Source organism: Lutra lutra, chromosome 1, assembly GCF_902655055.1.
Source record: "Lutra lutra chromosome 1, mLutLut1.2, whole genome shotgun sequence".
NCBI classification, from domain to species: Eukaryota; Metazoa; Chordata; class Mammalia; order Carnivora; family Mustelidae; genus Lutra; species Lutra lutra.
Genome location: NC_062278.1, coordinates 129,684,704 through 129,756,792, shown reverse-complemented (window position 1 = coordinate 129,756,792; position 72,089 = coordinate 129,684,704). Strand labels below are relative to the sequence as shown.

Below are 72,089 nucleotides of genomic sequence, written 5' to 3'. Positions count from 1 at the left end.
GCTCTGGACCTATCTGAAGTTTATCCCATAACCTTCTGGTCCTGCTCCTTCTAAGATTTTAACCACCCATCCAATCCATTGGGATTAGGACTGTATGGATACTAACCTCAGCTCCTCTCTCCTTCCAGGCAGAATAGGCCAACTAGAAGGGCTTCCCCTGCTCAGGAATGCTTCAGGTCACCTCTAAGTGGGAGGTATAACTCCCCAGCATTTCTTGTTGGTGGTACTGACAGATGTTGCTGGAACTATCTGAAAGCCAAACTCGAAGTTTTCCCACTGTCATTTAAAAGGTCACAGAGGACTTCCCCACAGGGTCAGAGGTATTGTGTGATACACAGGGTAATGTGGTACCCAGGAATGAGTTTTGTTTCCCAAGTATTTTCAGTTCTCCACCTTTAAAGACACAGTAGCCTATATTTTCTGGCCTCCTGTTGGTTGGGTAGGACTCTGTGTCTCCTTCTACCCAGTGGGAAATTACGCATCCTTCCTTGGAGGCTGAGGATTTAATTGCTGGTACAAGAACCTCTAGGTTACCCTTTCCTTCTGGGTGTGACTGGCATCATTTGACATGGTGACTGCTTCATCAGCTTGAGCCCCTGCATAACTGTGAAGAACACAGCCCCTTCTGGAACCCTCCCCCTGACTAACCTTCAGTGGAAGATGGCAGAGAGTAATCGAGATTTAGACCTTTGTTGGTTTAAGCCACTGAAATCTCAGGACTTGTTTGTTACTGCAGCATAACCTAGCAAGACCTGGCAGATACAGATGCTGAGATGGTCACAGTCTCTGGGATCATCTGATCGACTGATCATGGCTCATTACAATAGCTGCATGTAAGACCATTCACTGAGTCCCAAACACCACCCTTACAAAACCACCCTGTCAATGGATAGAAGCAAAAGGGTGGGTCTATGAATTCCCTTCTCTGTGTTACTGCAGAGCTTTCTGACCTTTTGGTTTCACCTAGCATGGACCAGTCTCCAGTAGAAATTTTTATTAATAAAAGCATCGAATTGTTGGGATCCAGCTGACTGTCCAAGCAGGCTCACAGCAGGTAAAGTATCCGATGGGCTCACCTATGACAATAGAGTCTGCCTCATTTAAAATGATGTTTCAGTCTCATTAGTTAAGCATTTTCAAAATGTGTTACCTCAGTTACTCCAGATGATGGACTTACAATTACTTCTAGACACAACTTTCTCTTTTGTATCCTGCTCATTCGTTTCCCCTTCCAGGCCATGTTGAGTCCAACTCTCTTTCACAGAGCCATCATGAGGTGGGGCAGAGTGTCAGACATTTCCGTAGGCAAGAGAGGCACGGGAGGAGTACTACAGAGGGGTTCCCAAGTCCTCCAGCTCACAGATGTCCCCATCCCAGGATCATGAGTCCCACCCACCAGCACCCCTGGTTTGTGAGGTTGCAAATTAACTAGTGTTGTCATTCAGAAGCCAGAAGACTCACTCCTTGAAATTTTTAAGAGCTTATCACCCCAATAGCCACAAGGAAGGAGAGACTATTTACTGTAAGACATTTTTGATGTTTGAGCTCAGGTTAGGACTCTTGTCTTGGCTATCAGATGCTCTCCTGAGGACCCATCATCCTCATGTCTCACTCCCTTCCTTGCTCTGTGGCAGGGGCTACTGGTCTCTAGGGCTGGGCCATCACTGGGTTTGTGGTCATCTCAGGTGAGCACAACAGGTAACTGAGAAGTTGCTCCCTCTCTCTATACTTACACATTCCTTTTGGGCCTAGGACCAATTCCACACACCCCGAGGGCCCACTCCCTACAACTAATTTCTGGAACCAATTTCTCTGTCAGCCAAGATTCTTCTGCAACAACAGAAACCAATTTTGACTGACTGAAGCAGAGGTAAAAAATAAAAACAAAAAACAACAACAATCATAAGGAAAGAGGGGAGTGTGTGTGTGTGTGTGTGTGTGTGTGTGTGTGAATGATTAATTAGAAGGATTCTGAGGCAGCTCACAGAACTGAGGAATGAAAAGCTGGCCTTGGATCTCGGGTCTTAGGGATAGGGCTGTTCTATGCATCTCAACAGCAGTGGGAACCAGGAGGCCTTCTTAGACACACACCAACCCTTCTTCCTTTGCCCTATAGTTACACTTCCCAGGATGGGATATGATATTGGCCCAACCTGGATGTGTTCTGTGTCATGGGAATAGTCATAATCTGTTGCCAGTAGAAGGGGAAAAAATGGGTGACCAAGGGAGGAAAGCCTCAACCACTTCACCTGGCCCCAGGCTGCATAGCCTCCCTCTCCTGAACATTATTCTTCCCACCCAGCTGGGGATCTGGGGGTAAGGGAATGAGGATGCCTGGCAGTAAGTGGGCCCTTTGTCTGGAGAAGAGGTTTGCATCCCTGAGACCCTAGACAAGGGGACCCCTGGGTCACTCGTTCTGGCCCTGCCCACAAGGAATTCCTCTGAGCCTCTCTCCACCGGCTCCTAGATTCTCCTGCCTTCACTTACAGAACAGGTTTCCCAAGCATTGCAGGAGCCTGGAGAAGGGTAACAGACCAGAGGGGATTCTTCCCCTAGATGACGGCCTGAGATCTGGGCTCTCTCACTTCCAGCCCTGCTAGGAGACATTGTCAGGAAAAATAACATTCTCTATTTCCACTGGGTGAGATTAACAGGTGAATGAACCCTCTTAACACACCTGGCAAGAGGGCGGGCTTTACTCAGGAAACTCAGCACTCAACCAGCAACAGCCTCTCTCAGGAGGACAGAACCCATTTGAGTCTACCGACAGCATCAAATTTCCTCTCTGGAAGTGTGAAAGCTCACTTCACTGACAATATGCATCCCCTCAGACACAACATGGGAGGACTGGGCTCCAGGGAACACTACACTTTGGAGGAGAAACACCCATAAGGCTCCATATCCCAGCCTGACAGAGTACTGGCAACAGTCCATGGCCAACAGTCCTGTGTGTTTCCGGAGATCTGTTTGTGTGACCAGAGGGTCTGTCCCATTGTGACCAAATGCCTATCTCCCCACAGCCCAGCGCCTGGTCCTCACACCAACTCAGCCCCATGCCAGTGTTATCGTTACCTTCCAGAAGGAATGCTGACAGGAAACAGGCTCTCCAGGAATCTGCAGCGAGGTATCTCCTTCATGGCATGAGCTAAGTAAATATCTGAACTGCCCCTCCTTGCCAAAGCCCATACTGTCTCCCCCTGCCTCCTTGCCTGTTCCATGTCTACACCTGAACTTCCTTCTCCCCTTCCCACTTCACTCCCATGCCCTCCACTGTTTATCTTTCCAGGTCATCCCCTTCCCATCCCTCCTAACGACATCATCAGCTCCTCTCCCCAGGAGAAGTGGCTACTTTTCTGTGCCCAGCCTATCCCCTATTTCTAAGAGCAAGTTAGCATTTTTGGCAATGATTCATTAAGTGTCTGCCTTCTCCAATATACTGAGAGCCCCTCCAGGGTAAATGCTGATCTGAAGGCCCAGCCCAGTGCTTGACATAAAAGTCACTCAAGCATTTATTTATTTATTTAGTGAATGGGCAGAACAGCCCATACCCTGTGTCCCCTGGGCAACACTGTGAGGCAGGACCCAGGGCAGGGGCCCCGTGCTCAGTACAACTGGACCCACATCCCTGGCTCCCTTCCCTTGCTGCCACTTTGTGGATTTTCAGATCATTTAGAAGCTTTGGCTTTTTACCAGCCATCGCCTCACACCATCTCCGGTGACAGAACAGCGAGTTGGGAGGAGGGTTCTGAAATGCATCTTTCCGTTTGTAGTAAATTCCAAGTTTGGGAAAGCCAGGTAGCAGAGTGAGCTGGGAAGCAGTGTGGAATGACAGAGAGAGAGGAGCAGCCTGGCCCGTGTCTCCGTGCTGGCTCCACTACTTCCCTTCCTAATCGCGGGTTTTTCCAACTGTACAAGAAACAATCCTTCCTCAAAGGCTTGCTGGGAAGTTGGATGGAGTAAAATAGGTTAAGTACCCAGTAGTGCCTGACACATAATAAGCAGGTGACTGTCCCAAATGTAAGCAGTCATGAGACTGGCTAAATGAGAACATCCACAAAACCTAGGAAAGTCAGCAACATGGAATCTTAGGAGGAACTTGTGAGAAGATGCCATAAGCTGATTACACTTTGCTATCGGAAGCTCTTTCTCCCTAGCAAAAGCCAGAGACCCTATGCAGCTTTCCCAGAAAGGCCTAGTCCGGAGCCCCGAGGGCAACAGGTACTATTGATTCTGGGGAGGAAATGTCTTGTGTCACATAAAGCTGAACATACACGCATACTTCATGAGACAGCAGTTTCATCCAACACATTCATAAATTTGTCAAAAATCATGTACGAGATTATTCATAGCAACACTGTACATGAGAGCACTTGAAAGTATCCAAATGACCATTAACAGAAGGATGGGAAACTAACAGCGGTGTATTCATCCAATGGAAAACTGCACATCAGTGAGAATGAATGAACTACAACCACATGTGTGGTTGTGGATGGATCCCACTATCATAAGTGGGATCTTTCACTGAGTGAAAGAAACCAGGCACAAAAGACTATGTGCTCTATGCCTCTATTTACATAAATTTCAAAAGCAGGTGAATCACATAGATGCTGTTAAAAGTCATGAGAGTATAATGGATCAAGAATAAGTAATACAGACACATACACACACACACACACACACACACACACACACACACACACGCGCAGGAATAGGATTCGGCCATTAAAAGAAGGAAGTTCTACCATTTGGTGGACCTGGAGGGGATAATGCTAAGTGAAGTAAGTCAGACAGAGAAAGACAAATACAATGTGGTCTCACAAGTGAAATCTAAAAAAAACAAAAACAAAAACCAAGTTCATGTAAACAGATCAGATTTCTAGTTGCCAGAGGTAGGGGATAGGGTCTGTGGAGGAATGTGGGGAGCATAGCTGAAAGGTACAAACTTCAGGTATAAGATAAGTAAGTCCTGGGATGTAATGCGCAGCATGGGGACTATCGTTAACAATACCATATGGACTGCTAGAACGTTGCTGAGAGCAGATGTTAACAGTTCTCTTCATAAGGAAAAGAAACTTGTGACTATGGGAGGTGATGGGTGTTGCCTGGACTTATTATGGTGATCATTTCACAATATATACATATATCAAATCATTATGTCTATACTTTAAACTTAGATAATGTTATATACACCAATTATATCTCAATAAAACTGGAAAAAAGGTCAAGAGAGCGGTCATCCTTCAAAGGGGGAATATTGAGAGTAAGAGGGTCTCTTACGGGGTTTGAGTAATGTTCTGCTTCTTGAACTGGGTGCAGGTTACACGCATGGGTCCAGGTAATGAAACCTCAGCAAACCAGACATTATTTTTTGTGATTTTTTTTTCTATATGTATGTTATACTCAAAATTTTAAAAATTACTAAACTGTTACCACACACACACACGCACACATACACACACACACACAAAGATGGCTTCTGGCAAGGCCTCTGAAAGAGAGATCATGTAGGGTACCCAGGTGAAACACAGTTCCTAGATCTGTGACAATACAATACCCATGTCATGCTAGATGAATACAGCATTTTCCCAGTGATGATGAAATATCTAATTAACTGCCTGGAGCCAAGGAAGAAGGCTTTGGGATTCTGATTCCAGGATTCTCTTACACCTGCTCTGGGTTGTGGACTCTGATTCTGGCAAAACACTTTACTCCATGAGATTGGGCAGGTTTGGTCTTAAGTCTACTTAATGAATTTAAGGAGAATAATCCCCTGCTCCCCCAGATTTTAAGTACATCAGCCCATTGAGAGCTGTTGCTGGCTTGGTTTTAGACAAACTATAGGCCTGGACCCCTTAATCTGAAATACTGTGTGAGGTTCATTTCCCCTAATTGGAAATGCAAGTAAAGATAACCTAAGGCCTGGAAACATGTATTGATCTTGTCATCAAACCGGTTATGCCACGGACAGAAATCAAACCTGACCCAAGCCATAGAGTCTCATTATTGACCCAAGCTTATTTAACTCTCTTTCAAAGACTTTAGTGTAAGACTCAGACTGCAAAACATTCTCTTATATTTCACAAAATTACCAATGACATGAAAAATACCTGTGCCCTATTCCCATTTTGATGGTTTTTAGATGATTCAAATTTATTTTTTGTCTGCTGAAGCAGAGAAAGATAGTCATCATCTGTTGTCTAAAGATGAAGTAGCATTCCCAGGATGGGGCCTCATGAAGCAGTTTCTGTCACTAAGAACAGCTAATGACTAGTTATGCCTGTGGCCGACCCAGCAGCCTTTCCCAACGCCCTTCTCCCCTGCCACTTTTGACTATGAGAATATGAAGAGTTAAATACATTCCCATTCTCTGCCACAGCTAGAGGTTGTCCTAGTTGGACCAGTTATGGTCAAGGGGACTTTAGCAGAAGTTTTCTAGAAGGTTTTTTTGTTGATTAGTGGGAAAACTAGCTGGCATCTCCTTTATTGTGTCTTCCTGTGTTGACTATGAATGATGTCTGGAAGAGCACCTCTCTATGCTGTAAATCAGCCTGCTAAGGATGGGGGGGAGGGAAAACAGAAAGGGCACACACTGCCTGACTCCTCGTGTGAGGGACATGGTGGAGATATGAGCCAGCATATTTAGTAGAACAGGAATATAAACTATCCAGACATTAAAATTGTAGTAGTCTACTTCCTGTGGGTACAGCTTATCATGCAGAACTATCTGTAAACTAGACCCTCATTTTTGTTGGGGTGAGGGGGTCAATTGTCCATAAGAAATTTCTCATGATGCCATAGATGTGTCTGGAGGGAGATGGGTGAATGTACCTGGACTTGGTGCCATAGGAGTCTGAGTTACCTGCAGATTTAACTTACTTGAGCTTCCTGTAGCACCTGTGTGAGCTTCATCATTTGATTTGTGTCATGTATATTCCCACTTGATAATGAATTGTGTCTCTGCATATCTAACCTTATGACCTGAAGGGTCCAGTGACACTCAATTCATGATGAGTAGCTCAGATCACATGGAGGACCTTGGTCAGACATTCAGGAGGTACAAGGGGCACATAGCAACCAAGAAGCTATTTGTCAGGGCAATAATTGTCTATAGAAGAGAGATGAGTTTTCTCCAAAATCTGAAGGCTCTCTGCAGTGATTCTTGCCAGAAGACACATAAAACTTCAAAACTTTTGTGTGGTGTGAGATCTTCTAGGTCATAGGGATCAAGCAGCAGAGGAGCTTGCTCTGAAGCCTGGACCTTCTGCAGACCCTTCTCCTTCTCTGAGACCCACTCAGAATTTTCAGTTAGCTTGATAAATGGTTCTAAACATCATATGTTGCCTCTAAAATGTGAAGAAGCCCATCTCCCTCTCCTTCACTCCCCACTCAAAAATGTTGTTCCATTATCTTTAGTGGTAGATGATACAAGGTACAGGCACTTATCTTTCACATTGAAGGGCATATCCCATATGATCTAGATCATAGGAATTCCAGACATGTGTCTGAAGTTGTAGGTCCTTTAAATCTTATGTGACCTGTCTCCAATCCTCTGGCACTAATATACCTCAGTAAAACTTCTAAGGTACTTGATACTTTCCAATTTCCAAGACCAGCGGTGACCAGTGTGATATTTTGTGGACTGTCAAAATGATTAATATCTCTGGGTTAGATTATAGCAAAGAATAGGAGAGTTGGCATAGCCTGCAGGAAACAATGAAGGTGTACTGTGCACATTGCCAGGTGAAAGAGAACCTTCTTGTACACCTTGTAAACTGATATAGTGCTAAAAGCATATTCTATATAAACAGCTATGCAGTGGAGTCCAGGAATTGTTTCGACCTGTTCTAGGAGAGATTCCACACCTGGAACAACTATAACTGCTGTTAGCACATGATCTAATTTTCACCATTCTAATCATTCTCCAAGATCCGTGTACCTTCTGCACAAACCAGCAGACCAAATTCAGTGGGATCTGAGCAGAATTACCACCTCTGCATCTTTTAAGTCTTTAATGGTAAGTTTACTGTGAGATGTGGTTTGACTTTTGGCTTTATTATCTGAGTCATGGGTGGGCAAGTTCCAGAGGCTTCTGTTTGGCTTTTCTGACCATAAGAGTCCTAGTTTCTTGGATCAGAGAGCAAATGTGGGTGTTCTACTAGTGGTTGAGTATGTCTGTTCTAATTATATATTTAAAACAGAAAACAAACATAAGGAAAATCTATAGACAATTACATTACTTACTATGAGACAGAGTTGGACCTGATTTACCATAAGCCCTCCATAAACTCCACTCTGCAAGTGGACAATGGTGGCATTTTGGATCCTTGAGGATTAACATTAAATCCAAGCCAGTGTCTAGGTAAGTCCTGAAAGATCTCGATATTACCCATTAGTCTGTGTACAATCATTTACATAAATGGCTTCATATCCCCTTGGAGAATTTGTGGAGGAATACATGAAGGGGCTTATCTCAAGAGAACTCAGTCTTCTCTGCAACCCAGAAGCTGTGGGTCTGTGAAGCGACTTAGGCTTTGAAACTGGTTGGGACCTCCAGGATTCTCCATTGTGGCATCTCTCTCTAGGTTTCTGATCAATACTTTGTAGTTTTTCCTGCTATATAAATTAAGTAGCATTTTAGTAGGCTGCCCATACATTTCATTCCTAGGGATATCGTGATCAACTAGGCGCTGCCAAAAATCTCTATAGGTTAAAACTGTGCAGATGATGATTATGAGTTCATCCTTGATGCTCATTATGGTAATTTTGTTCACCGAGTCTCTGGCATTTTGGTGTTACCACTTGGTTTCTGCTACTTCAGAATTCTATCAATCTCAGCAAAATCAGGAAGCCATTTTAGCGGCATCACCTTCTAGCCTATAGATGACCACAACCGAGCTATTCTAGATTTTTGGGGATTCCCTCACTGGTGCTCTTCTCAATATCTTAATCAGGAAAGTACAACCTGAACCATTTCCATGGATTTAGTGGGGCTGTTAGTGAGTGTGAAGGCTGCATGAGATAAATGCTTATGTTCTTTTTTTTTTTTTAAAAAGATTTTATTTATTTATTTGACAGAGAGATCACAAATAGGCAGAGAGGCAGGCAGAGAGAGGGGGAAATCAGGATCCCCACTGAACAGAGAGCTTGATGTGGGGTTCGATCCCAGGACCCTGAGATCATGACCTGAGCTGAAGGCAGAGGCTTAACCCACTGAGCCACCCAGGCACCCCTATAAATCCTTATGTTCTTAAGCATTTTGATTCTTTCCTCTGTATTATGTGAGGGAAGTTTGAACATCTCAGCATTACTGAGCTCAGGATTCATTCAACTAACCCGGAATCATATGGATAAATTCAGCCTGATTCACTGCTATGGAGGACCCTTCTTGCTCTATTACCTTATAAATCATCCCCAGACTATTTCCCAAGTCTCTGCTTATGTAAATTAGAAAATCTTGCACTTTTTTTGTTTGTTTGTTTGTTTTTGTTTTTGTTTTGTTTTGTTTTGTTTATGTATCAGTTATTTCCCTCTGGGATAGACTTTGCAACTGTCTTCTGATGTAAACTAAAGTTAGATATATGTGCAGAAACCGTAAGGATGAAGAACTAGAGGTGATGGCTCAGGCAGGGATGACACTGGGAGGACCAAAAGAAACTGGGGCTGGAGCCAAGTTTCTGCTATTATTGGAGGGAAAATGAAGGAAACTGGAAAACCAAAAGAAATTGCTCCTTTCCCCTCTTCTTTTCTCTCATCTTCCTCTAGTCATTAGCATAGCTTAATAGGAAGCCAGCTGACAAGAGAGTCTGGGAAGTCACATCTGGAGAGTCTCAGCACCAGCATCACAGAACAAAGTATGAAAGAGCAGTCTGGAAGGTGAGAGGCAGTGGGTGAGCAACTGGTCCTGCTACGGCCCCAGCATTGTTTCATTTATTTATTTATTTTGCTGCACAGCATCCATTCACCTTCTCTGGGAAAAAGCAATACTATTGAACTTTTTTGGAAACCACCGTTTTCTCATTCCCAGCCCATGAAAATTAGGTAAAATGTCAGACCTGCTGCTCCAGAGGTGAGTCTTAGATGGGTTTAAATCAACCAGAGCATCACATCACACTGGTCAGAAAGAATGAAGAGACAGTGTAACACAGACCAATCAGAATGAATGAGATGCATCAAGACTTTCTTAAGAATTCTGGGATAAGGGCAGAAGAAGCTTAAGGTGGATCCTGAAATTTGTAGATCTGAGCTACTACCACTATCTTGCTGGAACTTGAATCTAAGCATAAAGTCAATATATGAGAGAGAGCAGAGCTGAGGCAGAGACAATCCAGGTCCCAGTGACATTGTATGAGTTCCAATCAACCTTTGCTTAAAAACAGCATCATTATCCCAGAACATTTCCATGTACAGACTATGCTCCCTTTTTGCTGGGCCAGTGTGCCCCATCGCTTTTGGTATCTACTCAACACATTGCTCTGGAGAATAGCACTGAACAGTAGGATCTGTTACAAGATGAATGGCCTTTTCTATAAGAGACCATCCACCATTTCTCCTACCTTTACACGTATATTCAGTTCTCTATAGAGAACTAAATTCTGAGAGCTACCAGACCTTACTAATGTGGTGCTGATAGCCAAATAAATTTACAATAAATCTATCATGGACTTAAATCTACCAGCTTCAAAAGCATATTTGAGGTGGTTTATAAAACATTAACGCAGGCAATGTAGAATGAGGCCAAATGAAACCAGAGCTCTGAAAAATGAACACAGAAGAGGTGCTGGAGGACCTGTAGTTCAGCCCTACATTAGCTCTGAGTTCCTGACAGCAAGGAGGAAATGAAACAAGCTGTTTTCTCTAACCCTAGCACTCTGATGAGATGAAGCCCATGGGTTTGTTTGCAGAAGGAAGAAGCCATCAATATTCATTCAGCGCCTACTATGTGGCAAGCACCTTCCATGTATTTCATTCACTCCTCTGAGTAAGAAGGTGGAGTGTTACTCTCTGAGACTTACAAATAAGAAGGCAGAGATTCATAGAAATGAAATACCTAGCCAACAGAGTCAGTTACGGCACATGGTGGAGTCACGCCTGGATCCATCCATCACCTCCTAGCATTAAAGCTGCATATGAACCACAAGAAGTTAGTAGATGCTCATTTAGTACAAGAGAATGCACGAATCCTCACCCATGTGGTCACAGTGGACCTTCCCAACAGCTCAGAGAGGTAATCACATGACCCCACATAAAACGTGGGAGAGCCATGTTGGCTGTGTTTCTTGGTGCTGAAAAAAGGTAGTCCTCAAACCAGGGATATTGGCTATTTGATGGACATCTCCTTTTAGTTTGACAAAAACAAAGAGCATCTTTTCAGAGGGATGGTTCTTATATATAATGAAATATCATTAAATTCTAATTCCACAATGGCCTGTCTGTGGGGGACCTAAAACAGCCCAGGCTAGGCTTTTGGTTTCTGACGACTTTATTAAATAAGGGTACAGAGCTTGGAGGATCTGGGGAAGTGAGGAACCAGCCTGGTGTTCTGAATCTCTTTCAAATTGCCTGTGTCTTGGGCAGGCCTGTGGGATGGGCTGGGTTTCTGCATACTGCTCCTGGGTTCTCTAGACTGTAACTAGAATGATCTTTCTAAAATGCAAATCCGAGCATGACATTATCCTGCTTTAAAAACCCTTATTAAAGCTGCACATGGCCTGGATAAAGTCCAAGACTCTTAATGTGTTCCTTTATGACTAAGCCCTCACACTCCGGACTCATGTATCACCCCTCTCATCCCCAAACTCTGTGCTCTAGTCACACTGAGCTACTTTTAGGCCCGTTGCACCCTCCCCTCATCTCCTGGCATTTCTCTGTGCCGCTTCTTCCTCCAAGAATGCCCTCTCTCTAGCTGCTCCCTCCCAGGCCCTTCTCAAGCCATCTTTGCCTGGCTTGCAGCCACTCACATTTCAGGAGCCAGATCGGGTCTTGCCTTCCCTGGGACGCCTCCTCCGACTCCCACTTCTGGACTGAGATGGCCACAGTACTGGCGCGCATCCCCGTCCTGGCACTCCCACACTGAAGTGTTGTTAACCAGATTTTACACTGGACTCCGTCATTTCTCGGCCAACCTCCCAGGGCAGTCACTCTGTAGAGGTGCTTGCTGGGTGTATAAGGTGCTGGCAGGTGACGCCGTGCATAAATGAAATGTCTCGAGCATGAAGTATTTGGACGTTCCAGGTAAAAGAGATGATGCTGGTTGTGGATGCTTGGATTCTGAGTTAAATTCTGCCTGAGGCATGGGGATGAAGCTGTGGATGGAAATTAATGACGTACTGGTGTGAGTTCCAAATGAGCTGGAGTTGAGGCACTGGAAGGCAATATCCCCATGAGCGCCTCTGAGCCAAGGGCCTAAGGGACAGAGCATTGGATGTTCCTGTTCTGGGGGTGCGGGGGTGGTGGAACGGGCGGGCCTGGGAGAGTCCAGAGGTGGGAGCAGTCACCCCAGCTGGGGGAACCTATGGAATTTGGGAGCAGGAGATAACACCTATCAATGCTGAACTGTATTTCTGACTTTATTTTGCTTGTTGTCGCAGGGGCGTTGTCCCTGTGGATCTATCCCTAGAAGTTCCCAGAAGTGCCCACAGAAAGCCTCAGAGGGCACACAGGTCACAGACACTGGACAGAGCCAACAGTGAGTCTTTTGGTCGCACCAGCTTCACAGTCCTGGTCCCCCAAATGCCAGTTAGGCAAAGCGATGCACTTTGGTAGGAAGAGCCCTGAGACAGCCATCAGAGCCTCGACAGCACTCCAGTCTCCTTTGGTTTGGGGGGCCTGTCCCATAGGACAGGACAAAGCTCTATCACTCTGCGACCCAGATTTCTCATCTGGAAAATGGGGATGAAGATACCTGCCCTTCCTACCTCAGAGGTTGTCATGAGAATCAAATAAGATAATGGCTGCAGGAGAGCTTTGAAAACTGTAAAGTGCCATGGAAATGCCAGAGAGTGTGAATAAGAGACAGCGATGCTCCCACACTTACTTCAAAGGGGAGAAACAGGGTGGAGAAGGCTGACACGCTCTGCTTTTGAAGTGCACAAGAGCAGCTCTCAGCAGAGAAAAAACAGCGTTGCTGCTTAAAAGGCAACTTTCAAAACAACCATTTTCTCTCTGAAGGGAGAATATAGTTGGGAGTACTTCAAAGGCTGGGGAAAATTTCCAGAAAAAAAAAACGACGTCCTCAATCCAACTTTTAGTCAAGTCAGAGTTATTAAAAAACCTTCAGAACTCCTCACTTATTCAAAAAGAATTTTAATGCCTTTAAAAATTAAAAACCGTTAAGAGGAGGCAGACAAAGGCACTGTTTTCCCTGTTCCTTTGGATCACACTGTAGAAGGTGGGGATGTAATGGGTCTGTCCATCGTCCATCGTTTCCTCTGATTAAGCATTCTCTCCAAGGCTTTCCTCTCTGTCCTGATAAATTTCATAACAAGAATAAGTCACCAGGAATAGGCCCTTCTCTTCCCCTATCCATCTCTGACACCTAGCTATCAAGCATAGTGAGATTATTTATTCGGTTTTTCTTTCTCCTTCCTTTAAATATGGCAGCCTATGAAAGATCAACTTCAAGAAGCCAGAGCAGAATGTCAATATCCCACTTAAAGGGAAAAGACATCCTCACCTCCAAGCAAAGAGAGAACCCCTTTTCAAATGACTCCACACTAAAATAAACAACGTCCCTGGTCTTGGTCTTAGTCCCCACGAGCAAAAGGAGTGCCTGGCCTTGATGGCCGGGAGGTCAGCCAACTGGAATGTAGCCAGACCCATATGGAAATGTGACCGTGCCCTCCTCCCAGTCCCCCACCCCCCTCCACTCCCAGTGTTGTGCTGAGGAAGAGGCCTGGGACTGAGGTCCTCAAGATCCTGAGGAATCAACTATTCCCCTTAATTCTGCCCTGGAGGGACTTTCTGGGCGCCTGTGCACATCACAGCGATGTGGTTACTGGGAGACAGGGCATGTACCCCTACCTGTATAATATAATCAAATTAGATACTTCTGAGACAATATGCAATGCTCAACCGGGTGGTCACATTTTCTACTTTTATTAAACATATACAATGTTTAGGCAGGGCTAGAGGGTGAGCAGGAGAAAGTACAGAAAAGAATTCACTCTTTCCAAAGGGACAACCCATAGAGAGGAAGCTCTTTCTGCCGCCACTCCCCACCAGATCTGCCTCCCAGTTTATTTTTGCAAAGAGCTTTGAAGGCAGAAGTTAAAGAAATCTCAGTGGTCTGAAGTCAGAGAATGGCAGCTGCCAAGGGAAGATTAGTCTAGAGGAAAGGAGAAAGAACACCCTCGAGCAGGGTGATGTCATAGGAGAATAGGCTGTCTGAGCCCCAGCTCTTCTGCCGCAGTTTTAAGCAACTCCATTTAATTAAAGTTGTGCCTCGCGCTGGCGTGAGAGCAATGGAAGTGTCAGTTTGCTTGTCAGGAGCTCCTCTGCCTGGAGCACAGATCAGAGCACCCGTGGCTGAGTGCCAGGCTTCATCTCCAGCACAGATGGGAAGGCCAGGGATAATTACCCCACCCTGGCCACTCGCCTTCCCGGGTGAAATTACAGAAAAGTAGGAGACAGCAGCTCCATCTGATTCTTATTCAGCATCATTCCCAGGGAAGGAATGAAGACAATCAAGCATGACGTCCTGATTTGGGCAGGAAGGCTGTCCCTGAACATTTCTACTCCATGAACTGCTTTGCGGGACAGTAAGTCAGAGATGGAGGTATGCTGTGATCCGGCCTTGCAGTGGTCCACTCTGGCACTCAGCTCTACAGATGTAACTGGTTAATTGACCTGTCTGAACTCTGTAGGGCACACATATGAAGACGTTTCCCTCCAATCTCTGCCTTCAATTGTGCTTTGTTAAATCTCTTCCCTTCTTTCAAGTAGAGCTTGGAAAATTCCAGGCGTTTCCAGCCACTTCCAGTCTAGATTGCAACTTGCCCTCTCTCGTCATAGACCAGGCTTTGGCCAAGGGGACATGAAGTAGGGAGGAGAGGGTCTGGTGTGTCTTATTACCCCCACACTTTTCCTGCATTGAGGACAGTGTGACCTGCCTATGGGGTATGTCAGCCAGCAGTTAGTGTGCCCAACGCCCTTCCTGAGACTGTTACCCTCTCCCTTGGTGCCCTCCTGTACAGCAATAGAGCTGATGCTACTTATTCATTTTCTCCGTGCTCCACAGAGACTGTCTGGGGCCACTTCTGCATCTTCTGGGGACCACTGGCAAATGTAGGGTGCCCCATCTTCTTTTTGAGCAGACCATTCCACAGTTCCTGCTTGTAGGTGACTTTGAAAAACTCTTCCCTCCAACTTGTAGAAGGGCTCTGTGATGTCACCCTCCTCCTAACCCTCGCCATCCATTTGTAGACTGGGAAATTCCAATTCAGTAAGCATAGGACACCTTAGTGTCACAAAGAGAGTCTATGGCAGAGGGGGACCAGAATGTTTTTCTTAGTATACACTTTGTTTGAAGTTGGTGCTGATAGACAGTAAAGGTCACTACGTGTGGCTCTAAAGTTATGGGGGAACCTCGTTCTATGCCAACCAACCGGGACCAGCATGTACTTGACAAAGAGTGAATGTGACCTTGGGCTTACATTAATTTTGATGATGATAAGAAGAGAAATAACAAAAATTGGCCAAGCACTAAGTATTGGGCACCTCTTAGGCCATCTTTCACATCTTTTTAGTCCATGTTTTACTGCAGCTTTTGCTGGAACAACCAGTTTTATGCAAGTATAGCTTGATGGTGCCTTGCTTCAGCTGTACCTTGTCACTCTTACTTTTGAGACTCAGATTCCTTAGTTACGAGATATTTGGGGAACCAGAAAGTGTGAGGAAGATTACACAAAATAAGGCCATCTTTCGCCAATGGGCAACAATAAATGGGCTCCTCTTCCATCCTGAGGTGGACAATTCTAAGATACACTGCTTTGCAGAGGATCCCAGTAGGACAGCCCCAGCTGACATCAGTGGTAACCAACTCAAGAACATAACATGTATTGGTCTTCTCTCCTTCCTGTTTCCCTCTTCCTAGGACTGGTATACGGACCTCCCAGCCCCCCATTTCCATTCCCTGCCCTCTCTTATCAAAATAAATTTCTTGTCTACGTCAAAATTCTTTGTCTCACATTCCAGACGTGACCCATGCTAAGTTGTTTAACCATGTTTAGTCATTGTTAAGTGCTTTATGTACATTATTGCTTTAACCCTGAGGCAACCTTGTGAGGCAAGTACTATTTTTATCCTCCTTTGATGGATCAGGAAAGTGAGATAGAGAGAAGTGAAATAAGAGAAGCCAAGTGCCCTATGGATGGATGGGTTGATAACCCCAACAAACTCAGGTAAGAACCTTTCTCCAACCTGGAGTGCTAGTTTTGGTTCTGGACTCAGACCTCATCATAGGGAGTATGTCCATAGGTAGCCCCCAGGATCGTGAGGGAAAGAAAAACTAAGCCTTAGGAGAAAGGATGGGGAAAATGGGTGGTTGAGTCCAGAAAACATTCAGAAGGCACATGAGAGCAACCTTCACTTCAGGACTTCATGTAGAAGTCAGGATGCCTTGTTCCGAGTCATTGGAAAGATAGAACAATCACAGTACAAGAAGGCAGGTTGATGCTCAACATAGGACAGAACTTCATAATGGAGCTGCCCAGGCTCAGAGTGAGTAAGGCTGGCATACAGCAAACCTGAAGTTGCAGGTGGAAGAGCTGAGGGTGCATGGCCAGCCATTTCTTGGGAAGGTTGTAAGGAAAGTCTTATGAAAAAATTCTATCTGATTAGGACAGGATTCAAATTTGGGGTTGACAAAGATTTGCCTCTTCACTCACCAGTCCAAGACAACCTTACCTGGCAACACCCTGGGGCTCCTTGAATCCTCACTGTTATAGAGCCACCAAAAGTTGAGATTTCACTGGGGGAGAAGGGACAGGATCCATTTCTAGTCAGGAAAGACTACTATTGCCTGAATCAATAAGGGGTTTATTCCACTGGGTAATGTGTAAAGGTGAGAACCTACTTTGAGATTAATTTTTATTCACTATAGTACTTAGAACAGGGATAGGCACAAAAGATAGTGCCCAATAAATGTGCATAATATGCAAATGAGTTGAAAAGGTAATTGGTCAAAAGCCAGTTGTGAGCTCCAACTTGGCCTGATGCCTCAGATGTAGCCCAGCTCTGTCCCAAGTCCCCCTGATGTGCTTGGAGCATCCTCCTGACTATGGAAATTACTTCTCTTAAAACCCAGTGAAAGCTCTTCAAACCCAGAGAAGGAGCCCTAGGCTAGAAACAGAGCAGACATGACTGAGCCCAAGAAATGGGCTAGTGGGCTGGTAAGTAGATTGTTTGTGGTCATTTGGGGGCTACAAATGCTGAGTGGATGAAATCTTCCTGCACGGAGGTGATGCTCCACGCAGGAAGGACTGTCATCACAGATATGTGAGTTACACTCACAGGGAGTTGAGCTGGAAGGGGACCATTACCTCTAAGCAGTTCTTCAGAGAGAAGAAGAAATGGGCTGGAAAACAGGCAGTTTAGAAAGGAATTTAAGGAAAGGAGTAAATCAAGGCCTAGGGTGGGAGAGTCCCAGCCCTTGTCAGATACATTCTCTTTCCCTCACCTAAATCCACTGATTTCATACACAGTCAGTGTGAGTGGTCTGTGGCCTCGGATAATTCTGCCCCAGTGTCTGGAGGAAAAGGTCCAGACAATCAGGAAGCTCCAAGGAAGAAAGACTGAATCAGCAAGGTTTTTGGGTCAGAAGCTACCCCAGCTCTAGTCCAGCAGGACTCAGGATGAGGATAAAGGAAGCTCAGTGATTAAGGAACAGGGCCCCACAAGAAGTTGTCTTTAGACTGAGAGGAAGCCTGAGGAGCGTTGGGCCCCCTCTTGCTCTCACTAAGCCAACTGGTAAAGGAAATACCCCCAGACTCTGTCCAGTGCTCTTCACCCCCTCTACTGACTCCTGATCTGCATGGCTGCAACATCCTCTCCTGGGCTCCCTGTCTCCTCACATGACCTGGGCCAATCCATTCTCCACATAGCAGCCAGAAAGAATCTTCTCAATAATGGGTGTTCCTCAGACCATGCCACCTACAATCCAGTCCAGATGCTTCACTGCAGTCTTTAGGGTCCTGCATCCTCAGCCCCATATCCTTCCCTTTAGCTCATCTCAAGTCTCTCTGCCCCTCACTCACCATGCTGCCTTTCTCTCAGTTCCTCAATCACAGCACAATTTCTCCATTCCACCTGTGAGTATTTACCTGTTCCTGGAGCCTGTGGTTCCCCATTCTTCAAATAGTCTCTTCCTCTCCTTCAAGGCCCAGCTTGAAGTCACCTCCTGAGAGGACTCCCTGACCTATCCAGATAAAGTAGATCCTACACCTATGTACTTCCAGGTCCACTCCATATCTTTCCTCTGAAATTTTGTATCTTGGAGGTGGGGGCAGAGGGAGACAGACCCCTGCAGGTAACGTTTCCCACGGCCCCTTAGCCACTGCATCTGATCAGGCTCACCCAGTGGGAGGCACTGACAGTGTGTTAGAGAGCAGGAGGAAGGGAAGTACAGTGGGGTTGGGGCGGGGTCCACATTTCTCTCTGCTCACGTACACTCTCTTGTAGTTTGGATAGCTTTCAGGGCAATTGGAAGCCTTTGAAGCATGTTAAACAGAGCAAGGACACCATCAGTTTTACTTTTTCTAAAGATCACAATAATTGTTTTGGAGAAAATGTGTTAGATTTGGGAAAGGATTTAGGAGGCTGTCCCAGTGAGAAATGATAATGGCTTGGACTAGGGTGATTGTAACTCAGACGGAGAGAAGTGGGCAGATTAAAGCTGTCTTTGAAGGAAGAATTACCAGAATTTGGTGATTGTTTGGCTGTGGTGTTTGAGAGGGAGGTATGGTCAGGAATGACTTCTAGGTTGCTGGCTTGAGCAAACTGGGTAGACAGAAGTACCATTTATTATGATGACAAAAACCAGAATGGAACAGATATTGTTCTGCTCATGGAGGAAATGTTCATATACATTATTGTGATCTACTTTTTCCCTTACCTGGAATACTTTTTATCTATCTATGTTATCTATTATCTATCTATCCATCATCTAACATACCTTGAATTTTGAATTAAAGTATGTGTACTGGGCTGTGATTTCATTTTCCCATTGTTTGCTGCTATTTAACAGATATTCATTTGTATTCTGTATTGACTGCATATTTTGTACATTGCCAATTTCATAAATTAGATTTTGTAGGGGTTTTTGGTGTGTGGTAGATTCCTTAAGGTTTCTACATACACAATAATGTCATCTGTGAATAAAGACAATTTTACTTCTTTGTTCACATCTTTGTAACTATTTCTATATCTTGCCATATTACAATGGTTAGAACCTCCAATGCAAAGTTGAACAGAAGTGATGAGAGTGACTTTCTTTGCCTTGATATCAATCTTTGCTGAAAAGTGTTGAATACTTCATCATTAAGTTCAATATTTAGCTAGAGGATTTTTTGATAGGTGCTTCTCATCAGTTTGAGGAAATTTCATTCTATTCCTAGTTTCTGAGAATTTTTATCATGAATAGTTGTTGAATTTTGTCAAACATTTTTCTGTATCTATTAAAATAATCACATTTTCCATTTATCTTATTAATGTAGTAAATTACATTATTTTTTGAAATATTAAGCCAACTTGCATTCCTGGGATAAATCTCAGTTAACCAAAAGGTATTGCTGTTCTCATATAGTTCTTGATCCAACTTACCAGTATTTTGATAAGGATGTTCTGTCTATGTTAATGTCCATTTTTTTCCTTCTTATAAATCACATGATCTTTGTAGCTAAGATGTGGTGCTCTGGGGATCCCTAGAATATTTCAGAAGTTCGTAAGAACTCTTCTTACTGACTCGGTCCAAATTTTAATATCTCCCAACACTGTAAGCCATTGGGTACCTCTGTTTAGCCTTGATTCTGCAGAATCTGCTCCCTGAGGACTTTATAGGTCCTTCCTCTGGGTGTTCAAGCCATCCCTCTAAGCTGAGACAGCAGCTTCAAACCCCAGTACTTACCTCCTCAGTTCAATGAGATAATGCTCTTCCTCTCTGCTCTAGGGCAGGAGAAGTGTCCACAGACAGAAATGCAGGTGAACCTGGGGTCAGCTTATGTTGAGTTTCCCTTCTCCCAAGGATTATAGTTCTGCTCTGCCTATTGTCCAATGCTGTAAACAATCATAAGTATGTGTTCACTTACATGGATGAGGAGGAGAAAGGGGAAGAGGAGGGGGAAAGAAGCTCTATTTTTTACTGGAAACTCAGTTGGTCTTTTTAGCCTGGAAAGACATGCCCTTCAATTCAGAGAAGTTTCCTTAATTTCTTCATGGATGAATGAATGTCTCCCTTCCATTTTCTTTTTTCTTTCTTTTGGGAATTCCTATTATTTAGATTCTGGATGTCTGGGACTTTCTCAAAGTGTTCTGTGATTTCTCCTAGACTATATCCCTTTTATTTTTTTTCTTCTTATTTTTACGTTCTAGGAGGTATCTTTAATTTTATCTTCCCATCCTTCCATTGAGCTTTTCATCAATCACATTTTTATGTGATTTTTAATTTTCAAGATTTTTAATTTTCAAGATTGTATCTTTGCTCCCTAAATGTTAACGTTGATAGCCTCCTCTTCTTTTGTTTCATGGAGATCTCTCCTTCTAGCTATCAGAAAACATTACTGATAGAGTTTTGTTGTTGCTGCTGTTGTTACTGTTTTCTTCTTGCATTTCCCCCAAGTTGCTTTTTCTCCCATTTGGTTCGATCCTATGTTTTAAATTTGAGGACTTTTTCTATTTTCTGGTTATGTTTGATTGTCCCCTTATGTTTAAGATGAGGAAACTGAAAGTCTGATCAGGAGCTCTGTGCAAGTGGTTAGAATGCCCCTATCATGAATGTCACATTGTGAAGTGCTGGCTGAACTTTTCTTTGGAAAACTTCAATTTCATTAACTTGCAGTCTATTATCCTAGCCTTGTCAGGCTCCTCAAAGAAGGTTTTTCTGGTCTCCTTCCTAGAAGGTCAAGTCTGGCTACCAGAGTCCTGAGGGCTACTAGGGAAAAGGGGACTGGCAGCCTCAAATCCAGTACATGAGCTTGCATGTAATCCCTCTCTTTCTCTTATGGCAACCTTGCCTCACATGGGCCTGAGGCATCCAGACAGAGACCTTCTCTTCTCTTCTCTCCAGAAAAGAAGCCTCCAATATTCTGGAAGGGTAAAGAAAGAGCAGTTGTCCACCTTCCCGCAGTGGATGGGAGTTAGAGAATCACATTTTATCCCAATTTTAAGTCTGTTTTCATTTCCACTCAAAGGGTACCGGAAAAAGCATGTCCTGAGCCTTTTGAGAGCTTGTGGTTAGAAACCCGTTCACTTTTCAGCTGTCCTGACTATAGTCTTTAGATTCACTTGCTTTATGCTACGTTACATATGACTTGTACATCAACAATCCAGCTTTCAAAATTATTGTTGTTGCTGCTCTTCTCATAGTTTCTTTGTCCTTCAAGATTTATGCCTTTTATTTTTTTAATATCATTTTAGTAGCATTTTGGAGAAGACCCTTATATTTATAAATAGACAGATAAAATGATGGCTTGATACCTAAGGCTAGAACTGGTAGCTCACTGTTACCAATGGACAGCAAACATACAGAGTTGCCAGGTTTTCCAAAATATGCAGGACTAGGATGAATATAAACCTTTTCCCCTATCTCCAAAGCAGTAGGCTAGGAGGGTAGGCTTTAAATTTGAAGGTGTAAAAGGAACTTCTCCCCACGATAGATGGTGAGCTTAGGAAACTTATTGTCACAAGAATTGGTACAGGCTATTTATTTACATGCAGTTGTTTTTTCAAATGTTCAGAAAAAAAAACAAAAACAAGAAAATGGAGTTGTAGTAGATGACATAGGGAGCAGGTATTTCAGACCCATTAGGTGACCATCTTTCTCCACTCTAGCCCTTGGCTTCTGCCCTCATCCACATTCTGAGTTTAATATCCCAAGAGCCCATCTCTGGCTCCTGGCCACAGCCACTCAACTCAGACCCACCCAGCAGAAAGTTGCTTTTCCATTGTTTTGGCTGGCTGATAGAAGGAGCATCCCAGTGTCTATGTAAAGAACTCTAGCTAGCTATGTTCTTAGCTATAGCTAAGTAGTTAAGTACTATAGCTAAATAAATAGTTCATTCAGGAAAGTAACTGAAATAGTTATCAGCTGTTTCCCAAATCTTTGAGAGAGTCTTTCTCTAAGACCTCCTTTAATAAAAAAAGCCAACACCATTCCCATGATCTGCAAAGCCCAGAAGATGGAGAAGGGCCTTGGTACAAATGGACCAACATAGCACAGAGGTGTCTGTGCCTCCTGGTTCAGAAGGTAGGTCTCCCCCTGGTGCCAGACCCCGAGCACTACAACCCACCTCACTTTCCCAAGGGCTTCGGGCACCCAGCCTCCCTGGGACCATTCTTTCAGGAACACAAGCCAGAAAACCACAGGGTCTGAAGCAGCCGCCAGCCTCCAGAAAGCCACGGGCATGGACGGGCCACCCCCTCAGTCTTGTCCCTTCCCGTTCACCCTCAAGGGAATATAAAAATATAGAAAGGGCTGGAGAGAGGGCACTACCAGGTAAAAACTTCTTCTGCAGGTTGAGAGATTTCATTTTGATCCTGTCTTCAGTGCTGTGTTATGATACAGCAATGTCATGATCACTTCACAGCCATGGAAGGAATTATTTTCACTGACATCTTTCATTTCTGATCCCCTCATCCTCATGTGTCTGCCTGCTGACAAACCAGAGCTGTCAGAACTACCTGTCACTGCAGGGGGAAAAATACCTTTTTGACAACTGTATCTTCCTCCAGCACACTCTTTGTACCCGGTGTCTGCTTCCCAACCCGTGTTTGTGACATTTTTGTTATTTCAAAGGGTCTCATGAAATTCTCCAGAAAGGAATCTCAAACCCAATTAATTTAAATTCATTTTTGTGTTGAATGTGCTACATGACATATTTAGGAGGGAGCGTGTGCATCATAAAGTGAGGCAGTGGGAGGGCCTTGCTGTAAAGAAACAGCCTCCCTCATTAAAAGCAAACCCAGGACTCTCCAAGGACCAGACCAGGGAAGGGCTCCAGGAGGGGCCTCAGGGTGGCGGCTGCAGGGTTGGGTGGGGGATGCTTGATTCTAATTCTGATGCTAGCTCCATGCTGGTGGGGAGATTTTTCTAGGTGGAAATAAATAGTCCTTCCTGAATTTTCCCCCAAATAACACCACGCAGTGACAATAACAACTTGCCCTTTCCTCCGCCAATCCTGCCTTCCCATTCAACAAGCCACGTCAGGCCCCAGAAGTCTGCCTCTGCATTACAAACTCCCAGCTTGCCTGCTCCGTCCTCTGATTCCTGAGTCAGGCTGTTTTTGTTTGTTTTCACTTCTGGTTTAATAAAGACCAACAGCAAATAAAAGGGAAATATGGTTTGCAGAGAAGACATTTCAATGGGGAATTGCTTGTTCTCCAAGTTCAATAGCAACCTTTTGGCTTTCGATTTGGGATGGCGGCCTTTGAATATGCTTTATCCTGTCCCCCTGCAGGATCACACAAAAGTGTCAGTGACACTTGGCAAAAAGAATAAATCCATGGCAGCCCCTTAAATGTAAGGAAGAGTGTCATCAATGGATCAGAAACGATAAAAAATTCATGGACAGTAGAACACAGATGTGACTGAATCATTGCCCTCGGAACCATGAGGGAGAAGGCTCTAGCATCCCTGATAGAGCTGCTTCCCAGGGGAGCCCCAGAGGGTCTGCCAGCATGAGTTTAGCTGTGGAGTGATAATCAGAATCACTAGTTGGAGGACGACCAGGACTACCTACAGCTGTGGTTTCCAAATTGTGTTGAGTCACATGCTCTTGTCATTAAAAAGAAAATAATAAGCACACATCCACAATTAATATAAATTTATTTATAAATTATATATATATACACTATGCTCATTAGCAAATACTTCTGCATAATGTATATTTAAGTGAGATTAGTCGTTAAGCATCACGAGTGAGACGTTATCTTCCAAATAGTCTTCATGATAGTTCTGAATTTTAGGGAGCCCATCCCCATCAGAGCTCATGAAGTCATCATTATTTTCATCACATAATGCAGTGAATGAAAGAAAGTATCGGCTTTGCGATTCTCCGGTTGTTTACTAGTGTTGGCATTTTGAAATTCTCTTTGATTCACATTTTTTATGCCGGAATTTTTAATCACTTAACCATTTTGCAAGGATTACATTTTTTTAAATGGAATGTATTATCCATAAATCTCCTTACCCAAGAAGATACAAACTGCAATTCAGCACAAGACAATCAAACAAGCAAACAAGTGGATTAGGAATTCCTATTCTCACTTCAAGAATGACAATCCATATGCTAAAGTTAGGAAGCCTTACCACCTTACATACTTTAGATAAATTCATGTCAGTAAAAGTGCTAAGCTTTTCTTTGCCCACCTAAGGGATTGATGTCACATAACTCTCCAGGAGAGCACGCCTGGCACTCACTGGGGTGTTAGCCTCTGGGGTGGGTGACCCAGTGCCTCCCTGGGTCACAGAGGGGTGGTCTGCAGCTTCTGTACCTGGCTGGCTCTGAGCCCAGTGTGGGTGTCGGAGACAATGGGCAGGAGAGACTGTGCATCTCCCACCCTCCTCAGCAGACCAGGAGACAGAGATGAGGGCTACGCCACTCAAGAGTAAAACAGTGCTGTGACCAGGGTCAAGGCTAATGTATCCAGGCAGTGGTGGGCATTATGAACCTGTGTGTCTGCCCAAGTTCAACAGCAGCACTCCCCACGAGGTCTTGCACAGTGCAAAAGGGCCCTTGTGTGCCCTCCATACCAAAAGGCCTTGTCTTCCACTCATGAATGTGAAAAGTCAGCCAAGGGTCGCAAAGCCTTTGAGAAAAATCAGCAGCATGGAAGAAGAAACCAAGATGAACCAAAACCATAACAACAACAACAACAAAAGAATCAAGGAAAAGAAAACAATTTAAAAATGGTACTTCTCGGAGGAGTCAAGATGGCGGAGAAGTAGCAGGCTGAGACTACTTCGGGTAGCGGGAGATCAGCTAAATAGCTTATCTAAAGATTGCAAACACCTACAAATCCAACGGGAGATTGAAGAGAAGAAGAACAGCAATTCCAGAAACATAAAATCAACCACTTTCTGCAAGGTAGGACTGGCGGAGAAGTGAATCCAAAGCGACGGGAAGATAGACCTCGGGGGGAGGGGCCGGCTCCCGGCGAGCGGCGGAGCAACTGAGCAAAATCAGGACTTTTAAAAGTCTGTTCCGCTGAGGGACATCGCTCCAGAGGCTTAACTGGGGTGAAGCCCAGGCGGGGTAAGCGCGGCCTCAGGTCCCGCAGGGTCGCAGAAGGATCGGGGGTGTCTCAGTGTCGCAGAGCTTACCGGTATTAGAACGGGGAAGCCGGCTGCAGAGACAGAGCCGAGGAGTGACTCTCAGCTCAGGGTTGCCTTGAACCGGTCGCAGGCTCGGTCAGCTCGGAGCACGGCCGGAGGCCAGGGGGTCGGGAGTCATATGGCGCTGTTCTCTGAGGGCGCACTGAGGAGTGGGGCCCCGGGCTCTCGGCTCCTCCGGGCCGGAGACCAGGAGGCCGCCATCTTCATTCCCGTCCTCCGGACTCTACGGAAAGCGCTCAGGGAACAAAAGCTCCCGAAAGCGAACCCGAGCGGATGACTCAGCGCGGCCCCGGGTAAGGGCGGTGCAACTCCGCCTGGGGCAAAGACGCTTGAGAATCACTACAACGGGCCCCTCCCCCAGAAGAGCTACGGGAAACCCAGCCAGGACCAAGTTCACCTACCAAGGAGAGCGGCGGAATTCCAGAGGAGAAGAAAGCAAAGCACGGAACTCATGGCTTTCTCCCCATGATTTTTTAGCCTTGCAGTTAATTTAATTTTTTTTTCTTTTTCAATTTTTTTTTCTTTTTCTCTTCTTCTGCTAAATTTTTTTAACTTTTACCATTTTCTTTTCTTTAACGTTTTTAAATAGTTTATCTAATATATATATATTTTTTCCTCTTTTTATATTTTTTCTTTATCGGCTTTCTTTTTTTTAATAGTTTTTTTTTTCTTTCTTTCTGACCCCTTTTTATCCCCTTTCTCCCCCCTCACAATTCAGGATCTATTCTGATTTGGCTAAAGCATATTTTCCTGGGGTTGTTGCCACCCTGTTAGTATTTTACTTGCTCCTTCATAAACTCTTATCTGGACAAAATGACAAGGCGGAAAAATTCACAACAAAAAAAAGAACAAGAGGCAATACCAAAGGCTAGGGACCTAATCAATACAGACATTGGTAATATGTCAGATATAGAGTTCAGAATGACGATTCTCAAGGTTCTAGCCGGGCTTGAAAAAGGCATGGAAGATATTAAAGCAACCCTCTCGGGAGATATAAAAGCCCTTTCTGGAGAAATAAAAGAACTAAAATCTAACCAAGTTGAAATCAAAAAAGCTATTAATGAGGTGCAATCAAAAATGGAGGCTCTCACTGCTAGGATAAATGAGGCAGAAGAAAGAATTAGCGATATAGAAGACCAAATGACAGAGAATAAAGAAGCTGAGCAAAAGAGGGACAAACAGCTACTGGACCACGAGGGGAGAATTCGAGAGATAAGTGACACCATAAGACGAAACAACATTAGAATAATTGGGATTCCAGAAGAAGAGGAAATAGAGAGGGGAGCAGAAGGTATATTGGAGAGAATTATTGGAGAGAATTTCCCCAATATGGCAAAGGGAACAAGCATCAAAATCCAGAAGGTTCAGAGAACCCCCCTCAAAATCAATAAGAATAGGTCTACACGCCGTCACCTAAGAGTAAAATTGACAAGTCTTAGTGACAAAGAAAAGATCCTGAGAGCAGCCCGGGAAAAGAAGTCTGTAACGTACAATGGTAAAAATATTAGATTGGCAGCAGACTTATCCACAGAGACCTGGCAGGCCAGAAAGAGCTGGCATGATATATTCAGAGTACTAAATGAGAAAAACATGCAGCCAAGAATACTATATCCAGCTAGGCTATCCTTGAAAATAGAAGGAGAGATTAAAAGCTTCCAGGACAAACAAAAACTGAAAGAATTTGCAAACACCAAACCAGCTCTACAGGAAATATTGAAAGGGGTCCTCTAAGCAAAGAGAGACCCTAAAAGTAGTAGATCAGAAAGAAACAGAGACAATATACAATAACAGTCACCTTACAGGCAATACAATGGCACTAAATTCATATCTCTCAATACTTACCCTGAATGTTAATGGGCTAAATGCCCCAATCAAAAGACACAGGGTATCAGAATGGATAAAAAAACAAAACCCATCCATATGTTGCCTACAAGAAACTCATCTTACACCCGATGACACCTCTAGGTTTAAAGTGAGGTGGGGGGAAAAAATTTACCATGCTAATGGACATCAGAAGAAAGCAGGAGTGGCAATCCTTATATCAGATCAATTAGATTTTAAGCCAAAGACTATAATAAGAGATGAGGAAGGACACTATATCATACTCAAAGGAACTGTCCAACAAGAAGATCTAACAATTTTAAATATCTATGCCCCTAACGTGGGAGCAGCCAACTATATAAACCAATTAATAACAAAATCAAAGAAACACATCGACAAGAATACAATAATAGTAGGGGATTTTAACACTCCCCTCACTGAAATGGACAGATCATCCAAGCAAAAGATCAACAAGGAAATCAAGGCCTTAAATGACACACTGGACCAGATGGACATCACAGATATATTCAGAACATTTCATCCCAAAGCAACAGAATACACATTCTTCTCTAGTGCACATGGAACGTTCTCCAGAATAGATCACATTCTTGGTCCTAAATCAAGTCTCAACCGGTATCAAAAGATTGGGATCATTCCCTGCATATTTTCAGACCACAATGCTCTAAAGCTAGAACTCAATAACAAGAGGAAATTTGGAAAGAACCCAAATACATGGAGACTAAACAGCATCCTTCTAAAGAATGAATGGGTCAACCAGGAAATCAAAGAAGAATTGAAAAAATTTATGGAAACAAATGAAAATGAAAACACAACGGTTCAGAATCTGTGGGACACAACAAAGGCAGTCCTGAGAGGAAAATATATAGCGGTACAAGCCTTTCTCAAGAAACAAGAAAGGTCTCAGGTACACAACCTAACCCTACACCTAAAGGAGCTGGAGAAAGAACAAGAAAGAAACCCTAAACCCAGCAGGAGAAGAGAAATCATAAAGATCAGAGCAGAAATCAATGAAATAGAAACCAAAAAAACAATAGAACAAATCAACGAAACTAGGAGCTGGTTCTTTGAAAGAATTAATAAGATTGATAAACCCCTGGCCAGACTTATCAAAAAGAAAAGAGAGAGGACCCAAATAAATAAAATCATGAATGAAAGAGGAGAGATCACAACGAACACCAAAGAAATACAGACAATTATAAGAACATACTATGAGCAACTCTACGCCAACAACTTTGACAATCTGGAAGAAATGGATGCATTCCTAGAGACATATAAACTACCACAACAGAACCAGGAAGAAATAGAAAGCCTGAACAGACCCATAACCAGTAAGGAGATTGAAACAGTCATCAAAAATCTCCAAACAAACAAAAGCCCAGGGCCAGATGGCTTCCCGTGGGAATTCTACCAAACATTTAAAGAAGAACTAATTCCTATTCTCCTGAAACTGTTCCAAAAAATAGCAATAGAAGGAAAACTTCCAAACTCATTTTATGAGGCCAGCATCACCTTGATCCCAAAACCAGACAAGGATCCCAACAAAAAAGAGAACTACAGACCAATATCCTTGATGAACACAGATGCAAAAATTCTCGCCAAAATACTAGCCAATAGGATTCAACAGTACGTTAAAAGGATTATTCACCACGACCAAGTGGGATTTATTCCAGGGCTGCAAGGCTGGTTCAACATCCGAAAATCAATCAATGTGATACAACACATTAATAAAAGAAAGAACAAGAACCATATGATACTCTCCATAGATGCTGAAAAAGCATTTGACAAAGTACAGCATCCCTTCCTGATCAAAACTCTTCAAAGTGTAGGGATAGACGGCACATACCTCAATATTATCAAAGCCATCTATGAAAAACCCACCGCAAATATCATTCTCAATGGAGAAAAACTGAAAGCTTTTCCGCTAAGGTCAGGAACACGGCAGGGATGTCCGTTATCACCACTGCTATTCAACATAGTACTAGAAGTCCTAGCCTCAGCAATCAGACAACAAAAGGAAATTAAAGGCATCCAAATCGGCAAAGAAGAAGTCAAACTATCACTCTTCGCAGATGATATGATACTCTATGTGGAAAACCCAAAAGACTCCACTCCAAAACTGCTAGAACTTGTACAGGAATTCAGTAAAGTGTCAGGATATAAAATCAATGCACAGAAATCAGTTGCATTTCTCTACACCAACAACAAGACAGAAGAAAGAGAAATTAGGGAGTCCATCCCATTTACAATTGCACCCAAAACTATAAGATACCTAGGAATAAACCTAACCAAAGAAACTAAGAATCCATACTCAGAAAACTATAAAGTACTCATGAAAGAAATTGAGGAAGACACAAAGAAATGGAAAAATGTTCCATGCTCCTGGATTGGAAGAATAAATATTGTGAAAATGTCTATGCTACCTAAAGCAATCTACACATTTAATGCAATTCCTATCAAAGTACCATCCATTTTTTTCAAAGAAATGGAACAAATAATCCTAAAATTTATATGGAACCAGAAAAGACCTCGAATAGCCAGCGGAATATTGAAAAAGAAAGCCAAAGTTGGTGGCATCACAATTCCGGACTTCAAGCTCTATTACAAAGCTGTCATCATCAAGACAGCATGGTACTGTCACAAAAGCAGACACATAGATCAGTGTAACAGAATAGAGAGCCCAGAAATGGACCCTCAACTCTATGGTCAACTCATCTTCGACAAAGCAGGAAAGAATGTCCAATGGAACAAAGACAGCCTCTTCAATAAATGGTGTTGGGAAAATTGGACAGCCACATGCAGAAAAATGAAATTGGATCATTTCCTTACACCACACACGAAAATAGACTCAAAATGGATGAAGGATCTCAATGTGAGAAAGGAATCCATCAAAATCCTCGAGGAGAACACAGGCAGAAACCTCTTCGACGTCAGCCGCAGCAACATCTTCCTAGGAACATCACCAAAGGCAAGGGAAGCAAGGGCAAAAATGAACTTTTGGGATTTTATCAAGATCAAAAGCTTTTGCACAGCAAAGGAAACAGTGAACAAAACCAGAAGACAACTGACAGAATGGGAGAAGATATTTGCAAATGACATATCAGATAAAGGGCTAGTGTCCAAAATCTATAAAGAACTTAGCAAACTCAACACCCAAAGAACAAATAATCCAATCAAGAAATGGGCAGAGGACATGAACAGACATTTCTGCAAAGAAGACATCCAGATGGCCAACAGACACATGAAAAAGTGCTCCATATCACTCGGCATCAGGGAAATACAAATCAAAACCACCATGAGATATCACCTCACACCAGTCAGAATGGCTAAAATGAACAAGTCAGGAAATGACAGATGCTGGCGAGGATGCGGAGAAAGGGGAACCCTCCTACACTCTTGGTGGGAATGCAAGCTGGTGCAACCACTCTGGAAAACAGCATGGAGGTTCCTCAAAATGTTGAAAATAGAACTACCCTATGACCCTGCAATTGCACTGCTGGGTATTTACCCTAAAGATACAAACATAGTGATCCGAAGGGGCACGTGCACCCGAATGTTTATAGCAGCAATGTCTACAATAGCCAAACTATGGAAAGAACCTAGATGTCCATCTACAGACGAATGGATAAAGAAGATGTGGTATATATACACAATGGAATACTATGCAGCCATCAAAAGAAATGAAATCTTGCCATTTGCGACGACGTGGATGGAACTAGAGGGTATCATGCTTAGCGAAATAAGTCAATCGGAGAAAGACAACTATCATATGATCTCCCTGATATGAGGGAGAGGAGATGCAACATGGGGGGTCGAGGGGGTAGGAGAAGAGTAAATGAAACAAGATGGGATTGGGAGGGAGACAAACCATAAGTGACTCTTAATCTCACAAAACAAACTGAGGGTTGATGGGGGGAGGGGGTTGGGAGAGGGGGTGGGGTTATGGATATCGGGGAGGGTATGTGCTATGGTGAGTGTTGTGAAGTGTGTCAACCTGGCGATTCGCAGACCTGTACCCCTGGGGATAAAAATATATGTTTATAAACCTGTAAAAAAAAAAAAAAAAAAAAAGAAAGAAAGGATGAATCCCCAAGTTTTGTAGCAACATGGTCGGGACTGGAAGAGATTATGCTGAGTGAAATAAGTCAAGCAGAGAGAGTCAATTATCATATGGTTTCACTTATTTGTGGAGCATAACAAATAGCATGGAGGAAAAGGGGAGATCGAGAGGAGAAGGGAGTTGAGGGAAATTGGAAGGGGAGGTGAACCATGAGAGACTATGGACTCTGAAAAACGATCTGAGAATTTTGAAGGGGTGGGGGGTGGGAGGTTGGGGGCACCAGGTGGTGGGTATTGTAGAGGGCATGGATTGCATGGAGCACTGGGTGTGGTGCAAAAATAATGAATACTGTTATGCTGAAAAAAATAAAAAAATTAAAAAAAAAAAAACCACATTGAGATACCACCTTACACCAGTTAGAATGCCCAAAATTAACAAGACAGTAAACAACAAGTGTTGGAGAGAATGTGGAGAAAGGGAAACCCTCTTACACTGTAGTTGGGATTTCAAGTTGGTGCAGCGACTTTGTAAAACAGTGTGGATATTCCTTAAGAAATTAAAAATAGAGGGACGCCTGGGTGGCTCAGTTGGTTAAGCAGCTGCCTTTGGCTCGGGTCATGATCCCAGCATCCTGGGATCGAGTCCCACATCAGGCTCCTTGCTCGGCAGGGAGCCTGCTTCTCCCTCTGCCTCTGCCTGCCATTCTGTCTGCCTGCGCTCGCTCTCTCTCCCTCTCTCTCTGACAAATAAATAAAAAAAAAAATCTTTTAAAAATAGAGCCTGCAATTGCACTACTGGGTATTTACCCCAAAGATACAGATGTAGTGAAAAGAAGGGCCATCTGTAACCCAATGTTCATAGCAGCAATGGCCACAGTCGCCAAACTGTGGAAAGAGCCAAGATGCCCTTCAATGTACAAATGGGTAAAGAAGATATGGTTCATATATACAATGGAATATTATGCCTCCATCAGAAAGGATGAATACCCAACTTTTGAATGAACATGAACAGGACTGGAAGAGATTATGCTGAGTGAAATAAGTCAAGCAGAGAAAGTCAATTATCATATGGTTTCACGTACTTGTGGAGCACAAGGGATAACACGAAGGACATTGGAGAAGGAAAGGAGAAGGGAGTTGGGAGAAATCACAGGGAGAGATGAACCACGAGAGATTGTGGACTCTGAGAAACAAACTGAGGGTCTTGGAGGGAGGGGTTTGGGGGGCTGGTGAGCCGGGTGGTGGGTATTATGGAGGGCAAAGGCACATATTGCATGGAGCACTGGGTGTGATTCATGAACAATGAATCTTGGAACACAGAAAAAATAAAATAAAGTTTAAATTAAAAAAAAATGGTACTTCTCACTTGGGTTCTTGGAGTTATTGAGACAACATTTAAAAGGATTAACTACCTCTTTTTTCACCTAGGGCTACAGAAGGAGTCCTTGGGTATTATAACTGCTCAGTGGTTGTGGTAAAAACACAAGCCAACCCAAATGATAAAATGGTACTGAACCTAATTCACACACATGCGCATGAGTATAAGCAAAACCAGAGACATCTGAATAAAATTGGTGGGTTCTGTAAAATGTTAGTGTCTTGGGTGTGATATCACACTATAGTTCTGCAAAGTATCGGGAAAATAGGGCAAAGTGTACAAAAGATCTCTCTGTATTATTTAGAAGTACATATGAATCTATGAAAATCCCAATGGCAGGGATAGAGATATATACCTTCTAGCGGCGAGTGGATGTGGACAATAAATGAGAGACAGTGAACAAGGAATAGATACATCTATAAAATGTAAAAGCCAGGTATGAGAACTACAGTTACCAGGAATACTGCTTAACAGTATAGAATAGAGGTAGTTAGTGAAGGCTGGCATTGAATCCAATTATAAACAAAAGACAGCCAATGTTAACGATAGTCACTTAACTCAATAAGCATATGTGGCAAAATAATTAGTAAGAGTAAATTATGATTGCACAAAATGATAAAAAGAACCGTCTAGAAATAAGACACAACCATGACAAATTGTCAACAGAGATCCCATTATGGAAGCTGCAGGCCTAGGAACGTGAAATTCCTTCATGGTCAAATGAAGGCAGATTTGTCCTCTATTAATCAGAAAAAGAAATTCTAAGCACAACAGTAGCCAGCTTTAGAAATCCTTCTTTCTCAACTACAGAAGCTCTCTGCAGTGTAGTATATACCAACACAAATCATGTTTGCAGAGGGCAGTTGGGGCAGGAAGCCAGACGGTGAAAGAGACCAACAGACTTGCAGTGTTTTTGCGAAGATCAAATGAGGTCATATTATTTTTATTCAAGGGTCTAATTTACTATTTAACAGGCAATAGACATTTGTGTTTCTCAGAATAGTATAAGCAATGCTACAGTAACAAATAAACTCCCAAGTCTCAGGGTCTTGACATGAAAATGTTTATTTATTACTCAGATAAATTATAAGGCCGGTCCAATAGCCCTCCTCCATCTTGTAGCTAAAACACAGGGAATATGAGATCTCAAGGTCAATGTGGCTAGGAAAAACTGGTTTGGAGGATTTTGTAAGATGTAAGTGCGAGCCTGGAGCCAGCTCATCAGGACAGTGCACCTGCATCCCACTGGGCAGAATTCTGTCACATGTTTCTAACGTAACTGCAAAGGAGGCTGGGGAGTGTGGTCCTCCTGCCTGGACAAAACAGTATGGAGGGCCCAAATCCCTCTGGAAGCGGTGACCCTGCCCTCCTGCTAGGCTGCCATTCCGCTGCTGTTACCTCTAAGGTCCTAACAGTAACGAGAGCAAAGCCTGACACTTCCTATCCGGCACTGGCCACTTTTCATTGTTTTGGTTTATGCAACAACCCTACCAAAGAAGTTTATAATTTATTATTATAAATCAAGACTTGGGGACGTTGAAATTGCCTGAAGTCATAAGCTAGTGAATATTTGTCTTATTACCAGTACTTTCTCTACTTAGCGTATCCTCCAAGGGGCTGGGGAGCCTCGGCACAGACTCTCTGGAAGGCTCCAGCCCCTCCCAGCTCTAAGCCACCTGCCTGGTACATAACCATTGGAACATCTGTAAAAAGCTTCCTTCCACAGTAATTTTTTCTTTGATTTACTGGTTGTGTTAAAATTGTTGTTCTGTAATGGTCAAGTCTGGAGGATGTTGCACTTAAAGAGAAAATTGCCTTAAATAAAAACAAATGTTACTAAAATCCCTTCTCTCCCAATGAAATGATTCTCCTGTATTTTGTTCTCCTTGTGAGCACACCAAAAAAGCTTCTTTGGTCTATTATTTCCCAATTACCTCCTCTAGTGTTAGCTGAGAGCAGAGAAGGAAGATGGGATCATGAGGCTCATAACATTTGATCTTTTTCCAGGCTTCAGCAAACCTGTAAATCACTTTCATAAGCTAAATCAATATCAGGTGTCACCTGGTGGCAGGTAAGGGCAATTCGATGGCTTTTCTAATACCTTGCAGGCATTGATTTTCCCACAGATCAGGAGAGAGGAGGCTGAATAGGGAATGGAGAAGCAGGCAAAGGCAAAGTGACCGTGCCGCTCGGCAGGTGGGATCGGACGATCTCAGGCCTCACATCTGCCCTGACTTCGCCTCGATTTCCCAGCTGCCACAGGCACGGCCCATCTCCCTTGGAGCACTCCCAGGGCCAGAAGGCCAGAGAAGGCTGCTTAGCACCGGTGGGTAAGAATCAACCCGGACCCCGCATTCACCAACTGAAATAGGGCAGTTCTCTGTTTCAAAGGGCTGAACGACCCAGACAGCCTGACTAAACAATGGCCTCAGAGAATGTGAGGTGGAAAACATTCTCCTCAACGTCTGCTCCCCACCAGCAGCAGCCCCTAGGAACTGGTTAGAAATGCGAATTCTCAGGCCCCACCTCACACCTACTGGGGCAGAGCATCCAGGGGGCTGGGCCCAGCCATCAGGGCTATAACAAGCCCAAGGAGATCCTCTCGTGTGCTACAGTTTGAGAACTGTTGTACCGGAAGAACTTCCAGAGATCATTAGGCTGAGCTCCTCATTTCCTGGAAATGGAAAGTCAGAACCAGAGACAGTTGTGGTCTATCAGGATGGAACCCAGTTTCTTGGCCCCGCTTCAGTACCACCCTTTGCTGCTTCCTCTGGGTGGCTGACCCAGCACGCTGGAGTTGAGTGGGGGGACCCTCCAGAATACAGAATGACTGTCGTGACACGGGGCTGAAGCCCGGAGCCCGGAGCTGGGAGGCCCTGTTGGGGACACAGGTGAGAGCTGCCTCTGCACTGAAGGTAAGCCACTGACTGCTCAGAGAGCGAGCAGACTGAGAATGCCCCAAGTTCCAGCAGCATAGTTGCTGCTGCCCTGAATCCCAGATAGACCCTCAGATGCATTTGTTATGGGGAAGCACGTCCAGGCCAGACAGTGGCAAGCTTGCTTCTTGGGCATGCCTCTTCCCTGAGAAAGGGCAAAAGCAGAGGGATGTGCTTATCTCTCATCCTGGACAGCCCAGATTCTGTTCCTGCTTCCCAGGCCCTCCCATCTGGCCATCTCTCACCTGCTCATTGCCTTGTCCAATGTCACTGCCCTCTAGACACTCTTTATTCAAGGCTAGAGAAAGACACCTCCAACTAACCATATTTAAAATCTTTCCCTAGCTTCCCTCAGCTTCAGGAGGAAACCCATACTCCCTTCCTGGCATATTCTGTCCTCTGCAACTGATATCTGGCCCTCTCCACCCTCCCCTCCTGCTGCTTCCCTACCAGGGCTTCAGCCCACCAGGGATGCTACCCTCCCAGCTCTGCCACTTAATATCCACTTCTTCCAAGATCCAAAGTGAGGTCTGCCCCTCCGAAGATCCAGAACCCCCTCCCCAGCCACATCCCTCCAGAAGCCGTGCCTATTTCCAGCACAGCCCTAACCTCGGATCCAAAATACATTTGTCTGTCACACACACACACACACACACACACACACACGCCCTGCCGCAGACAGTGAGAGTCCAAGTGCGAAGTAATCTCACTGGTGATGACGTCCTGAAACCACTAGCATTTACGTACGTTCAGACGGTACCCGTGTCAGATATTTTTAATTGCTTGGGTATTGCCTCAACTTCTCTCCTTTGAGTACCATCTCAAGTAGGAGATGCAGGGAAATTTAAATTCCTATAGCTTCATGTTTTGTTCTGGTTTTTTTTTTTTTTTTTTTTAATCCTAATTATGCATTATCCTTCCCTGCTGGAAGATCCATGGAGAGGTGACCCCACCCAGCCCCTGCCTCTAAGCAAGACTGAAGGAGGCTTCTGGGCTCCTTTCTACAACAGGTGATGTCTACACCTCAGTCAGCTTGGAGAATGTACGGATCTGGATCCGATGCTGGGGGTGCCGCCTGCAGAGCAGGCCACATTCTCTCAGCCTTCCATTGTCAACAGGCAGAGTAAGAAACCCTTCAGGCTTGGCACGACTCAGCCTAGAGCATGTACCCAGGGAGACCTCTTTAAATATGCTTTGTGCTGCTTAAAATAAAAGTAACCGTGTCTCCTTGCTTTTATCTAAATTTAACCCCATTACTTTCACTATCTTGGTAATAAAGCAGATTGAAGTGTTTCGTGGAAGAGGGTTAAAATAGAAAGCTTGCTTTCCTTCTTATTTTCTTTCCTTTTTGTTTATATCCTGCTTCAGTTAAAAAAAAAAAAAAGTTGAGGCACTCAGGGAATATTGTAGGTCTTCACAAGCTCCCCGACTTACAGATGGAGAAATACTCAAACACCTCCACTTGTCATTTGAAGCCTAGACCATGTTTTCTACAAGTAGAGGCTTCATTAATGGTGGTTCCCAAAGAAACAACAGCTAAGGTGAGGCAGGAATGGCAACTGCCAACCTTGAGCCTGCTGTAGGCACTGGGGTCATCAGAGGATGACCAGGAAAACAAATGAACCGGGCAGATTGGTAAGACTATTCACCAAGGAATCACAGACTTACACAGCCATGAGGGAGGGAAGCAAGTGAGGCCCCCAGTCAGGACACCCCTACCAGATGGGACACCTGGGTAGATCTCCCAGCTGTTCTTTGCAGCACCTCAACACAGGTTGGCCTGAGTGCCAGGACACAGCGCAAAGGATAGGACCTGCTCTTGGTCAGCAGAGAGGACAAAGCTGGCAGGTCTGCCAGGAGACTTTGGGTTCTCCTGAAGGAGCCCCGACTGCAGCTTCATTCAACCTGTTTCTCCACTTGGCATGAGTCATCCTATTTGTGTCTCCTTGCTCCAGAATCTAGCTGTTCTTCCTTGCCTAAAATAGCCCAAAAGCCTCACAGTTGGCTATTCCTATGTACCAGACTGGGAGAGAAGTGTTCCTAAAATGGATGTTTACCAACAGGCCCTCTCTTGCTTATTTTGGTATTGCCAGCCCCAGACTGTTCCTCTGGGGACCACTCCTTTGCTCAGCTCAAAGGAACCTGGGAGAACTCCCCAGAAAGTGAACCTGGGCTAGCTCTAGCCACTATCCTATGAGTCAGGATAGGCCAGGTTTTGCTGCACCAGCAAGCAACTTCAAAATCTCTGTGACATCACATGACAAAATTGTCTTAGGCCCATGGGAAGGTTCTACTCAGATTAGACACTCTGACCCATGGTGATAGAAGCTTCATCTTGACATGTGCTTCCATGACATCACATGACAAAATTGTCTTAGGCCCATGGGAAGGTTCTACTCAGATTAGACACTCTGACCCATGGTGATAGAAGCTTCATCTTGACATGTGCTTCCATAATCATCACAGCAATGGGAAAGAAGTCAGGTTCTTGAAGTCTTCTACCTGGAAGGAGCAGAGTTCATACTCACTCATAGTTCATTGGCCACAGTAAATCACTCAGCCCCATATGGAGGGAGATATAGAAGTACATGGAACCCCACAGAGAAGCCCTCGAAGAAGGACAGAAGCATGGTGCTATTACATGCTCAAAAGGTGGTGAATGAGCTAGAAATATCTGGTGAACAACCATAACCAGCATCAATTGGACCCAGAAAACACACTTTCCCAAACACAGCAAGCCCACAGGTCCTTCTCACACTGTTTGCCAAGAGCTATGTAGAACCATGCTGACACCTCCAGATACAAACCCAGTCTGTTCAGAGACCACACTCTCTCCCGTTTCTCCTAGGGGAGCTTTAATTATAGCAAACAGCCCTGTCATCTCTGCCATGGAATCCCAGGGTACCGGGGGAGAGTGAAAGCAATCTCTGCGTCACACGTCTGCTCTGTAGCCTCCTTGAAGAAATAGACCTGTTCTTTTTAAGGAAATTATAAATAGGAGGAAAATCCTAGAGCCTTCTCTACTCTCCCATTCTTGTGCCAAATAATTAGGTCCTTCCTGTTCCTCCTTTCCGGACTGTTGAAAGCACTTGCAAATCAAAATAGTAAAAACAAAACAAAACAAAACAAAAAACAGTTAACAAAAATTAAATATTGCAAGGAGATATAGTGTGTGTGGTCGGGGGTGGGAGAGTGAATAAAATAGATCTCCTCCAACCCACGTTCTCTCCCTCAGAAAGACTGTCTAAGAGACATACCCAGTTGGGCTGCAGGCTATGATATAATTAGAACAATATTGCCCAATTGCAAAGACATGTGCCTGTTTGCATGAAATGGAAGCATCTGCTGAAATTATTTGAGGTGTCCCATCACTAATTAAAAGAGCTTTCATTTATAGAGGACGCACCATATGGATGCTGTTGATTCTTGGGTTGCTGGATGTGAATGAGCACTGGGGGAGTTGTTGGGGCAGGTGTATGGTAAAGAATATCCAGCAAAATATGATCTAGCCTTCCAAAAATTCTCCTTACAAGGTGGTATGGGGGTGGGAGAGGTGCGTCTGGAAGTTTTAGGGAGGCACAGAAACGTGACATGTCATCCTGAATTGGACCCGGTTCGTCTGTGACCGCTTATGAAATTTACCCCTGGAACGTCGCTGTGTGTCTCCCTTTTACTTGTCAAACCACTACCTTGTCCTCACGGAGCCTTCCAGGTAAACAGGATCAGTTTCAGAATTTGTGGGACCCTGCACAAAATGAAAACACAGGGCCCCTTACTAAAAGTTATTAAGAATTTCAAGACAGCAATAGCAGAACATGAAACCAAGTGCAGGCTTTTCTGAATATGGGGCCTGTGTGCACCTGGAAAAAGCAAGACCTGCCGGACAAATAGGGACCAAGACGTAGGGAGGTTAAAGCAGAACCGTGCCAGACAATAGTCACCCTAGCTCATTTTAGCCTCTAAGGGGCTTCCACAGCCACACTGTGCTCTGAGGGCCACACAGCCCGTGCTCTTGGCAGGATGGACTCAGAGGGAAGCAAGGACTTGCTGTCACATCTCTGTATTAGGCAGAGTGATAAAACCCAGATGCTGACTTTTGGCCCCAGGTACTTTCCCCTACTTTATACCTTATCTACTCAGAAAATTGTGCCGCCTCTTGGCTCCACTTTGCATCATTCTCTGCTAGCACATACTGACTCCTGGAGTCCATATACATCCCATTTAATACAGCAAAGTAGCCCAGGAAGTAGCCAGATAGGCACCATGAAAAACAAAGTCAGTTATCAGCTGAGCTGGAAACATGCATTCAGGAGACCCTGGCAGAGCTGATCTCTATCATTCTTTTTAGTTAGAAGGGAGGTAACAGACGATTCAAGACGGGATTTTCACCCAACTTGGGCTAGAGAGTCAACAACTGAAGCATACTTTAAACAATTACAGAATTCTTTCTCTCAAAAAAGATACAATTATCTTTTCAAGGAAAAAGATAATTCAAGGGTCAAGGAAATAAGAGTCACTGAATTCAGTCCTCTGAATCAGGGTTTTTTGTTTTGTTTTGTTTTTAATCACTTAGGGGTACAGCAATACCTCTGTTTTAGATTTCAGCTTTTAAGACGTGGCCTTAAAGAGACAGGAGATCCACAGCATACACTACAGAAATGCAACACATCAAAAATTTGTTCCAGGTAAAGCTGTACTTGGAAAGGAAAATGCAAAATCAATTACCCAGAGTCTCAATTTAAAAAACAAGAAAGAGAAAAGTAGACCCAAAGTAGAGAGAATAAAGAAAATTAGTAGAATGAAAAGTTGGTCTTTGAAAAGTTCAACAGAACTGACCAAGTCTAACTACAGAGATCAAGCCAAAATCAAAAAAGAAAGAATATCACCAATTTAGTAATGAAAGCGCTTATCACCGCTGATCCTCCATACATGAAAAGGATAACAACAGTTGGTTAGTTAGCATTCCCTAGAATACTATTCAGCAATAAATGCTTATAATGAAGTGAAAGAACATCTAGAAACATTGCCAGTTTTACTCAGAAAATCAAGGGCAGAATCAGGATTCAAATGCAGGCAGGTTGATCTCAGTGTTCTAGCGCTCCTATGTGATACTACCCTGCCTCCCTTCCTCTGCCAGGGCAGACTGTCCCCTGGACCACTCTTCTTTCTCTTTGGTCCCTGTCCAGATTACTGATGGTGGCTTTCAAGGCAATAGATGTGTAGAATTGTACCCTCAGTCATCCATTTACACAAAGACGGTCACAAAACAATTGCAGCAGAAAAGAAAATCTTACCTTTCACTGTCCATGGTGGTTCAACATGTAGAACTAATCTCCTTGGGTTGAATTCCCTTCAACAAGGACCGTTTCCCCTCAATCTAAATGTCAAAGAACAAATTGTCAAGAAAGATGTGTGGACCACTTCTTTGGGGTCCCTTGGCGGGATAGAGCTTCCAAGAACTCAAGGAGTTTGTAAATGGCCTGGGGTAATATGACGGGTAATATATAGGAAAAAATGAGAGCCAATATGGGAAGAGTAGCTAAAAATGCTTGTAAAGGCTGAGACAGAGTTCAGGTTATGGGAATTGGGTTGGAAGGTGACTGAGCCCACAAGGAGAAAATGATACAGTCCAAAAACTTCAGGTATGATAAACAAAAAGACAAATCTGTGACTCATTCTCATCTTCCTCCTGGGTCATCTGTTTATCTGGGAGATGGTTTCTGGTTATTCTTTTAGTGGTTCTTCAGAGGATTTGTCAGAAAAGTCTACCTTGGACTTCTTCAAACTCTTGGACCCTGAAGGGCTGGAGAGAAAAGAGAAAGTACCATTTGTGTGTTCTGAGTCTGAGCAAGAAGCAAATCAAGCAGCTGGGAGATCCAGATTGTGCTCAATAACCAACTACAGAGAAGAGGACAAAGAATTCTATAATCTGTTTAAACACAAGATAGGAAAATGATTGTTTTAGCCAATGTATTTTTTACATTTCTTAATTGAAATAACTATGTTTCTGAATCAATCAAAAATTCCAATATAATCAACCTCCTTGATAAAAATACCCCAGACTTATTTCAAGAAAATAAGAAGAATCTCCCTCTTTCAATTTAAATGCAGCAGGAATCAATTTCCAATTTGTCCTCAAGGAAACTTTCCCACTTGACCCATGGTATGCTCTAGGTCATCAGCACTTCCTCAGAACTGTCCTCCTCATCAACAGATGTGTCAACTTAGGACTAGCCAGCAGCAGTATTCCCTCTCTGAGTGCCCCCCGAAGCCCCTCCCCCCTGCCCCTAGACACTCACTCTCTGCCTTGGAAGACAAGATCAAAGTATCAGAGGCTAAGAGGAGATTCAGCCACAGGTGGTGTGCTAACTGATCAAGAGGTTTGTAGGGGACCTGTCAGGGAGATGGGTAGTCCTGAAGTTGAAGAGACACACACAAGAAATTGTTGAAAAAGAATTAAAGGACAAACCAACTATCAGCACTGGGGAAAGCAAAATACAGAGGCAGATCCAAAGTGATGACCAATATCCTTCCTAAAGTATGGAAGAGGTGACTGCTCAACCATCACAGTGACAAAATTGGGATCAGGGGCATGACAGGCGAGCAGCTCTGTTGTCCTGTGTTGGTGTGGGGACCTCAGTGTGGACATCAGATAACCTGTGGGGAAACCCATGGGAAAGAGCAAATGCCTGCCATAGGCTGGATGAGATAAACGTCCTTGCAGCAGGAGTTCCATTATGCCCTTGTACAACAAAGGGAATTTTTTTTAGGATAGTAGACTACCAGTGAGTCTCTGTGGTCTCCAGAATAAAACACCATCTGCCCAGTCTAGACCTCGAGGTCCTCTGTGCACTGATAATCAGGGTGATCTTCCATGGACCAATCAAAATTGATCACTGGCCAAAGTGTTAAAGCCAGGTGGTTCTGGAGGCCCCCAATAGAACTGGATATTAATCTTTAGTTCTGGGTTTGGAGGACTCCTGTGGGATGGGGCTGGTTGTTCAAGGTTGATGACAGTACATGGGCAGATTTCAGTACTTAAACAAGCAGTATGCCCTACCATAGGCACTGGTTGAATCTGCCCAGCTAACAACATTATCTATAGCAGTCCCTAAGTTCGACCCTTGTTCCAGCCAGCATGGTCTCTTTACAGTACTGCCCAGCTTGACATACTATGCCAAGCCTCTCTGACTTTGCATCTGATGTCCTCTTACCTGGAATGCCCTCCCGCCATCCTGGATTGTTGCTTAGAGCAGAGTGTCTATATAACTCCTGCTTTCTCTTTGCTTGAGCTAGTCCAATACCAAGTATCTAAACTGGACAAGTACACACTGCATGGAAGTGTCTTCCTTTCAGATGGCCCGCTCCTTGGAGGTGATGATGCCTCTAATTCTTGTTCCTCCTTGTGGGTCCCCTTTGGAATTGTGGACCCTGCTGGGCCCACAGATGGCCCTCAGTAAATGCCTCCTGCAAGGGACTAACAAAAAAATGATGTTATTGGAATAGTGAGATAAATCAGAAATGAAGAAGAGAATTCCCATCTCTTCCACCCCTACCCCCTATGGAGCTACTTTTAAGCTTACTGCACTTGGTCTGTGTATCACAATAATATCTGATGAGTATTCAGCATTTATTAGCTTCCAAAAGCTTACATGGGCATGTATTTAATCTACAACAAACTTGTGAATCATGTAATATAATTAATTCCTATTTCACAAATGGATTATCTGAGGCAAAACAAAACAAGATGACTTGCCCACAGTGCTTCTGGAATCCAATCACTTAATCCTTTGGTTTGTCAACTCTCAGACAAATGAGGATCTCTCCAGAAGAACTTGCTTCTTGGGTTTTCTTTTCAGCTATTTTAGGATTGATCATTATGTTCCTCCCCCATCCCAAGAAGATGTTGATTCTTCCTGGTAACATTGTAATGGGAGACAAGCCAGCACTCCATAAGATCAATTTCTGTACCAATAAAACTTACCTAAATTTGTTCTGGATCAATGGAAGTTCTGTTCTACAAGCCCATGAGGAAAACAGAATACAGATTAAACCCTTTTGTTGAAAATTCCAGACCACTGCCCACATAATTTTTATCTATGTTGGTCAGGCCATACTCATTATTTTGATGACCCATTGGAAGAAGTCAGCTGCCTATTGCAACTTACCAGTGCTTTGATATTAATATTAATGGACATTTTTTGGATGCACTATGGATGATTAACCATTGCCCTAGAAGATATGCCAATGTTCTCTTTTACCCCTCCCCAGAATCTGAAGAGGTAGGTGTAATTATTACTTCCATTTCAAAACTGAAGTAACTAAGGCACAACAACGTTTACTAAGTTATACAAGCTTCTGCAGGTAGTTGGTAGTGGACCCAAGATTCAAGCCTTTACATGATGATTCCATGTGCTAGAACCTAACTGGGTCATGTGTGTATCTTCTGCTTATTGTTTACAATTTTTCACTGGAACTGGGTGTGATGCTATACCCTAAAATGTGGTGTGTTGGAAAGCCTGCTTAGCTGAGAATCAGACAACGTCCAGAAGCCTGAAACAATCTTCCAAGAAAATTTCTCTTGGGGGTCCCTTAGTTCCAAGTCTGTACAGTCTTGTGATTCTCTGTATCAGTAGATAATATGGTACTTGATTTTGTCGTGGCAACTTGGACTCATGTTCTTTGGGGACAAGTATTAAAAGATAAATATACATATGTACACACATATTAATATAGATGCAGATACTTAGAATTATTTAGCTTTCTCCTGTGCCAAGCCTTATATCATTCGCTTGGGATTCAGGATTGCATATAATGCCTCATGACAAATATTAGAACTGATGTTACGGGGCGCCTGGGTGGCTCAGTGGGTTAAGCCGCTGCCTTCGGCTCAGGTCATGATCTCAGGGTCCTGGGATCGAGCCCCGCATCGGGCTCTCTGCTCAGCGGGGAGCCTGCTTCCTCCTCTCTCTCTGCCTGCCTCTCTGCCTGCTTGTGATCTCTCTCTGTCAAATAAATAAATAAAATCTTTAAAAAAAAAAAAAAAAAAAAGAACTGATGTTACATTCTCATTTTACAAATAGGGAAACTGAGATTCAGCAAAATTGAGCAAATTTCCCACTGTTACCCAGTGAAGAAGTGACAGAACTTATACTCCAGAATCATCAGATTCCTAAACTAGAGCTCAGTAAAGAAGCAAGCACTCTTCAGGTTATACAATCAGTGATCACTTGCCAACTAATTTTGTCACAGGCAAACACCACAGGAATCATCAAAAACAGCGATGACACCTAGTGTTTGAGATGATCTAAGGAAGTTTTCTGCAAATAGCAGGACTACATTGTGGCCCACATTTGCCTTCTTGAATATGCTACGATTCTGTTCTTGTAAAACACCCTTCCCTACATTTCTTGTAAGCCCATGTGCCCTTGAAGAGTTGGTGATTACCTTGGGAAATCTAGCTGGCTGAGACTCCCTACCTTCCCCAGGTAAAGTGAGTCTTCCTCCTAGCCAGCTGCACAGCGCTGGGCATTTACACTTATGGGGCTCTCCTTGGCGTTGTGGCCATTACCTTGTCACCATAGGACCAAAGGTCCATGGCTCAAACTCCATGACTCAAACTGGAAACAGTGTTGGCAACTTTAACAAATGTGCAATGCTTGGATTTGATTTCCAGCTTTTGCACTAGCTAGATAGATGAGCTTGGGCAGGTTATATAACCCTTTGACCTCATTAAAAAAAAAAAAACCAACCTATAAAATGGGGTTTCCAGGTGAGAATCAAATAAGACAGTGCCTGTCAAAGGCTTGGGGCATTGCCTGTCCCATAGTAAGTTCTCCATAAATGGGAACAAACGTTATATTGCCCTATTGCTCTTTGCACATCTGCTTTTTCCTCTGGTCTGACAAACCCCTCAAAGACATGACCCTTTCTTATTCATCTGTGTCTCTTCAGAGACTATCAAGGTGCTTTCACCCAGTAGATGCATAACAGATGTCTGTGGAGGGATGGATTTGTATGCCTTTCATCCTCTGGCATCTCTTAGACTCCGCCTCCTCCACTGCCCAGATCTGGAGCTGAGGGGCTACCCACTCCGGGCTCAGCAGGTGTTTCTTTGTCTGGCTCCAGCTTATGAGGCACCCACTCCCAAGCTCTCTCATTCGCTCTGATTCATCACTCCCGGAGCTCCATGTCCAACATGGCTTTATGTAGCATTACAAGTGGCAGTTCAGTGGTGTGTGCAAGTTTTGCTTTCATTTTGAATCAATGGAAGTTTTAAAAAAATCTTACCTTATTCCTCAAAGGCCCATAAAGCCCTTCATGGGGCTCAAGAGAATTGTTCACTGCTAAGATTTTAAAATTGCTTCCAAGTTACTTATCATTCATTCAGGCTCATGCTATTCTTTAAAATTCTTATTGATTTTGGAGACAGTCCTTTAATTGATATCAAAAAGCAATTACATTTTCCAGGCTGTAAATCTGCTTCACTCCCAGCATTAAATTCATCATCTCTGTAAATAATATTCTCTTATTATGCATACGTATTAAGCAAACTATAAATAGCATCATTAGTGTACCCATGGTTGCCTTAACAATCAGTGACCCCTGCATTTGATTTAGAAAAATTGATTCCTGCTGAAAATTTCCCTTAAATGAAATTGCCATCCCTGCTGAATGCCTGGGCGAATGAAGGCATTAGAGAGTTGTTTCCCTCCACTTCCTCCTGGACTTCAATACAGCAGGTTTAAGTAGGGATTTACATAGATGCACCTGTTGATGAGCAGTCCTTAAAAATCACTGCTGGCACAGCATGCATGATAGTTTAAGATGGTCAAGTTTGAGTTTTTAAGAAAAGAGACTTCTTGGCGTAACATTTCTTTCTAAACATGCAGAGGGACATGGAGCCCTCTTCTTGAAGTTCAGCTGGAGGAGGCTGTGGGGTGGCAGAGTAGGGGGAGGCAGGAAAGCTTGGGGGTCCTACAAGAACAATCTACATCCCCTGAGCATGATTACCTCTAGGGTCCCCAACAACATGGGAAAATTCTCATGATGTGACATCAGGAGAAGAATGCTGAATCCAGGGTGATACCTGGGGTATGATCAAAGAAACATAAAATATGAAGCTATTTGGATAAAGCCTCAATGGAGACTTAGGAAAATTAAAATAGTTGATTTAGAGTGATTAATAAATAAATTTACTTCTTCATTTTTCTTTCTTCCTCTCTTTCTTCCTTTTCTATATTCTTATACTGTTATTTGCTTAATAAATATATAAGTGGGGAAAGTGGAAAGAAAAAAAGGAGGAAAAGAATATTTGAGTAAGAAAGATCTTACTCTTAGATTTGGTCAGAATTGTTTACTAACCCTATGACTCCAAGGAACTGTGGTGTGAAGAAAAGTGGTAGATTTTTGTGTTATACTCAAGAGGGAACCAGCTCACCCCCAGTGAGCAGGCTGGGGAAGCTTCACATCCTACAGGCCTTTTGATAAGTCAAGGAGATAAAGTTTCTAAGGTGCTCAGCACTCAAGATGCACTCTGATCTTCACCTTCCTCATCTGTAAAATTAAGGATATTTTATGCTTATGCTGTCAATATTAGCTTATTTAAACCATAAGGAAAACTACTTTTCAAACTATGAAATTATGTACAAACACACTTTTATTGACCTAGATGAGATTAGATTTTGAAAGAGGAAAGCAAGGTGGTTGTCCAAGTGGACAGAACCTGTAACCTACCCTGCCTAATGACTCCCTTTGCTTGGCTAGGCATCTGAAAAGTTCGCCAATGCATCTGACCCTATCAGGGTCAGGATACCTTTGTGGCATAAAGACTTTTCATTACACTGCAGTTTCTCCATGGGGCAGAGAGGCAAATGGATGGTCACATTTTGAGTCTTTACTCCTGTAATGAATTCTGAAAGGTAACTCTTTGTTGACTTAGAAATGAGACCCTTCATCACTGGGATGGAGACCTGAAGCTATATAGGCTCCTTAAAGGCACAGGTGGAACTGGGTGAAAAGGCATCAAAACAGTTTAGCCTGAAGGAGTCCTCCTTTGGCTTTCTCTACCCTAACATGTGTATAATTGTGGTTTCAGAAGAAGAAACAAAGTAGAGAACTTTTCTATGACTTCTGAGAGTTTCTTCTTGCCTCTTTCTGATCAACTCCCCCTTTTCCCCATTCACAGGGATTCACTATTCAGTTTTCATCACCATAGCTTAGCTTTGCCTACTCTTAAGCTACATAAAAATGAGATTGTGTGGTAGGTACTCTTTCGAGTCTGTCCTGTTTTCCTCAATGTTTTTGGGCTTCATCCATGTTTTTGTAGTTATAAGTAGCTTATTCTTTTTTGTTTCTGAGTAGTTTTCTACCTGAATATAAATAACAGTTTGTTTCCTCATTTTCCTATTTATAACGAAGACTCACAACAAAATTCAAAATGAAGGGCAATTCTTCAACCTGATAAAGGGTATTTATAGCAAAGCTCTAACATGTGCTTCCTCATTCTGACCAATTGGTCCTGTCTTAATTTGTTCAGGCTGACGTAACAAAATACCATAGGCTGGCCAGCTTAAACAACACAGTTCTGGAGGCTGGGAATCTCCAGTCTGGATGCCACACAGCTGTCCTATTCTTATGTCTTCGTATGGTAGAGAGAGAGAGACATAGAGAACTCTCTGGTTTCTTTTCATAAGAGAACTAATCCCATCATGAGAATTCCATCCTCATGACCTCATGTAAACCTAATGATCTCCCAAAGGCCTCATCTCCTAAAACAATCACATTTGAGTGAGGCCTCCAACATATGAATCTGGGCAGTACACAAACATTCAGAACACCACATTCTGCCCCTGATCCCCCAAAATTCATGTCCTTCCTCCACACAAAGTACATACTTTCTATCCCAACAGCCCCAAAGTCATAACTCACTCCAGCATGAACTCCAAAATCTGAGATCTTATTAAATGTCATCTAAGTCATATATGGGTGACACTTGAAGTATAAAATCCATCCTGAGGTAAATTCTTCTCTGTCTGTGAACCTATAAAACTAAACAAGTTATGTGTTTCCAAAATGCAATGATGGAACAGGTATAGGATAGGCTAAACAGGACAAACAGGAAGGAGAAAAGGGTGACAGGTCCCAACCAAGTCCTAGAGTTAGCAAAGCATATTTCATGAGGTCTTAAGGCTTGAGAATAATTCTCTTAGGTTTAATGCTCTGCCCTCTAGGCCCTGGGGTGACGGAAGCCCCCCTACAGCTTAGTAAGATGGCCCTATCCCTTCAGCTCTATGGGCTACTGTTCACACAGCTCCCTGTGATGACTTTGCCCCTGAGGTACTAGCCCTCCAAGCCAGAGAGGTGGCCCCACCCTTTTGAAACATAGTTAGAACTAGCCCCATCCCCTGGGCCTGTGGTGGGAATGGCAGCTCTGATGGATCTCCCAACCACCTTTGGTGTCTTTCTTTCTTTTCCTGGAAAAACACACATGTTTGCAACCTGCCTTCATTTCATTTCATTTTCCATTTCTTTTAGTTCCAGCTTGCAGTATTTCTGCAGGTAAAATCCTTTCTCTACTCCTGGCTTCTGTTGAGATGACTGATTAGGTCCTTGGTTCACACTCACACTAATCTCGTTATCGGTTAGCCACATGCTTGGTGTTCTCTTCCAAACATGCTTTCTCACTTTTTTTTTTCCCCGTATGGATAAACTGAGAATTTTCCAAATATTTAAGGTCTGGTTCCTTTATTTTTAAATCTTGTTTCTTAAATTCTTTAACCAAGATTTAGTTATCAAGCTTCCTTGTGGTTTTATTTCATCAAACATTCCTTCTTTCAATTTATTTCTGTCTTCTTGTACTTTACTATAAGCAATCAGGAGAAACCAAGCCTCTCCTTTAATACTTTGTTTAGAAATCTCCTCAGCTAAGGGGACCTGGGTGGCTTAGTCAGTTAAGTGTCTGACTCTTGATTTCAGCTCAGGTCTTGATCTTGTAGTCATGAGTTCAAGCCCTGCGTTGAGCTCTATGTTGGGCATAGAGCTTACCTAAAACAAAATGAAAAACAAAAACACCTCCAGCTAAATATCCAATTTTATTGGTCACAAGTTCTATCTGCCACAAAACACAAGAACACAAACAGAATCCACCTGAGTTCTTTACCACTCTACAACAAGGATGGCCTTTGCTCTACTGTCTAATAACATATTATTCATCTCTGTCTGAGCCCTCATCAGGATGGACTTCATTGCCCATATTTCTACCAACATTCTGTACATAATTCTTCACGTAGTCTTTTAGAAGATAGAGGCTTTCTCTACAGCTTTCCTCTTTTTTTTTCTGAGCTCTCACCAGCATGCACCTCAAAACTCTCCTAGCTTCTGCCCATCAACCCAATTCCCAAGCTGCATTTCTAGGTATTTGTGATAGTAGCCCCTCAGTTCTTACTACCACTTATTGTTTTAATCAGTTTTATAACATCTGGGTTATTATAACAAAATGCTACAGACCAGGGTAGGGGAGCAGGGGCTTAAAAAACAGACATTTATTTCTCACAGTCTGGAGGCTGCGAAGTCCAAGGTGTCAGCTGATTTGGTTCCTGATGAGAACTTGCTTCCTGTCTTGAAAGACAGTTGCCTTCTCCCCCTGTGGCCACGTGTACATGGGAAGAGAGAGAGGACCTTGAGCAGGGCACACACTTGCTTCCTTCCTCAGATCATCCCCTGATAGGGAAAATCTCACTCTTACCCTGCTGTCTAGCAGCTTACACTGGAGAAGACCTCTCCCCACTATACAGTCCTCAGCTCTGAGCCAGGTTTTCTATTCAGACTTCTCCATCCCAGAATGTCTCCCCACTCTAGGAGACACAGGACAGAAGCTCTTAGTGGTTCTTCTAATGGCTCCATCTCTTAGGTGAAGGGGAGATGAAAACATTCTCCTCTTTCTCCCACAGACAGACAAGGGGACATGCCACACTACTCCAACCACTCTTGCCATAGAAATTCCCTCTTCCAACCTCACCAGACTTATCCTTTTTTAAAGCTGTAAGTGGGTAAATTTTTTTTAAATTAAAAAAAAAAAAAAAGCTTCCAGTGGGTGATCAGCTAACTTTATCACCTTGCTTTGGAATGTGAGGTTACTTGGCACTTACCACATTGTTATTGGATCCCAGTTAAGACGGACTTCAAATGATCTTCATTTTAACAAACTCATATACGTTAAGTCTTGATAAAGGTGGATGGTGGTTCACATGTTCATCTTATTATTTCTATTGTTTTTCTTATTTTTAATACTTCCCAATAAACATTTTTAAAAAGATGAGTATCAAACATTTTTTTAAATTTTTTATTTCTTTTCAGCGTAACAGTATTCATTGTTTTTGCACCACACTCAGTGCTCCATGCAATCCATGCTCTCTCTAATACCCACTACCTGGTTCCTCCAACCCCCCACCCCTGCCCCTTCAAAACCCTCAGATTGTTTTTCAGAGTCCATAGTCTCTCATGGTTCACCTCCCCTTCCAATTTCCCTCAACTCCCTTTTCCTCTCCATCTCCCCTTGTCCTCCATGCTATTTATTATGCTCCACAAATAAGTAAAACCATGTGATAATTGACTCTCTCTGCTTGACTTATTTCCCTCAGCATAATCTCTTCCAGTCCCATCCATGTTGCAACAAAAGTTGGGTATTCATCCTTTCTGATGGAGGCATAATACTCCATAGTGTATATGGACCACATTTTCCTTATCCATTCGTCCGTTGAAGGGCATCTTGGTTCTTTCCACAGTTTGGCCACCATGGCCATTGCTGCTATAAATATTGGGGTACAGATGGCCCTTCTTTTCACTACATCTGTATCTTTGGTGTAAATACCCAGTAGTGCAATTGCAGGGTCATAGGGAAACTTTATTTTTAATTTCTTAAGGATCTTAAGGAATCTCCACACTGTTCTCCAAAGTGGCTGCACCAACTTGCATTCCCACCAACAGTATAAGAGGGTTCCCCTTTCTCCACATCCTCTCCAACACATTTTGTTTCCTGTCTTGCTAATTTTGGCCATTCCAAAACAAAAACAAAAAGTATCAAACATTTTTGACCCTTGATCATCATCCAGTGGTCAAACAAGTTCTCTCCAGGGAGCCAGTATTTTAGCAGAGAACTAAATGAAATCAAAGGTAAGAAGATTGTCACAGGCCATGGGGACAGCAAGGACAAAGGATTAAAGTCATTAATAAGTCCAGCATGTTCCAAAACAGAAAGATGGTCTCTAGGGCTGCAGTGAGGTGAGTAAAAGGCAGAATAACAGATGAGACCAGAGAGATAGGCAGGGACCATTTCCTGCAATTCCTTGCTGACCATGACCAGACTCCAGATTTCATCCTAGGAACAAAGAAAGATGTGAAGGGTGTTGAACAGGAACGCACACTAAGTAATTCACACTTTACAAGATGCTTCTTGGCTCTAGTGTGGAGAAAGCCTCTCCTGGTGAGAATGGGCTCAGGGGACCATTTTCAGTGATCTGAGGGAGAGATGGGGTATGCCACAGACCACCTGGAAGTTATTCTTCCTTGGTTCAAGGAGGCTACATTTCTCAGTCTGTTTTGCATTGAGAGTAGCCATTTTCTTCTTCTTCTTTTTTTTTTTTTGCCAATGAAATAGACATAGAAATGATATGCTTCATTTCTGAGCCCAGGTGGTTAGGAAGCAGTATGTTGTCTCCTCCTTCGCTTTGCCCATCTGTTTTAGGAGTGGTACCTGAAGACTTAGGGGATGGAGGGGCAGTGACATGGAAGTGACCTGGGTTCCTGAAGCCTCCAGGGAGGAAAGCCTCTTGCCAGTCATAAAAACCTTTGTTAAACTCTACTATGTGGAGGAAATAGCTTTGATTGTGTGAAACCACTGAAATTCAGAGGCTTATTTATTGCAGCAGTTAGTATTCATCTAACTAGCAAAGGATGCTACAGTGAGGTTGATGAAAAGTGATCAAATTTAGAATATTGGTAATTTTGAAAGTAGATGTTATTCAAGGACTGTCCACAGACTATTGTAGGCAATGTGAACATTTTGGCTCTAATCTTCCCAAGAGTCCCCCAAAGAAGATATTATCACCCCACTTTTACCATTGATGAAGTAAGGCTCAGCAAAGTTAAATAACTCATGTGGGGGTCACATAGCTAATAGGTAGCAGAGCCAGGATTAGAATTCCAGGACTGTTTATCTCTCGTGCTGCTCCACTACCCAGTATGCTAGCATTGGGGCTGTTTCCATGGAGAAAGTGAAATAAAGAAACTAAAGTGTTCCTGATATGCTGGTTGCTGTTATCATTATGAAAAAGGAGGCAAGGCAGCTGGAGAAGTGAACTTCTTGTCTATGGCATTGTGGGAAAGGCTCATGCATCTCTGATGGGCATCTGCTGGGGTCTGCTTCATGCACTGAAGCCACTCAGGTTGGAAGATAATTGCCCAACCAGACAAAGGAGAGCTTAACTCAACCATTGGAGTCGAAGCTCATGATTCTGTAAGTGTTAGCAATATAGTAACAACCTATGCTCGGCTGTATTATGTGTTGATGATTACTTACTCCCTCTCTACCCAAGCCATGGTTCCTATAGGCACAGTATATAATTCCCTACCACGCTGATTTTAGGTTTGGGCAAGAGGCTTGCTTGGCTAATGAAATGAGAGTGTGGATGTGATATAGGTCTTGTCTGAACAGAAGTTTAACTATTCTTGGAGGATATTTGGCCCTGCTCAGTTTGCTCCTACCCCCTATCCTGAGAACCAGCCTGAGAGTAGCTAACCTCTTCAGCCTGAATGTGGAGCCCAGCTCAGTCCGGCCCAGCAGACGCCAGCCAAAACTACACCAACCGGCAGCTCTCATGTAAAGTCACTAAGAAATACGTGGTTGATGTTTCTAGGCCTCTAACAAACTGGAGATCTTTGTCACCACAACAAACGCTAACTAATACAAACTTTCAAGTGCATAACAAGTGCTTTCCCAAATACTATCTTCCTGAGCTAATACTTGGGTACCTGTGTGTGTTGGGGGTGGGTGAAGGGCTAGCCCAGGCTTCCTTTTCCTCATGATCAAGGGACTGAAACTGAGAGCAACCAGAGGGAGTCTAGTGTCCCTCAGAATTCCAAGCCAGGCATCAGCATTATAAATGCATGGTCCCTGCCACACCTCCCAGCTTCCTTTTCCCGCCAGTCCTGGCCCACCCTCTGGACGACGTATGTCCGAATCTGGGGTGTGACAGACCCCCCCCCGGGGGTTCCAGCTAACCAGCTAGCTTCCCATCCCCCATCCTGACACCGTGAGCCCCTTCACTCCCGGGGTGAGTCTCAGACATCCATATTCTCAAGAGGTGATTGATTAAAAGCCCCAGGAAAGGCCCCAGGTCTGTCAATCAGGAAAAACCATGTGCAGCCACACCTCTGCTCCTCATTAGCTGTGACCATAAGGCAAATCACTTAACCTTTTATCAAAAATTGCAATAAGAATATTTGAACTCTCTTCTTTTTAGAGCTCTTGTAAGAACCAAATGAAGTAATTAATAGGTGTGAATGTGCACTGCCTGTGGCAAAGTGATGGAAAAGGGGGAGCAACTGTGTGCATCTTGGGCCATTAGAGACACCGCTGAGAAGTAGTCACCAATGTCTCTCTCTTTAAGGTCAGTGCCCCAGAGTGACTTGCTTTGCTGGTGTTTGCAGCCAGAGTGGCAGCCTTACCAGCTCAAATGGCCTCCAGTGCCACCCCAGCCGGCCAGGGAGTGAAAGTACAGACGGGTGCCACATCAAGGGGAGTCGTTTGGAAGCTTGGAAAAGACCAACAAAAAACTACCCGAAATAACAGGTCTGAAGATGCCAGACCAGCTCAGCAGTTTACAAAATCATTAACTGGAAAGACTGAAATGGATTCATCTCTCTTCTTTCATTAATCATTTCAGCTTCTTCTTGGGTTTCCGAGAAGCCCTCAGTGCAGGAATGGCGGGAGAGCATCTTGCGAAAAAGAGACGCTCTTCCTGCTGGCATGGGGATTGGGAGCCAACTTCAGCGTTCCACAGTTCAAGCCCCTAATTTTCCAGGTGGGGACCCTGAAGCCCTGGTCAGGGGAAAGGTCTGCCCAAGGTCATACAGCCAACCAAATCTTCTCATTTCCATTTAGAGTCATGTCCACTGCATTGCTGCTCGAGGTCAACACCCTGCCCTCTGGAGCACACTTCTGAGAAGGTGTGTATGTGTGCGTGTTAATATGTGTGTTTGGGTTGTGTGTGTGAGTGTGTTTGAGTGTCTGCATGTGCACCCATGTGTGTGGTTGTGTGAGTAGATTTGAGTGTGCTGTGGTTGTGACAGGTGTGTGTATGTGTGTGTGTCAGGAGGTGGGTAGAGATGAGGGTGTGTCTTGAGTGTGCAAAAGGGTGTGAATATGTGTGTTACAGGGAAAACATGATGAATGGGGGGGGGGAAACTGAGCCACTGCCTGACTCCTCTTACAATGCCCAGTATCAGCTATTGAAGTTTCTTGAATGCAATGTAACTGCAAGTAACATCGGATTTTAGTCCATGGTTTCATAGTCTTCCCATCTTCCATTCTCTCTGCAGCTACTACTTCACTAAAATAATGCACACTGCTCTGAGCTTGTGCTAGACACCGCCCCTGATGCTCCAGCGAATGGACAAAGGGTGGCACCCCATGGGGAAAAAAGGAAATTGCCAAGGAACCATAAAGCCCACCCCGAGACGATCCGCACCCAGGGCCTATACGAGAAATGTAAAGTTTTGACATATTTTCAAATTATTCTTTCTAATCTTACAAGCTTAAAATGGAAATGTTGGCAGGTCCCCGAAAATTAGTAACTTGGATATATGAAAAGTACTATGAAGCTCGCTGAACACATGCTCTGGCATATTTAAGCTATTTTTTAAATTTTGGAAAGGCCAAAAGAGTTTGGCTTCTTTAAGAAAAGGGCTGTCAGAAGAAGGAAGGCAGTCTGATCCCGTTCCCTGCAGGCTCCAGGGCTCAGACAGTCTTCAGCGGGTCTGAGCAGGGGCTATTCACCAGAAAAGGCAGGGCAGGGGAGTGGAGGGAGTTGGGCAGAGGGCAGTGAGCAGAGACTTCCTGTGTCAGTGACTCAGTCATCAGGTAACCGCAACCTGATTGGGAGGGAACCAGACTGTGAACCACAGCGGCTTTTCATTTTCTTTGTGCTCTGACCACAAAAGGAAAGGCAAGAAAAAGTCAATTGTCTCTTAAAGGGACTTGAAGAGAGATAAGGAAGCAGGGACCCCAAGCAAAAGCTAAGCCAAAAGGATCTGAAGGCCAGAAGTTCATGGGCAGGCAGGAGCTGGAAAGAGTGTTTAAAGGATTTCTGGAGGGTAAGAGGAAACCTCAGGTCAAGCCGCAATTAATGACAGCTCCCACTCAGAAGCCTCTAAGCCGTGCCTCACTGTTCTATTTCTTTCTAGGCCCCATTGAAACCTTGAACTTATTCACCTCCTACAGAGTAAAGTTAATTAGTGCATATCATTTTTTTAAACTTGTCTTTTTATAGAAGAATCATGAATGACTGGATCATAGGACTTCACTGCAATATCAACTATTTATACCTGCAAAAGAAACACCACAGAACCCCTCCAGTCCCCCAGTGGAACTTTCCTTGTGTCACCCTTGACATGTGTTGACGGTAATGGTCCTCACGGGAGGAAAGATGTGTTAGAAATAAGACAGGTGGTGGGTCATGGGTCATGCAGAATTACCTTCAGAGCTGTAAATCCATCCCCTTCTATGTCCCTGGAAAGGGATTCAAGTATGAGTGAGCATCGTATCATGATAGTAATAACTCTGAAACTATTGTTGAGAGGTGGGCACGTGAATCATTTTTAGTTATTACAGGTGTGGCCACATATCCTTGTGCTGTGACCTCAAGCTGAAAACATGCTCTTAGAAACATGAAAGAGAAAGTAGCACAAAGGGAAAGCTTCTAGGTGTTTAGGTGTTGCTGAGATCTCGGGCTCTATGTCCCAAGGATGGAGTACAGGGCTATTTCTGGGATCCCTTCCTATTAGCCTCAAGGATACTCTGACACCTGCCCAAGCAGGAGGAAAACCACTTGGATTCTCTTCATTGTATAGGTATGCACACTCACAGAATACTTTTGCTATTCGTTTAGAATATTCTTCAATTCAAAACCTCAGCAAAACACATCCCATTCATACCAACAACAGGACAGTTGTCCTGGTGCTAGGACCTTCTGGAAACTTCTTTATTTTTAGCAATTTTGAGAAGACACCTCTGTCTTATTCCCTACCCAAACAGGCATTGACTCTTTTAGGACATTTCTGACCAATGTTTTAGTTTAGTTTGCCTGTATTCCGATTTAGAAAATAAAAATTGTATGCAAAGATAGTTACTTCTTCTACTATGTTATCTAGCTATTTTATCAGTGTTACGGAATTTACCAAACAGCATTTTATTTCTTTATTTATCTAACCTGTCTTTCTGTCTCTTGCCCAGGTGATGATCTCTTTGAAGAATGGAATCAGGTCTTACTCATATCTCTGCATACTTTTCACCAAAAGGCTTGCATATAGAAATTGATCCATGTTTGGTTTGGGATAGATGGACTGATAGATAATGCATGGACCTCCAAGTACAATATGATCTGTTTCTCAAAATATACAGATATGATCTGCTTCCCATAATGGGAAGGGGGCTATAATTTACTAGCTAAGTCTGTACAGCCCTCCCTCTCCAATTAGAAAATCCACCACTCTGCACCCGTGGTAGCGGGGTTGGCGGACAGCAGCCTAGAAATGACCTTTACTGGGGCAAATTGTGGTTTGTCTTAGTTGTCCAACTAAATTTCACAAACTCCAAGGAGTTGGAAGCCTGAATTAAGTCCCACGGTGCCCCCTGCTTGCTCACAGGGCTGCGGGGAGCCAGCGGAGCTCCACCTGCCTGACTACAACTTCTGTGCTGCACTGAGCCAAGTGCCCTGTGTTGCTTCCTGGGATTGACTGTGATGACATTTTCTAGGCTTAGCCATTTCCTCTCACTCCATATGCCTTTTTAGTTCTCCTGGCCAAAAAGTGTTCTCTGCAAACTACTGAGAAACTCATTTATACCAGAGAGTAAATGATTCACAAGGCTCCGTGCATTACTCCTCCTCGGAATCTTTGCAGCTTCAAGGGGGTGACATCTTAAGTCAGAAACAGAATCTCAGGGGTGCCTGGGTGGCTCTGTCTGTTCAGCATAGGACTCTTGATTTCGACTCAGGTCACGATCTCAGGGATGTGAGATGGAGCCCTGTGTGGGGCTCCACGATGCTTAGGGATAGAGCCTGCTTAAGATTCTCTCTCTCCCTCTCCCTGTGCCCTCCCCCATTCACCACCCCTCACGTGTGCTCTATCTCTCTTTAAAAAAAAAAAAAAACAAACAAACACCGGAATCTCAAATTGTGGCATTGCAGGCATAAGCGTATCCTTTCCAGGGCTATTGGCTATACCACCTTCTTCCCCGACTCAGGGCCACCATCTTCCTGCCATCCTCATTCACCTAGATGGCTCTGGCCCGGGAGTCACGTGACTTCAGGGTCCTCATGGAGCCGTTCCAGTACTCTGACCTCTCAGTCTCTTGACCTCCTCCCCAGTGACCTTCTTCCTTATTCTACATTGGTCACTTACTCCCCAAACTGCTTAAATCTTGTCATCATGATTCCTTTTCTACACCGGTCTCAATTTCCTCTCCAGTTAGCTTGATCAACTTCTCCCCACTGGTTTTAGAATCTCACTGGAACCTCCAGATAATTAACCCCCTTTACTCTGTGCCCATCCATTTTCTAGCTTCTCTCATTCTCCTCTTTACCAAACTTCGAGCTCGTGGGCCATCACTCATAACACTTTGGTCAAGACGCTCTCTTCTTCTGCCTCTCTGGCTTTATAGCCCACCCATCTGGCAAAAAGCCAGCTGTGAAAGCACCAGCTCTTCAGGACTCCTGAGACATAGTGCAAGCTGCCAAGTTTTTTAAGAAAGCACCACTAGGCATGGGGCACCTGGGTGGCTCAGTGGGTTAAATCCTCTGCTTTCGGCTCAGGTCATGATCCCAGGGTCCTGGGATCGAGTCCCACATCGGGCTTTCTGCTCAGCAGGGAGCCTGCTTCCCTTCCTCTCTCTCTGCCTGCCTCTCTGCCTGCTTGTGATCTCTGTCAAATAAATAAATAAAATCTTAAAAAAAAAAAAAGTACCACTAGGCAGATCAATTTCACCATGTATTCCTGGTAACTATTCTCAGATGGATTCCCAACACCACCCGGCAAGCACGATACTTTCCTCTCATCATCTCTGAGGGAGGGAGATGCCCTCCTCAAACCTCTGACGCCCTCACTTCTTGCCTCACTCTTGGCTCACAACCCTACCTCCTATTTCACGGGGAACACTGAGTCTCTGTTCCCCAAAACTCTCGCCCACCCACCACCAAGCACACAAGCCCACCCCCTCCCTCCTGTTCCCTGGCCTTTTCTCCCTCCCACCAACAAAGGCTAGTTTGTCCACATGGCTTAAGACCCATCTTCTCCTGCCTTATCAGGAGAGGTAACTTATCCATAATCCCTCCTTTCTCAAGTTCTCTCTCAAACGGATTTCTCCCAAGGAAAAAGACCATGGTCTTGGGGTGCCTGGGGGGCTCAGTTAAGCATCTGCCTTCTGCTCAGGTCATGATCCCAGGGAACTGGTCGGGCTCCCTGCTCGGCAGAAAGCCTGCTTCTCCCTCTCTTACTCCCCGTGCTTGTGCTCCCTCTCTCTCTTGAGCTGTCTCTCTCTGTCAAATAAATAAATAAATAATCTTCAAATACCCATAGTCTTTTCCACTCAGACACTGCCTTCTCTCAACCTTACATACCCCTCCAGTTACTGCCTCATCCCTCTTTACCCTTGATACCAAACCCCCGGGAAAGGTGACTTCATGCTTACTCCTTACACTTCTCCATCTTCTTCAACCTACCCCCAGCTGCCTTTAGACCCCATCATTCCACTGGAACAGCTCTTGCTTGAGCCACCAGAGACCTCCATGCCCCATATCTTATGGGCACATTTGGGTCCTCATCTCACTCACCTGACCGGTTCTCACTGGCCCTGCTGAATGCTCCCTGCTTCCTGATACCCACTCCATTCCCTTTGCTCTGGTTACACACCAGTGCCCCGCTCCCCGATTTCCTGCCAACATTTGTTCTATCACCTTTGCAAGTCTCCCCTCCTTTGTTGACTCCTTCATACTGGGAATCCTCCAGATCTGCTCCCAGGCCCCTTCTTCCCCACACTCTGAACTCTGGCCCAGGGTGAGCTTATCGGTCTCACGGCTTCAGACGCCACCTGCATACCCATGAACTCTGAAATCTGCCTTTGGCCCTGGTCTCTGATGCTTTCATTCCTTCACATTCTTTATTCTGCCAGACTTTCAGGTCTCTCTTTGAACAGCTTGGGCACTACCACACTCATGTCTTCATCCAGCTGGTTTAAGAAACGTCTTAAACCAGTTCCTGCCATAGCATCCAGCCATCTTCCTCACTCCAAGCTGCTGGAGAGCATCCTATGACATGGTTCTTTCACTTCAACTCAGGGCTTTGCACTGCTATGTCTCAAATGATTAAGGCTGAGTTTGGTGTCCTGGTTAAAACCCTAGCTCTGTTATTTCCTTAGTCGATGCCCGCAAGGTGATGTTATTTGATGAGGTTATATTAGTTAACCTCTCTAAGCTTCAGTTTCCTCATCAAAAAGTGGGGATAAGGATAGTAAGAATGTATGAGAATTGTACTAATGAATTGAATTATCAGAAGGAGGCATAGGACAGTGCCTGCCATAGAGTATGCAATCAAAACAGTAACCTTTTATGATTGTATTTATATCCAGCCTTAATGATTCCATATTGAGTTCTTCTCTGTACAGATCTTAAATATTTCTATTATTCCCAAGTCTCTAATGGGCAGACATTGATCTCTGTATGTTTTTACGAGGATCAAGGCCATCCACCATGTGCTTCCTCAGTAACCTCTCCATACTTCAAAGGTCACTCCACATGGAACTATGCAGTCCTCCTTCCTGCAGGCCCAGGGGATGAACCTCATCTCCTCACAGAGGTAGCCCCCACTTCTGCAGGATATCCTGGCCGCCATAAGCTCAGATGCCTCCCTCCACCAGCGGTCCCCTCTTCTTATCCGGACTCTCCTCCTTCTCCCTCTCCCTCAGGACTGAAATGCCCCCCACCCCCACCCCAAGAGGCTCCCAGCCCAAAGCAAAACCAAACAAAACAAATTTAAATCTTCTCTCCTGGCCACTAACAAGCTTCTCCACCAAAATCTACTCAAGTTTCCCTTCCCATTCTCTTCTTAGCCCCTCACTTTCTGCCCTCTGTGCTCTCAAAAACTTCCCGTCAAAGCTTCCTGTCACCACAAGTCAATCGTGGCCCCATCCAGGGCCGGCAGCCTCCCATCTCTCCGCTCATCACTCTCTCCCTTAGAGCTGCCGCTTCCCCAGAAGCTGCTGGTCCCCGTCCTCCTCCTACTCCGTCTCCCTCATGTTCTCCTCTCATTTAGTAGACTTACATTGGGTATGAATTTCTGTCCAGAGATGGAAGAGTTCAAGAAATACTGCATTTCTTGATTTCCGGTTAGTTAACTGGATTTCAACTCTGAGCTCTCCTCTGGCTGGGTTGGTAGGAAATTCAGCCTCAGTTATTCTCAAGGCTTCCTCGCCTTGCCCTGAGGAGTTATGCCATGGTCCTCATCCAGGACACAGGACTAGTACACAGAGAACAGTCTGGTCATAAGATATTGGTTTTTCTCTGGATTCCCACGGCAAACTCCACTGGCTGAGCAATTTCGGCCCTGTGTGGGCCCGCTCCGTCCCCATCATACTTGCCCAGGGGAGGCTTCGGCAGGGCTGGCAGGCCACTCTTGTCTAGAGCACCAGCTGGGGCAGGGGAAAGGAGGTTGCTGTTCCCCTCCAGGACCACAGTACTTGCTCAGGGAACTCTGTTCAACCACCGGGAAATCCTCCTTATCCCTACCTTGCCCATCTTCTTCAGACAGCCTTGACCTCATAAACATCCAGAGCCCTGCCTCATAAGCACAGTGCGTCTGTGACCTGCCTGGGTTAGGGAAGGAAAAACAGGTGGAAAAGATGAATCGGTATCTCAAAAAAGCCTCCTGCCACCAAACTTATGGGTGTGCTTGCTGGGAGGTTGGGCTTTGGGGTTGTAATATTTTATTCCTTTTTTTTCTCCTCAGTGTAGTGGGTAGGATCAAATATATTCATGATGATGAAAATATGAGATTATGTTATATTTTCTTTGCTTGCAATTGCATTTTTAATGTCTCAAAATGAACAACAAAATTTAAAGTCCCCAATAAAAATGTATTTTCTAAATAGATATTTCCCAAATTATGTCCCTATACAATCTTCCTTGAAGATCTCACCTATTGCCGTGATTTCCCTTTTCCCCACAGCACGAGTGATTCTGAAATTGATCTCCCAGCCTCTAAACCATCTCCTACATGTCAGAGTGTCATATCCAAGTGATCCGGGGACATCTGCATTTGCATATCCGACAGGCAGCTCCAGCTCAACCTGCCACCACCACACTGACAGAGTCCCCTGCCCCCCCATCCTAATCCATCATCACCCAGTCAGCTTGACCTCATACCTCTCAAATCAATCTCCTTCTCCCCATCTCCTCTGCCACCCCAGTCCAAGCCATCCCCACCCTTATCTGGAGACTGTTTCCACTCCTGCCTATTTCCTACTCCCTGTCCAGTCTACTCCATGAAGTAGCCTAAATGAGATTTTAACCTCCACCTCAGACAGGGGTCCCTCCTGCCTCAGGCCCTTCGATGGCTTCCTTCTAGAACTCCATGGAATGGCTTCCAGGCCCTGAGGGGGTCTGAGTTCTGTCACCACTCAGCTAGTGTTCCCTTTATTGTCCACACATGAGTCATACTTCTTTCACTCCTCCAGCCCACCAAGCTGGTTCCCCCATCCAGGACTTTCTACATGCCACCCCCTGTCTGAACACTGCCCTCACCCCCAAAAACCTTCCTGTACTTCCACATTGTCTTTCTAGAAACTTCTCCAAGCTGCCCAGTTTTGAACAGCTCACTGGAGCATGGCAGGCCGTGATTAACATTTAATATTTCCCATTCCTCTTCAGATAAGGTTCACAAAGTTGAGCATGACCTAGGAGATGCTGCAGAATCAAGCCCATGCCAGGCCTCCCTGTTCCCTGTGCCTCAACCACCCTGGCCTGCTTCCAGCACTTCACGTGTGCCGACAACTTCCTTCCCACTTCCAGACCTCTGCTGGTGCTGTTTGTCAGTGTGGAATGCCTTTCCCTTTACTCTTCACCTGGGTAGCTTCTAGCCATCCAGAATTCAGCTGAAGGGCAATGTCCCCAGAGGACACTGTCCCAATTTCCTACCTGAAGCGGGGCTCTTCATATTCCCATATCCCCTTGTGCTAGCTTGATGTTTTGTTAATGTCTGTGTTCCTCTGCATGAGGATAGATATCACTGTCCACTCCATCCCCACCTGGTTTCCTAGCCAGCTAGTTCAGCGCCGAGCAAATAATAAGTACTCAGTAAACGTTGACTGAATGAATAAATGTGTGTCTCGGTTTCAGGCCATCCTATTCCGCTCTCCTCTCCCATATTTTTGTGTTCTATTGTTGCCTCCCTCTGATGCTGGTACTTGAAACCACCCTGCCCCTCAGGCTCAAATTCTAATGTTCTCTCTGATTCCTTCCCCTCCTCCCTCCTTCTGTCCATTATGTAGTCAAAATACATCGTCTACCTCTAAATAAGCCTAACACACTCCCCCTCTTTTCTACTCCCAGTACTTGGCCCAGGTGACCTCTCATTTGGGTGATTCGAGTTGCTTCCTAGCTGCCCCTCCCCCAGTGACTCCAGCCTGTTCTCCTCAGAATCTGCAGAATTACTTTTCCTCAAGTTCAAATAGACCTCATCCTCAAAACAGTTTACTCATTTGCACAATGAAATCTGAATGGAGCTTCATGCAACAATTAGAAGAAACAGATTAGATTTAAACACAGCAGCATAAGTGAATCTTAAAAACAGAGTATTTAGTGAGAAGAGTAAGAAATGGAAGGAGATTATGTAACAATACCACTTACATACATTAAAAATACATGCAGCCAACAGTAAACATTTTATGAAAACATATAGAAGCAAAACAGATTGACATCAAATTCACAAATGCAATTGCCTCCAGGGAGAAAGGAAGTGGGAACATGGTATGGGGGACAATGGGGGAAAGTAAATATATCTTTTAAATTTATTTATGAGAGAGCGCACTAGCCACAAGTGGGGTTGGGTGACCGAGGTAGAGGGAAAAGCAGGCTCCCGCTGAGCAGGGAGCCCAGCGCAGGGCTTGATCCCAGGACCCTGGGATCATAACCTGAGCTGAAGATAGACGTTCACTGACTGAGCCACCCAGGCGGCCCAGAAAGTAAGTAAAGGAAGAGAAGGCTGGGCATGCAGCAGTCATCATAAGGGGGCCATGAATTGAGGAGGATAAACTCCACCCACTGCAAGCAAAGTCCATAAGCAGCAAAAATACAACAATAATGAAACAACTTGTACCCCAGACAAGTAGGATTCAATTCGGTTTTGTATCTCTCTCATCATTCTTAGGACATTTCCTTGCATATAGTTGGGGGAATCAAACAGTGTGCTTTAATCAGGTAAGCTCCCTGACAGGACTCAGCACAGAGAAAATCAACCACCCCCTTCCTGATCTTACCTGACCAGAGACAACTTTCCAGGTACTGGCTTCTCTGCCCGATCACTTCTTGCTAATGATCACTCCACACGAGCACAGTAATTTTAGCAACATGTGCTTAAGGCATCACTTAAAAAAAATCTGATAAACTACTATGAGTCTTTACCACAGATTTTAAGTGCATTAGAGACAGTATCCTAATTTTATCAGATAGAGTCACCTATAACATATAGCCACATATTTCAAAGGAAGTAAGAATTATATTTTTATCTTTGTTTGGTGCCCAACGCTCAAGCTCCTAGCTTGCCAGAAATTATGGAATCCAAAATGAAAATGCAATCTCAGAAGACATGAGGTCACTCGGAAATCAGCTTTGCCGGCAAAATCCAAGTTTCAAGGAGAAGTAATAAATTGTGGGCTGACTGGTCTAGTAATCTCTACTTGTCCCCTTCCAGCCAGCACAGAACTGAAAAGGATAAATAGTTGATCCTAGATTTCTAATTCCATCTGCAAGACACGGAGAATACTTCCTTACCTTGGGATGAGTATGCAATGTTTTCATGAACTTTTGTTTAAAATCTACAGATAAAAAGGGATCTTAGTGGAGAAGCACAGCCTCTCATGGCCCTTGAATCTGGCTAATGAAAGCGTTAATGATTTCAGTAGACATTGTAAAATAAATACTCATAAAAGTTTGCACAGCACACCATTATATGGGCCCATAAAACCCACAAGGCAATTACAGAGTTATGAGCTCTCTGCCCACCTCCCTGGGCACCAAGTGGAAGTGAGAGGTGAGAGAGGAAGCTGGCAAAGGAGAGAGGGAATCACTGATCCAGGGGAAACCGGAGCTCTCCATTCGTCCTTGGTTTCCTTGTCTGTGAAATGGGCAGTTGATCTCCAGTCCCAGCCCCCTCTATCAGTTCTCATCTCTGTGCTTCACAAAGAGGAGAATATTGGTATGGAAAATGCAAGTCGGGACTCCATACCTGTTTCATTTCTCAGGTCTGAGTGACCTCGAGCACATCATCTGACCCAACACCCTCTGGTCATACTTAGAGCCAACGTTCATGTGTTCCTGGTGGCCGTGCAAGGCGCTAACTGCCTCACACTCTGTGTCCCATGTAATCCTCACCTCATGCCTGTGAACTAGGCATTATCATCTCCCCCATTCATAGATGAAGAAACTCATTCAAGGGCCTTGGCCATTAACCACTGCCACATAACAGTTTGTAATAGGGAGAATGTCGCCTACCACATAGGTACAGTGCTGGGCAGATTTCATGCTCAGAAAGTGTTAGCTCACAGCCTATGCCTTTGCTGTACTTCACTCTCAACTTTTGACAGAAAAAAGAGTAAACGTGTCATAATCGTGCAGCCATGGAGCACAGGGGTGGGTGGAAAACTGAGACACAAAAACATCGGCTGGATGTTGAATGTCATACTCAACACCCTGTCCCCCTGTTCTGCCTCTGTCCACCTGCTGCTCCCAGGGCACCCTGAATATGGCAGTCGGCCCTTGGATTGGTGCCCCATTTGGGCATTTCCTCAGCAGCAGAGACTTCATCATGGAAAAAAACTACGAGAATAATCTTACATTGGTATGGTGCTATGGAGGTTACAAAACACTTGGATAGAGTATTGCCTTAAATACTAAAATCATATAGGGAAAAGAGGCCAGTTATTTTGTAGAATGAACCTTGGCTCAGTTTCTTCTAAATTTTCCTCAGTAGTAAGTTCAGGTTGTATATCTTTGCAGAAAGATCACCAAAGTGATGGTGCGTCCATCTGGCAGGTCCTATCAAGATGCACACAGCATTGATCTGTCCCATTGCTCATGGTGTTAAGTCTGATCTCTGCGTGAAGGAGGCATCTTCTCGATTTCTTTACTGTAAAGCTATTCTTTCCTTTCTATAACTAAGGGGATATATTTTGAGACGATGTAAATATCTTCTTATCATTCTTTCAGCCATTAATTTGGAATCTATTGATGAATCTTAACTGAAACAATTATTACTATAGTGGGATAAAAAGATAAAGAAATGAGGGAGAGAGAGGAGGACACACAAGTGTGGTAACATGTTAGCATTTTGGGAATCTGGGTGAAGTGTTTACGGGTTTATTATTTTGGCAGTATTTTACAAATGTGAAATTGTTTCAAGATAATGTTTTTTAAAGGATATTGGGTCACTCACAAAATTGGCAGAAGAGCTAAGGAATCAGACTTAGGAGAGGCCAGCTAAGAGCAATGTTCAAGACGTGCCCAAAATCTTGCTGCCGAATAGTCCACCAAGGTCCCAGTGCCCAGCCCACCAAGGTCCCAGTGCCCTTGTGCGGCTGCGCCCTCCCCCCAGCCCTGTGGCTGCCAGAGCAGCTTCCTTGAGGCTCCTGCTTCCCTACCAGCTGTGTGAACCAGAGTTGGGGGGTATGGGTGAGTAGGGGAGTCCCTATCCTGGGCACCTCCGGGCCACAGGGGAGCCTGGCAAAGTGACAACCTGCTGTTCTCAGCTTCTCCCACCTGGGCTCATAAGACGGAGAATTTTTCAACATAAGTCAGAGAGTTTAGTTTCCAGAGGGGCCAGGAAGAATGAAAAATGCCATTAAGTGCCAGAAAACATCCGTGCGATCTCACTATCTCGCCTGGCTCTCTCTATTGCTTCGTAATCAATCCTTTTATTCTGTTATCGCATTCAGCTCCGTAGTCATTTCTGATTTTTTTCAGCTTCCTAGAGACTGTCCTCTGTCTCACCACTGACCCCTCCCTCGCAGCCATCTACTGATTTCCTTCTACAGAGAAAGGAGGCTCCCCACCATGAGAGTGCTGCCCGGTCCTGTGGGCATTAAGGTCAGGCTGACCTGGGTTCAAATTCTGACTCCTTCATTTACTAACTGGGGACTCTGGGCAAGTTACTTTCTCTGGGCCTCAGCCTCCTTGCCTGTGAAGTAAGCTGGAGACCCTGATCTTGCCGAGAGCAGTCCGGAAGTGAGTAACCTGTGTGAAATGTAGGTATAGTGTCTGGGGCAGAGTCAGTACCTTGAATCTTCCTTCCCTGAACCGGGTCTAAGGACAGTGTGGTGTGTTGCCCACACGGGAACTGAAGGACTTCATCCCCCGCAACAGATGGAAGTGCTCCTGGGGCTGCCCACCCTCGCTGGGCATTCTCCTTGACCCAAGTGGGTTGCCTCCCACAGAGTCACACCTCTTCGTGGGGTAGCCTGCACCCAGCGACTGGCTGATGCAAAGGGAGAAGAGCCCATCTCCCTTGTCCCAACTCTGGACAATTCGGAACGGTCGTCCCAGCTCTGGAGCTCCCTGAGGGGTTGGATGAGGCCTTGTAAAGGCCACCTCACAGTCCAGCTCCTCCCTCTGCCCAGTCTTGACCCATTTCCTTTTCCTTATCTGTGCTAACCCTGAGAGCACCCTCTCATAACCTCCGTGCACACAGTTACCTGTCTGAGTCAGCTTCCTGAACCACGCAGCCCACCACAGCCCTTTTCTTTGGCTCATCTTCAAGCAAGCCTAGCCTGTTCGACAATATACTTCATGGAACCTGGTCCCATCAGTGTCTGATTCCATGTCTTATCATCTCAAGACAATCTCTTCCTCAAATTGGATGTTACCTTCAGTTACAGATGAGTGTTATCTGTCTTTCCATCACCCACCACCAGCCTTATGGATGAGATCCTCTTTCTACTTTGAGGCCCATTGCAGGTGGTGCCTCTTCTAGAAAGCCCTCCTTGATTTCCCCATAAAAAACATCCACTCCCTCCTCTGGGTTCTTTCACTGCCTATCTCCCTCTCCTCTTCTGACACTGGGCCCAAGTTGGTGAGCCAGTTAATTGCCAATGACCTCAGATCCATCCTTGTCCCCCTCACTGCACTGATCTTCAGAAGCCTGACACTGCCACATATTTTTCCCAAGGGCACATACTCACTGGCTGTGGTTAGGCTCTGCCAGCTGGAGGCAAGCACAAGAGTATGGAAGACAGGAGAGGGAGAGAATCCAGGGAATTTCTCCCTCTCTCCACCTTGGGGAGGGACATCACAGGCAAGAGCTCTGCTCACCTGGCCTCAGCTCCCACCAGGCAGCCCCAGTTCCTGGGCTCTAAGGTCCTCGTCTTCATCCTTTGCCACACCAGCCTGAGTGGTGGTGGTTTCTCTTGTTGACCTCTTATTAATCCCTGGGTTGCCCCATCAACCTGTTTTTCAATACTTCCAACTCTGCTGTAACTATTCTTCCATAGCAAACTTCCTCAACTGAACTATCTAGTCTGGGTTCTGTTTTCTTGGATAATAATAGATGGTTATTTTTATATTGCCTTACCCTCTCTTACAAGGTTGGGAAGATCTCAAGAGTAGAGACTGAGTCAAAGCCCTGGGGTCAGCAAAACCAGAGATGACTGTTCTTGTTGGTAACAAGCCAACTGGCAAATACAAGAATCAGATGAGTGAGTCTTTAAAACAAATAACCTCACAGTTAACCAGTGTGACCTCACCTTTTACTCCCCAGTATCATTTAGAAGAATCCAGGAATCCTTTGTCATCTTGTACAGAATCAGCCTTCACCAGCTTAGCTAACCTTCTCAACAACTGGGAAGATCTGCCTTCAGCAGGCATTCTCTGACACAAAGGCTTAGGAAGTTTTCACGTTGAAACAAAATGTGTTTTACCCAACTGGTGTCTCACAGAATTATCTCCAGATCTTGCTTGTGGTTTTGAAGATAAACACTAATAATTAATCTCTTTGTAAATATTTTGAACAGATGCTAAGTCTTTAATTATTTTTTGCATTAAAAATTGACAACAATCGATATTTCCGACCAATGAGCTACAAACAGTGTGTGTGTGTGTGTGTGTGTGTGTGTGTGTGTGTGTGTGTGTATTCTTTTTAAATAGCAATTATTGCTCTGTGATGACTGGGGAAATTGCTCTGAGGTTTAAAAGCGTATTTGCAGCTATCCCCAGGGGATTGTGGAGAGCAATGCCTACTGGATCATCCACCTTATTTAAAATTTGCAATAGGAAACAATTTAATCTAGTGCATTTCTAAAGGCCAGTGGGAAATAGATTGGGCAGCAGAGTCAGGAAATGCAAATCCAATGCTAAACTCGGTCCTGAACCCATCTGCCTGGATTTTATTTGCCTTTTTTCTCCCCCAAGGCCAGTGGTGCTGACTCATTAGTGCATTAAACACAAACGTGTGGGTTTGGACCTCGCCGGCCATTCATCAATGTGCGGCCGCAAAGGCAGCAGCCACGGATTAGAAATCTATTGCAAGGTGCCAGGCGCGCAGGGAGAAATAAAACCAGGCTTTCCAGGGGTAGAAGGGGGCGCGGGCCACTTCTTAATGCTGAGAGGTCCCAGTTGATTGAAAAGAGACATAATGGGGCACCTGGGTGGCTCAGTGGGTTAAGCCTCTGCCTTCAGCTCAGGTCATGATCTCTGGATCCTGGGATCGAGCCCCACATCGGGCTCTTTGCTCGGTGGAGAGCCTGCTTCCCTCTCTCTCGCTGCCTGCCTCTCTGCCTACTTGTGATCTCTCTCTGTCAAATAAATAAATAAAATCTTAAAAAAAAAAAAGAAAAGAGACATAAATCCCAAAAAAAAGTTACAAATGTATGGCGTATTTTAAAGGCTTACATTTAGCAAGTTGACTCCTTTAACTATGGCAAACAATAAAGAAAGAAACAAAAAGAGAGAAAGAAAACAAAACAAAAAGGAAAAGAGCAATGGTTGTGATTTAGCCTCATTTGGAAATAACATCAAAGTCTACACTTGAGAATTTTGGGGAATGTAAAGCCTGAAAGAAGGGTCTCTTCCCCAGCCTCCCCCCTCCCCATTCCACCCCGGGCACTGGGACAAGCAGCTGAGTTCAAGACTCCATCCACCCCTCCCCCAGTTTCTAGAAGCCACTGTGCTGCTGTGCTGGGGCAGAGTCTCATGAGGAGGAGGGCTGGCCTTGGGTTCTTCATCCTGATTTCTCGCCTTGGATTGCTGTTCAGCCCAGAAGGCAGGTGCTTCTCCCCAGAAAGCATCCTGTGTCCTTGGACAAGGGCAGCCTTCTGCTGTCAGAACGGAACTCCTCCTGGGGCCCTCGAAGGATGCAGGATGAGCGCTAGGTTCTCAGCGAGAACGCAGGGCGGAAGGGAAGGCTCAGAGATGATTCCTTCCCAGGGAGTCTCTCAAGGCAGCAACTGCCCTCTTTATCCCCTCCCTGCCTCTTTGCACAAACCACGTGACCTGCACATCCAGCCCCACCTGGGGAGGTATGCAAAGTGCCCATGCATACTGCACATCCCATGCATGTCCTCTCGCGCATGCGTGCTCTTTCTCTGTCATATAGATAAATGTGTCATATAGATATATGAGAGAGACCCCAGAGTCTTGCCTTCATCAGGGGGATGGTAAGCCCTGCCCTGCCAGTCCCCTGCCCCTAATATCACCAGGGGGAGGCAGAGCACCTCGAGCATGGAAGTCAGAGGAACCTCCAGCAACAGTAACCTAGCAACAGTGTCTCAGGATTTGAATGTAATTATACCCCGAGCGTGATAAATACTCAGAAGGGCTCCTTATGTGCAGATCATACTAAACAAGTCTTTGAAATTACCCTCATCAAATATTGATAGAAGAAAAGTTTTTTAAAAAGGAAAAAAACCCGAAGTGCGTGGCCAACCTTTCCCACTGAGTGCCCTGGGCAGTGAGAGAGCAGCAGCCAGGGCGGAAGCCTCGAAAGCCCTTTCACCGTGATGTGACCGGTCTGGACGAGTCATCCAAGTGGGGGACAGCAGTTTTCCTACACACTTACAAGGGCCGGTGGCTTGGCAGGAGGGCGACGTTCAGGTTGCGAGGTCAGGCGGTCCGAGTCCGGGATCCTGACGCAGGTGTTCACGTTCAGGGGTGACGAGGCCGGCAGGGGTGCCGTGAGCCGGGTGAAGAGGGAGATGCGGGAAGAGAAGTCTGGCAGGGGACTGCGTGGAGGCAGCGGGTGGGGGGCATCTCCACCCTGGGCTTCAGGTTGACTTTGACCAGATCCGAGTGGTGAGGACACTGCGTACAGGCCGAAGCCGGAGAGCTGAGTAGCCCTGAGCGCCACGGGCCTGGTGAGCCTCACTGAGGAGCCTGGGCTTTGTTCCGAGTGAAAATGGGAATGGGTGCGGGTGTGGAAGCTGTGAGGGTGTGGAGGCTGTGAGGGTGTGGTGGGGGGGGACTCTGCCAGCTCAGTCACAAGGGCATGGGGGGAAGCAGGTCTGTAATGGTGCCGTGGGCAAGATAAGAGGGCGAGGCCTGTCCAGAGCCTGTGGGTAAAGATCATCGTCAGAGAAGGTGGGGACTTCAGAGCAATGGGCTGGAGCAGCCGCTGGCGTAGCCCTGAGCTTGAAGTGCCTTCACTGAGGCATTTGCCAAAAACCTCCAGGACAAAGCCTGGCGCAGCCACTGTCCACCCAGCGTGCCAGCTGCCTCACGTTGAAGCACTAGGGGATGCTGCGCAGAATCAGCAACAGGATCCTGGGATCAGGGAATGCCTGACAGAAAGCCAGGAGTGAGGCTGT

At 44.6% G+C, this 72,089-nt stretch overlaps 1 long non-coding RNA gene across 1 annotated transcript; it reads right to left on the bottom strand.

The window, feature by feature from the left end:
- Positions 1-41,232: 41,232 nt before the first annotated feature.
- LOC125084520 (uncharacterized) lies at positions 41,233-61,761 on the bottom strand. The gene is made up of 3 exons (XR_007122637.1): positions 61,349-61,761; positions 42,970-43,232; positions 41,233-41,558 (listed from the first exon to the last, which is right to left on the bottom strand). It is a non-coding gene; the product is annotated as an uncharacterized LOC125084520 (long non-coding RNA).
- Positions 61,762-72,089: the final 10,328 nt, after the last annotated feature.